Source organism: Lagenorhynchus albirostris, chromosome 21, assembly GCF_949774975.1.
Source record: "Lagenorhynchus albirostris chromosome 21, mLagAlb1.1, whole genome shotgun sequence".
NCBI lineage: Eukaryota > Metazoa > Chordata > Mammalia > Artiodactyla > Delphinidae > Lagenorhynchus > Lagenorhynchus albirostris.
Window position 1 is genome coordinate 207,644 of NC_083115.1, and position 64,507 is coordinate 272,150.

General features: G+C 37.5%; 1 protein-coding gene and 1 pseudogene across 3 annotated transcripts; one reads left to right on the forward strand and one right to left on the reverse strand.

Moving 5' to 3' along the window:
* Nucleotides 1-38,735: 38,735 nt before the first annotated feature.
* Nucleotides 38,736-56,104, forward strand: LOC132512574 (arylamine N-acetyltransferase 1). Of its 3 annotated transcripts, XM_060136267.1 has the most exons (5): nt 38,739-38,782; nt 42,482-42,979; nt 44,644-44,729; nt 52,684-52,762; nt 55,227-56,104. In XM_060136267.1, exon 5 carries the CDS (start codon nt 55,232-55,234, stop codon nt 56,102-56,104), a length of 873 nt encoding a protein of 290 aa, XP_059992250.1. In that variant the 5' UTR covers nt 38,739-38,782; nt 42,482-42,979; nt 44,644-44,729; nt 52,684-52,762; nt 55,227-55,231. The 3 variants fall into 3 exon arrangements, with proteins under 3 accessions (XP_059992248.1, XP_059992250.1, XP_059992249.1); XM_060136265.1 differs by lacking the exon at nt 44,644-44,729 and having other exon boundaries at nt 38,736-38,782; nt 42,695-42,979; XM_060136266.1 differs by lacking the exons at nt 38,739-38,782; nt 44,644-44,729 and adding an exon at nt 40,535-40,574 and having other exon boundaries at nt 42,695-42,979.
* Nucleotides 42,670-45,048, reverse strand: LOC132512573 (protocadherin beta-2-like; annotated as a pseudogene).
* Nucleotides 56,105-64,507: the final 8,403 nt, after the last annotated feature.

A 64,507-nucleotide genomic window follows, 5' to 3' on the forward strand; every position in this document is an offset into this window, starting at 1 on the left:
TCTGGATTCCGCGCTTTCAGCCGCGGCTCGCGCCCGTCTCTGGGGTCCGCGCTTTTAGCCGCGGCTCGCGCCCGTCTCTGGGGTTCGCGCTTTCAGCCGCGGCTCGCGCCCGTCTCTGGAGTTCCTTTAAGCAGCGTTCTTAAACCCCTCTCCTCACGCCCCAGGAAACAAAGAGGGAAGGAAAAGTCTCCTGCCTCTTCAGCAGGTGCAGACTTTTCCCCGGACTCCCTCCCGGCTAGCAGTGGTGAACTAACCCCTTCAGGCTATGTTCAAGCCGCCAACCCCAGTCCTCTCCCAGTGCTCCGTCCGAAACCGAAACCCGAGCCTCAGAGCCTCAGCTCGCAGCCCCGCCCGCCCCGGCGGGTGAGCAGACGAGCCTCTCGCGCTGGTGAGTGCCGGTCAGCACCGATCCTCTGTGCGGGAATCTCCCCGCTTTGCCCTCCGCACCCGTTGCTGTGCACTCCTCCGCGGCTTCGAAGCTCCCCCCTCCGCCTCCCGCAGTCTCCACCCGCGAAGGGGATTCCTAGTGTGTGGAAACTTTTCCTCCTTCACAGCTCCCTCCCACTGGTGCAGGTGCCGTCCCTATTCTTTTGTCTCTGTTTTTTCTTTTTTTTTTTCTTTTGCCCTACCCAGGTACGTGGGGAGTTTCTTGCCTTTTGGGAGGTCTGAGGTCTTCTGCCAGCCTTCAGTAGGTGTTCTGTAGGAGCTGTTCCACGTGTAGATGTATTTCTGGTGTATCTGTGGGGAGGAAGGTGATCTCCACGTCTTACTCTTCCGCCATCTTCCGACTTCGTATTTTCATCTTTTTTATAGTTTCCTTCACTGCACAAAAGCTTTTAAGTTTCATTAGGTCCCATTTGTTTATCTTTGTTTTAATTTCCACTTCTCTAGGAGGTGGGTCAAATAAGATGTTGCTGTGATTTATGTCATAGAGTGTTCTTCCTATGATTTCCTCTAAGAGTTTTTTTTTTTGAGGATAAACATAATTTTATTGAGACAGAAAAGGGAAATATGGGCTCTAATTGCAAAGCCAGAGGAAGATTCAGAGGCTATCAGATTGACTTCCTTTGTTCCTTATTTTAGGGGAAAATTTATTAGGCTTTCACTAAAAGTATGAAATTAGCTGTAGGGTTTTTTTTTTTAAACTTCATTATTGGAGTATAATTGCTTGACAATTGTGTGTTAGTTTCTGCTTTATAACAAAGTGAATCAGCTATACATTTACATATATCCCCATATCTCTTCCCTCTTGTATCTCCCCCCATCCCACTCTCCCTATCCCACCCTTCTGGTTGATCACAAAGCACCAAACTGATCTCTCTGTGCTATGCCGCTGCTTCCCACTAGCTATCGATTTTACATTTGGTAGTGTATATATGTCCATGCCACTCTCTCATTTTGTACCAGCTTACCCTTCCCCGTCCCCGTGTCCTCAAATCCATTCTCTAGTAGGTCTGCATCTTTATTCCCATGCTTTCCCTAGGTTCTTCATAAACTTTTTGTTTTTTATTTAAAGATTCCATATATATCTGTTAGCATATGGCATTTTTTTCCATTTCTGACTTACTTTACTCTGCATGACAGACTCCAAGTCCATCCACCTCACTACAAATAACTAAATTTCGTTTCTTTTTAATGGCTGAGTAATATTCCATTGTATTTATATGCCACATCTTCTTTATCAACTCATCTGTCGATGGACACTTAGGTTGCTTCCATGTTGGGCTATTGTAAATAGAGCTGCAATGAACATTGTGGTACATGATTCTTTTTCAACTATGATTTTCTCAGGGTGTATGCCCAGTAAAGGGATTATGGGGTCATATGGTAGTTCTATTTTTAGGTTTTTAAGGAAAATCCATACTGTTCTCCACAGTGGCTCTATGAATTTACATTCCCACCAACAGTTCAAGAGGGTTCCCTTTTCTCAACACCCTCTCCAGCATTTATAGTTTGTAGATTTTTTGATGGCCATTCTGACTGCTGTGAGGTGATACCCCATTGTAGTTTTGATTTGCATTTCTCTAATGATTAATGAGGTTGAGCATTCTTTCATGTGTTTGGTGGCAATCTGTATATCTTCTTTGGAGAAATGTCTATTTAGGTTTTCTGCCCATTTTTGGATTTGTTGTTTGTTTTTCTGATATTGAGCTGCATGAGCTGCTTGTAAATTTGGAGATTAATCCTTTCTCTTTTGTTTCATTTGCAAATATTTTCTCCCATTCTGAGGGTTGTCTTTTCGTCTTGTTTATCATTTCCTTTGCTGTGCAAAAGCTTTTAAGCGTTATTAGATCCCATGTGTTTATTTTTGTTTTTATTTCCATTTCTCTAGGAGGTGGGTCAAAAAGGATCTTGCTGTGATTTATGTCATAGAGTGTTCTGCCTATGTTTTCCTCTAAGAGTTGTAAAGTGCCTGGTGTTACATTTAGGTCTTTAATCCATTTTGAGTTTATTTTTGTGTATGGTGTTAGGGAGTGTTCTAATTCTATTCTTGTACATTTAAATGTCCAGTTTTCCCAGCACCACTTATTGAAGAGGCTGTCTTTTCTCCACTGTATATTCTTGACTGCTTTATCAGAAATAAGGTGACCATATGTGAGTGGGTTTATCCCTGGGTTTCTATCCTGTTCCATTGATCTGTTTCTGTTTCTGTGCCAGTACCATACTGTCTTGATTACTGTACCTTTGTAGGATAGTCTGAAATCCAGGAGCCTGTTTCCTTCAGCTCCATTTTTCTTTCTCAAGATTACTTTTGCTATTCAGGATCCTTTGTGTTTCTATAAAAAGTTGTGAATTATTTTGTTCTAGTTCTGTGAAAAATGCCAGTGGTAGTTTTATATGGATTGCATTCAATCCAGAGATTGCTTTGGGTAGTATAGTCATTTTCAAAATGTTCATTCTTCCAATCCAAGAACATGGTATATCTCTGCATCTGTTTGTATCATCTTTAATTTCTTTCATCAGTGTCTTATAGTTTTCTGTATACAGGTCTTTTGTCTCCTTAGGTAGGTTTATTCCTAGATATTTTATTCTTTTTGTGGCAATGGTAAATGGGAGTGTTCCCTTAATTTCTCTTTCATATCTTTTCATCATTAGTTTATAGGAATACAAGAGATTTCTGTGCATTAATTTTGTGTCCTGGTACTTTATCAAATTCATTGATTAGCTCTAATAGTTTTCTGGTAGCATCTTTAGGATTCTCTATGTATAATATCATGTCATCTGCAAACAGTGACAGCTTTACTTCTTCTTTTCCAATTTGGATTCATTTTATTTCTTTTTCTTCTCTGATTACCATGGCTAAAACTTCCAAAACTATGTTGAATAATAGTGGTGAGAGTGGACAACTTTTTCTTGTTCCTGATCTTAGTGCAAATGGTTTCAGTTTTTCACCATTGAGAATGATGTTGGCTGTGGGTTTGTCATATATGGCCTTTATTATGTTGAGGTAGGTTCCCTCTATGCCTACTTTCTGGAGGGATTTTATCATATATGGGTTTTGAATTTTCTTGAAAGCTTTTTCTGCATCTATTGAGGTGATCATATGGTTTGTGTTCTTCAATTTGTTAATATGATGTATCACATTGATTGATTTTCATATATTGAAGAATCTTTGCATTCCTGGGATAAACCCCTCTTCGTCATGGTGTATGATCCTTTTAATGTGCTGTTGGATTCTGTTTGCTAGTATTTTGCTGAGGATTTTTGCATCTATGTTCATCAGTGATATTGGCCTGTAGTCTTCTTTCTTTGTGACATCTTTGTCTGGTTTTGGTATCAGGGTGATGGTGGCCTCATAGAATGAGTTTTGGAATGCTCCTCTCTCTGCTATGTTTTTGAGGAGTTTGAGAGGGATAGGTGTTAGCTCTCCTCTAAATCTTTGATAGAATTCGCCTGTGAAGCCATCTGGCCCTAGGCTTTTGTTTATTGGAAGATTTTTAATCACAGTTTCAATTTCAGTACTTGTGATTGGTCTGTTCATATTTTCTATTTCTTCCTGGTTCAGTCTCGGAAGTTTTTGCTGTCTAAGAATTTGTCCATTTCTCCAGGTTGTCCCTTTTATTGGTATATAGTTGCTTTTAATAATCTCTCATGATCCTCTGTATTTCTGCAGTGTCAGTTGTTACTTCTCCTTTTCCATTTCTAATACTGTTGATTTCAGTCTTTTCCCTTTTTTTCTTGATGAGTCTGTCTAATGGTTTATCAATTTTGTTTATCTTTTCAAAGAACCAGCTTTTAGATTTATTGATCTTTGCTATTGTTTCTTTCATTTCTTTTTCATTTATTTCTGATCTGAAATTTATGATTTCTTTCCTTCTGCTAACTTTGGGGTTTTTTGGTTCTTCTTTCTTTAATTCCTTTAGGTGTAAGTTTAGGTTGTTTATTTGATATTTTTCTTGTTTCTTGAGGTAGGACTGTATTTCTATAAACTTCCCTCCTAGAACTGCTTTTGCTGAATCCCATAGGTTTTGGATGATCATGTTTTCATTGTCATTTGTTTCTAGGTTTTTTTTATTTCCTCTTTGAATTCTTCAGTAATCTTTTAGTTATTTAGTATTGTTTAGCCTCCCTGTCTTTGTATATTTTATGGGTTTTTTTCTTTAATTGATATCTAGTCTCATAGCATTGTGGTCAGAAAAGATATTTCATACTATTTCAATTTTCTTAAATTTACCAAGGCTTGATTTGTGACCCAAGATATGATCTATCCTGGTTAATGTGCCATCAATACTTGAGAAGAAAGTGTATTCTGTTGGTTTTGGATGGAATGTCCTAAGAATATGTTAAATCGATCTTGTTTAATGTGGCATTTGAAGCTTGTGTTTCCTTATTTACTTTCTTTTTCAATGATCTGTCCATTGGTGAAAGTATGGTGTTAAAATCCCCTACAATTATTGTTACTGTCAATTTTCCTTTTATGGCTCTTAACATTTGCCTTATATATTGAGGTGCTCCTATGTTGGGTGCATAAATATTTACAGTTGTTATATCTTCTTCTTGGATTGATCTCTTGATCATTACATAGTGTCCTTCTTTGTCTCTTGCAATAGTCTTGATTTGAAACTCTATTTTGTGTGATATGAGAATTGCTACTCCAGCTTTCTTTTGATTTCCATTTGCATGGAATATCTTTTTCCATCCCCTAACTTTCAGTCTGTATGTGTCCCTAGGTCTGAAGTAGGTCTCTTGTAGACAACATATATACACAGCTTGTTTTTGTATCCATTCAGCCAGTCTATGTCTTTTCATTGGAGCAATTTATCCCTTTACATTTAAGGTAATTATCAATATGTATGTTCCTATTACCATTTTTTATTGGTTTTGGTTTCATTTTGTATATCTTGTGTTTCCTGCCTAGAGAATTTCCTTTAACATTTGTTGTAAAGCTGCTTTGGTGATGCTGAATTCTCTTAGCTTTTGCTTGTCTGTAAATGTTTTAATTCATCCATCAAATCTGAATGAGATCCTTGTTGTGTAGAGTATTCTAGGTTGTAGGGTTTTCCCTTTCATCACTTTAAATATGTTCTGCCACTCCCTTCTGGCTTGCAGAGTTTCTGCTGAAAGATCAGCTGTTAACCTTATGGGGATTCCCTTGCATGTTATTTGTTGCTTTTCCCTTGCTGCTTTTAGTAGTTTTTTCTTTGTATTTAATTTTTGATCCTTTGATTAATATGTGTCTTGGCATGTTTCTCCTTGGATATATCCTGTCTGGGGCTCTGCACTTCCTGGAGTTGATTGACTATATCTTTTCTCATGTTATGGGAGATTTCAACTATAATCTCTTCAAATATTTTCTCAGACCCTTTCTTTTACTCGTCTTCTTCTGGGACCCCTATAATTCAAATGTTGTTTTTTTTAATGTTGTACCAGAGGTCTCTGAGACTGTCCTCAATTCTTTTCATTCTTTTTTCTTTATTCTGCTATGTGGTAGTGATTTCCACTCTTTTATCTTCCAGGTTACTTATCCATTCTTCTGCCTCAGTTATTCTGCTATTGATTCCTTCTAGGGAATTTTTAATTCATTTATTGCATTGTTCATCATTGTTTTTTTGCTCTTTAGTTCTTCAAAGTCCTGTTAAACGTTTCGTGTATTTTCTCCATTGTATGTCCAAGATTTTGGATCATCTTTTCTATCATTACTCTGAATTCTTTTTCAGGTAGAATGCTTATTTCCTCTTCATTTGTTTGGTCTGGTGGGTTTTTACCTTGCTCCTTCATATGCTTCATATTTCTCTGTCTTCCCCTTTTGCTTAAGTTACTGTGCTTAGTGTCTCCTTTTCGCAGGCTGTAAGTTCGTTGTTCCCATTGTTTTTGGTGCCTGCCCCAAGTGAGAAAAGTAGTTTCAGCGAGTTTTGTAGGCTTCCTGTTTAAGGGGACTGGTGCCTGTGTTCTGATTAGTGAGGCTATATCTTGTCATTTTCGTGGGCAGGGCTGCATCTGGTAGTGTGTTTTAGGGTTTCTGTGAACTTAGTTTGATTTTAGGCAGCCTCTCTGCTAATGGGTGGGTTTGTGCTCTTGTCTTTCTAGTTGTTCAGATAGGGCATCCAACACTGAACCTTGCTGGCTATTGGGTGGAGCTGGGTCTTAGCATTGAGATGAAGATATTGGGAGAGCTCATGCCAATTGATATTACATAGGGCAGGGAGGTCTCTGGTGGTCCAATGTCCTGAATTTGGCTCTGCCACCTCAGAGGCTCAGGCCTGACACCAGGCCAGAGCACCAAGACCCTGGCAGCCACAAGGCTCAGAAGAAAAGGGAGAAAAAATGTAAGAAAAAATATTTTTAATAAAATAAAATAATTTAAAAATTTTTAAATAAAAAAATTAAAATGGCAATAAAAAAGAAGATAGTAACCAAACCTATATACAAATCCAACAATGATAACAAGTGCTAAAAACTATACTAAGATAAACATTAAAATCAGAAACAAGTCAGTTGCAGACAGCAATCCCCAAGTCTTCAGTTGCTCCCAAAGTCCACCACCTCACTTTTGGGTTGATTTATTGTCTATTCAGGTATTCCACATATGCAACGTACCTCAAGTTGATTGTGGGGGTTTAATCCTTTGCTCCCGAGGTTGCACCAAGTAATTTCCCTTTCTCTTCTTTATTTGCACAGTTCCTGAGGTTCAGCTTTGGTTTTAGCTCTACCTCTGTGTGTAGTTTGCTCTTAGGCTTCTGTTCAGGCCCAGACAGGATGAGGCTAAAGCAGAGGCTGATTAGGGGGCTCTGGCTCACTCATGCTGTGGGGAGGGAAGAGTATGGTAGTTATCATTGGAATGCAGTGTGAGCCTGTGGGGGCAGAGGCCGGGATGATGTTGCAACAGCCTGAGGTGTGCCTTGTGTTCCTCTAGGGAACTTATCTCTATATGACAGAACCCTCACAGTGGCATGCTGCACAGGGTCATGGAGAGTGGGGGAGGGACGTGTGGATAGTGACCTGTGCTTGCACACAGGTTTCTTGGTGGCTGCAGCAGCAGCATTAGCATTGCATGCCTGTCTCTGGTGTCCGTGGTGATAGTTGCGGCTTGTGCCCATCTCTGGAGTTCGTTTAGGTGGTGCTTTGCCTTCTGTGGGCAGACAGAGAAGGAATTCACTGTTCTCATGCACCCCAGAAGAATGGTCTCTTGCCTCTTAAGCAGGTCCAGAGATTTTCCCGGACTCCCTCCCAGCTAGCTGTGGTGCACTAGCCCCCTTCAAGCTGTGTTCATGCAACCAACCCCAGTCCTCTCCCTGGGATCTGACCTCTGAAGCCTTAGCCTCAGCTGCCAGCCCCCACCCACCTCAGTGGGTGAGCAGACAAGCCTCTCAGGCTGGTGAGTGTTAGTTGGCACTGATCTTCTGTGCGGGAATCTGTCCACTTTTCCCTCTGCACCCCTGTTGCTGCACTCTGCTCCATGGCTCCAAAGCCTTCCCCCACTCACCAGCCATGTTCACTAGTGAAGGGCCTTCCTAGTGCATGGAAACTTTTCCTCCTTCACAGCTCCCTCCCAGAGGTGCAGGTCCCATCATTATACTTTCGTCTCTGCTTTTCTTTTTTCTTTTGTCCTAACCAGGTATGTGGGGATTTTCTTGCATTTTGGGAGGTCTGAGGTTTTCTGCCAGTGCTCAGTAGGTGTTCTGTAGGAGTTGTTCCATATGTAGATGTATTTTTGAAGTATTTGTGGGGAGAAAGGTGATCTCCACGTCTTACTCTGTGCCACCTTGAAGGTCTATAGCAATACAATCTTACCTCAAGAAACAAGAAAAATCTCAAAGAAACAATCTATCCTTACACCTAAAGCAATTAGAGAAAGAAGAGGAAGAAGAACAACAAAAAAACCCAAAGTTAGCAGAAGGAAAGAAATCATAAAGATCAGATCAGAAATAAATGAAAAAGAAATTAAGGAAACAATAGCAAAGATCAATATAACTAAAAGTTGGTTCTTTGAGAAGATAAACAAAATTGATAAACCATTAGCCAGACATCAAGAAAAAAAGTAAGACTCAAATCAATAGAATTAGAAATGAAAAAGGAGAAGTAACAACTGACACTGTAGAAATACAGAGGATCATGAGAGATTATTAAAAGCAACTATATGCCATTAAAATGGACAACCTGGAGAAATGGACAAATTCTTAGAAAAGCACAACCTTCTGAGACTGAACCAGGAATAAATAGAAAATATGAACTGACCAATCACAAGTACTGAAATTGAAACTATGATTAAAAATCATCCAACAAACAAAAGCCCAGTACCAGATGGTTTCACAAGTGAATTCTGTCAAATATTTAGAGAAGAGCTAATACCTATCCTTCTCAAACTCTTCCAAAATATAACAGAGGGAAAAACACACCCAAACTCATTCTATAAGGCCACCATCACCCTGATACCAAATCCAGACAGAGATATCACAAAGAAAGAAAACTACAGGCCAATATCATTGATGAATATAGATGCAAAAGTCCTCAACAAAATACTAGCAAACAGAATCCAACAGCACACTAAAAAGATCATACACCATGAGCAAGTGGGGTTTATCCCAGGAATGCAAGGATCCTTCAATATATGCAAATCAATCAATGTGATAAACCATATTAACAATTTGAAGGATAAAAACCATATGATCACCTCAGAAAATGCTTCTGACAAAATTCAACACCCATTAATGATAAAAAATAACACTCCAGAAGTAGGCGTAGAGGGAACCTACCTCAAAATAATAAAGGCCATATATGACAAATCCACAGCCAACATCGTTCTCAATGGTGAAAAACTGAAACTATTTCCTCAGATCAGGAACAAGACAAGGTTGCACACTCTCACCACTATTATTCAACATAGTTTTGGAATTTTTAGACATGGCAATCAGAGAAGAAAAAGAAAAAAAAAAGGAATCCAAGTTGGAAGAGAATTAAAACTGTCACTGTTTGCAGATGACATGATACTATATATAGAGGATCCTAAATATTCTACCAGAAAACCACTAGACCTAATCAATGAATTTGGTAAAGTAGCAGGATACAAAATTAATGCATAGAAATCTCTTGCATTCCTATATGCTAAAAAATCTGATAGAGAAATTAAGAAAACTTTCCAATTTACCATTGCAAGAAAATGAATAAAATAACTAGGAATAAACCTATAAGGAGACAAAAGACCTGTATGAAGAAAACTATAAGACACTGATGAAAGAAATTATAGACAATTCAAACAGATGGAGAGATATACCATGCTCTTGGGTTGGAAGAATCAACATTGTAAAAATGACTATACTACCCAAAGCAAACTACAAATTCAATGCAATGCCTATCAAACTACCAATTACATTTTTTACAGAACTAGAATAAAAAAATTCACAATTTGTATGGAAACACAAAAGACCCCGAATAGCCAAAGCAATCTTGAGAAAGAAAAACGGAGCTGGAGGAATCAGGAGCCCTGACTTCAGAGTATACTACAAAGTTATAGTAATCAAAACAGTATGGTACTGGTACAAAAATAGATTCATCAATGAAACAGAATAGAAAGCCTAGAAATAAACCCACACACTTATGATTAATTAATCTATGAATAAGGAGGCAAGAATATACAATGGATAAAAAGACAGTCTATTCAGTAAGTGGTGCTGGGAATTCTGGACAGCTGCATTTTAATCAATGAAATTAATTTTCTCACTCCATATACAAAATATACTCAAAAAACCTAAATGTAATACTGGAAACCAGAAATTTCCTAGAAGAATACATAGGCATAACACTTTTTGACACAAATCACAGCAATATTTTTTGGATCTATCTCCTAAGGAAAAATTTTTTTAAAAGAAGGAAAAATAAGTAAATGGGACCTAATTAAACTTAAAAGTTTTTGCACAGCAAAGAAAACCATAACAAAATGAAAAGACTACATACTGAATGTGAGAAACTATTTGCAAATGATATGACCAATAAGGGGTTAATATCTAAAATATATAAACAGTTCATACAACTCAATATCAAAAAAACAACAACCCTATTCAAAAATGGGTGGAAGACCTGAATAGACATCTTTCTGAAGAAGATATACAGATGGCCAACAGTTACATGAAAAGATGCTCAACATTGCTAATCATCAGATAAATGAAAATCAAAACAAAAATGAGGTATCACCTCACACCTGTCAGAACAGCCATCCTCAAAAAGTCTACAGATAACAAAGGTTGGTGAGGATGTGGAGAAAAGGGAACACTCCTGCATTGTTGATGGAAATGTAAATTAGTACAGTCACTATGGAAAACATTATGGAGTTTCCTCAAAAAAGTAAAAATATAACTACTATATGATCAAGCAATTCCAATCCTGGTTATATATCCAATGAAATTGAAAACACTAATTTGAAAATATACATGCACCCCAAATATTCATAGCAGCATCATTTACATTGGCAAAGATATGAAAGCAACCTAAGTGTCCATCAGCAAATGAATGGATAAAGAAAATGTAGTATAAATATGGAAAACTAATATCCATAAAAAGGAATTAAATTTTGCTATTTGCCACAACATGGATGGACCAGGAGGGCATTATACTTAGTGAAATAAATCAGATAGAGAAAGACAAATACTGTATGTCATCACATATGTGGAGTACAAAAAATAAAATGAATGAATATAACAAAACAGAAAGAGAGTCACAGATATAAAGATGAAACTAGTGGTTTCCAGTGAGGAGAAGTGTGATGGGAGGGACAAGATGGTATAAGGCATTAAGAGGCACAAACTATGTATAAAATAAATGAGCTACTAGAGTATTGTACAGTACATGGAATATAGCCAATGTTTTATGACAACTTTTAATGGAATATAATTTACAAAAATTTTGAATCAGTCTTTTGTACATCTGAAACTAACATAATATTGTAAATCAAGTATACCTCAATTTAAAAAAAGAAAGATAAATAGTGGCAAGTGTGTGGAGAAAAGCGTTGGTGGTGATGTAAAAAGGGTTGGTGGTGATGTAAAATGAGGCAAATGCTATGATAAACACTATGGAGTTTCCTCAAAAATTTTTAAAAAAGAACCTTGATTCTTTTTATATGATATGATTTCATCAATCCCATTTCTCAGTATATATCCAAAAATTAAAATAAAGTCAGGTTCTTGACTGATGTTTGCAGTCCCATGTTCACTGCAGTATTAGTCACAGTAACCAAGATAAGGAAACAAAATGTCGAGAGATAAGTGGATTATAAAAATGTGATATATACATACAATGGAATTCTATTTGACCTTTATATAGAAAGAAATCCTGCCATATATGAATGAACCCTGAGGACATTATGCCAGGTGAAATAAGTCAGTTACAGAAGAACAAATACTTCATGATACAATTTATATTAGATATCTAAAATAGTCACATTCATAGAAGCAGGGAACATAATGGTGCTTTCCAGGGGCAAAAGGGAGGAAAAAGTGAGAGTTGTTATTCAGCATATATAAAGTTTCAGTTATACAAGATGAATAATTTCTAGAGTTCTGCCATAAAACATCATGCCTATAGTTAACAATACAGTATCGTACACAAAATAATTTGTTAGGAGGGTAGATCTCTTGTTAAGTATTCTTACCACACACACACACACACACAAACAGTATGTGATTGATAGTACCGCACTTGAAGTGATGAAATAAAGGAAGAGATCTCAGGATGTTAAAGGTCAGGTTTTTATGGTGCACTGAAGGCCCTTCAAGGAAATAGTTGAGAAAATAGGAGAAAAAAATCAGCAGGAAGGGAAGATTTGTTGCAGTCATTTGATAATATGAAGTTCATCATGAACTTTGCTACAGTCTGGAAGCAATAACTCAGTAAATTAACAAAGATAATTGGGTGGAAAGAGACACATTGTAACTTAAGGACTTTAGACATGCTCTGAGGGTGGGTTGTTTTGTGCATATCCAGGTGTTAGAAGCCACCTAGAGCACACTGAATGGTCAAATGGAATCATTTTATTTACCTATTCATCTACCAACTGGCCATTTACATTATTTCCATGTCTTGGCTGTTGTATTTAAATAAAGCTGCAATAAATACAGGGGTGAAGATATCTTCTCAGGATAGTGTCTTTGTTTACTTTGGATAAATTCCCCAAAGTGATATGGGAATTCTTTTTTTTTCAACTTTTTATGGTGTTAAAATTCACATAACCTAACATTGGCCATTTTAACCATGTTTAAGTATACAAATCAGTGGTATTAAAAGCATTCACGCATTTCCTCTAAGATCAGGAACAAGACAAGGATGTCTACTCTCACAACTTTTATTCAACATAGTTTTCAAAGTCCTAGCCACCACAGTCAGAGAAGAGAAAGAAAAAACGGAATCCAAATTGAGAAAAAGCAGTTAAACTGTCACTGTTTGCAGATGACATAATACTATACATAGAAAATTCTAAAGATGCTACCAGAAAACTAGTAGAGCTCATCAAAGAATTTGGTAAAGTTGCAGAATACAAAATTAATACACAGAAATATGTTGCATTCCTAGACACTAACAACAAAAGATCAGAAAGAGAAATTCAAGAAACAATTCCATTTACCATTGCATCAAAAAGAATAGAACGTAGGAATAAACCTACCTAAGGAGGAAAAAGACCTGTATGCAGAAAACTATAAGATACTGATGAAAGAAATTAAAGATGACAGAAGCAGATCAAAAGATAGACATGCTCGTGGATTGGAAGAATCAATATTGTGAAAACGACTATACTACCCAAAGCAATCTACAGATTCAATGCAATCCCTATCAAATTACTAATGGCATTTTTCACAGAACTAGAACAAAAAAATCCTTAAAATATGTATGGAGACACAAAAGACCCTGAATAACAAAAACAATCTTGAGAAAGAAAAACAGAGCTGGAGGAATCAGGCTCCCAGGCTTCAAACTATACTACAAAGCTATAGTCATCAAAACAGTATGGTACTGGCACAAAAATAGAAATATAGATCAATGGAACTTGATTGAAAGTGCAGAGATAAACCCACACACCTATGGTCAAGTAATCTATGACAAAGGAGGCAAGACTATACAATGGAGTAAAGATAGTCTCTTCAATAAATGGTACTGGGAAAATAGGACAGCTACATGTAAAAAAATGAAAGTAGAACATTCTTCAACACCATATACAAAAATAAGCCCAAAATGGATTAAAGTCCTAAATGTGAGACTGGACACCTTAAAACTCTTAGAGGAAAACATAGGCAGAATGCTCTCTGACATAAATCACAGCAATATCTTTTTGATCCATCTCCCAGAATAATGGAAATAAAAATAAACAAATGGGACCTAATCAAACTCAAGAGCTTTTGCACAGCAAAGGAAACCATAAAAAAAACCGAAAAGACAACCCACAGAATGGGAGAAAATATTTGCAAATGATGTGATCAACAAGGGAGTAGTCTCCAAAATTTACAAACAGCTCATGAGGTTTAATATCATCAAAATAAACAACCCAATGAAAAAATTAGCAGAAGACCTAAATAGACATTTCTCCAAAGAAGACCTACAGGTGGACAAGAGAGACATGAAAAGATGCTCAATATCAATAATTATTAGATAAATGTAAATCAAAACTACATTGAGATATCACCTCACACCTGTCAGAATGGCCATTATCAAAAAATCTACAAACAATAAATGCTGGAGAGGGTGTGGAGAGAAGGGAACCCTCCTACACTGTTGGTGCAAATGTAAATTGGTGCAGCCACTATGGAGAACAGTATGGAGGTTCCTTAAAATACTAAAAACAGAGCTACCATATGATCCTACAGTCCCACTCCTGGGCATATACCCAGAGAAAAACATGGCCCAAAATTATGCATGCACCCAATGTTCATTGCAGCATTGTTAACAATAGCTAAGACATGGAAGCAATATAAATGTCTATCGACAGAGGAATGGATAAAGAAGATGTGGTACATACATAAAATGGAATATTACTCAGCCATTAAAAAGAATGAAATAATGCCATTTGCAACAACATGGGTGGATCTGGAGATTGTCATACTGAGTAAAGTAAGTCAGACAGAGAGGGTGAAATATCATATGATATCACATATGCTGAATCTAAATAAAATGAAACAAATGAACTTATTTACAAAACAGAAACATACTCAGAGACTGAGAGAATGAACTTATGGTTACTGGGGGGAAGGGTGGGGGAAAGGGATAGTTAGGGAGTTTGGAATTGACATGTACACACTGCTACATTTAAAATAGATATCAAATAAGGACCTACTGTATAGCACAGGGAACTCTGGTCAATATTTTGTAAAAACACATGGGAAAAGAATTTGAAAAAGAATAGATGCACGTATATGTATAACTGAATCATTTTGCTATACACCTGAAACTAATACAACATTGCTAGTCAACTATACCTCACTATAAAACAAAATGTTAAAAAAATTTTTTTAATTTAAAATAAACATTCACATTGTTGTGCATCCATCATCACCATCCATCTCCCACAACTCCTTTCATCTTTTGAATCTGCAACTCTAAACCTATTAATTAATTTCCCATTCTCCCCTCCTCCCAGGCTGTGGAAACCACCATTATACATTTTATTTATGATTTTAACTCTAACTATCTCCTATACAGTGAATCATTCAGTATTTCTCTTTTTGTGACTGTTTTATTTCACTTTACATAACATCCTGAAGGTCCATCCATATTGTAGTACATGTCATCTTTCCTTCCTTTTTACAGATTAATAATATTCTACTATGTGTATACACCACCTTTGCTTATCAATTCATCCCTGAGCAGACATGTTTTAATTGTTATGAATAGTTTTTAATTTTTTGAGGAACCTCCATACTGTTTTCCATTGTGGCTGAACCAGTTTACATTCACACCAATAATGTACAAGGCTTCCCTCTTCTCCACATTCTCATTAACAGGTTATTTCTTCTGTTTTTCATAATCGACACTCTAACAGGTAATATCTTATTGTGGTTTTGATTTGCAATTTCCTGGTGATTTGTGACGTTGAGCACATTTGTATGTACCTGTTGGCCATCTGTATGTCTTCTTTGGGAAAATGTCTATTCAGATCTTCTGCCCATTTTTATTTGGATAATTTGGTTTTTTGATATTGAGTAGTATGAGTTTTATGCATTTTGAATATTAACCCCTTATCTGATAAATGATTTGCAAATAGTTTCTCCCATTCAGTAGGTTGCCCTTTCATCTAACCAATGGTTTACTTTGCTGTATGGAAGATTTAAAAAAAAAAAAAAGGAAGATTTTTAGTTAGATATAGTCCAATTTGTTTATTTTTCTTTTGTTGGCTTTGCTTTGGGTGCCGAATTCAAAAATATCTTTGCCAAAATCAGTGTCAAGGAATTTACTGCCAAGTTTTCTTCTAGGAGTTTTATGGTTTCTTGTCTTACAGTCGTCTTTAATCCATCTTTAAGTTTTGTGTATGTTGTAAGATAGTGGTTCAGTTCCATTCTTTTGAATGTGTCTGCCCAGTTTTCCCAGCACCACTTATTGAAGATCCTGTGCTTTACCCATTGTATATTCATGTCTCTTTTATTGTAAATTAACTGACTATATATGTGTGGATTTATCTCTGAGCTGTTCTGTTCCATGGATCTATGAGTCAGTTTTAATGTCAATAGCATACTCTGTTGATTACTATAGGTTTGTAATATAAAGAAATCAGGACGCATGATGCCTCCAGCTTTTTGCTTCTTTCTCAAGATTGCTTTGGCTATTTAGGGTCTTTTGTGCTTCCATACAAATTTTAGGATTGATTTTTCTATCTATGTAAAAAAAAACATTAAATTTTTGATAAGAATTGTACTGAATTTGTAGATTGCTTTGGGCAGTATGGACATTTTAACAATGTTAATTCTTCCAAATAATCAGCATGGAATATTTTCCACTTATTTGTGTCTCATTCAATTGCTTTCATCAATGTCTTATAGTTTTCAGAGTACAGATCTTTCACCTCCTTGGATAAATTTATTTCTAGTTATTTTATTGATTTTGATGCAATTATACATGGCATTGATTTCTTAAATCCTCTTTCTGATAGCTCATTATGGATGTATAGAAATACAACAGATTATTATTTATTGATTTTGTATCTTGCAACTTTATTTACTAATTCTAACAATATTTTGTGGTTTTGGAGTTTTCTATATATAATATCATGTCATCTGAAAATAGAAACAGTTTTACTTCCTTTCATATCTGAATGCCTTTACATCTTGCCTAATTGCCCTTGCTAGGACTTCCAATACTATATAGAATAAAAGTCGTCTTGTTCCTGATCTTTGAGGAAAAGTTTGAAGATTTTCACCATTGAATATAATGTTAGTTGTGAATTTATCATGTATGGTCTTTATTATGTTGAGGTATACTCCTACTACACTCACTTTTTTGAGAGTTTTTAATAAAATAAATGGATGTTGGATTTTTGTCAATTTTTCCCCTGTGTCTATTAAAATGGTCATATTTTTATCCTTTATTTTGTCAATATGGTACAGAAAATATGAATTTAATTTACTAACATTTTATTCAAGATTTCTATGTCTAAATTTATCCAGGATATTGGCCTATAATTTTCTTTTCATATAATATCCTCATCTGATTTTGAAGGCAGGGTAATAGTGGCCTCATATAATGAGTTTGGAGATGTTTCCTACTCCTCAATTTTTGGAAAAGTTTGATAATGATTGGTATTAATTCTTTAAAAGTTTTGGAGAATTCACCAGTGAAGCCATATGGTTCTGGACTTTGTGTCTTGAGAGGGTTTTGATTACTTATTCAATCTCCTAACTAGTCTATTCAGATTTTCCATTTCTTCATAATTCAGTCTTGGTAGGTTGTATGACTTTAGGAATTTACCATTTTTTAAAATAGTTTATTCAGCTTGTTGACATATAATTTTGCATAGTAGTCTCTTATGAGCCTTTGTATTTTGATGTATCAATTGTAATTTCTTCTCTATCATTTCTGATTTTATTTATCTGAGTTCTGCCTTTTGTTTTTCCTGGTGAATCTAGCTACTGATTTGCCTGTTTTGTTTGTCTTTTCCATAAACAAGCTCTTAGTTTCACTGATCTTTTCTACTGCTTTTGTTGTCTCTATTTTATTCATTTCTGCTCCGATGTTTGTTATTTTATTTCTTCTACCAACTTTGGGTTTAGTTTGCTTTACTTTTATTTTCTTCTTCCTTTAGAGGTAAATCGGTTGTTTCTTTGAGATCTTTATTATTTCTTAATGTAGGCATCTATCACTATCAACTTCCCTCTTAAAACTGCTTTTGCTGCATTCCATAAGTTGTTTGTTTCATGACCTAACATATAATCTGTTCTGAAGAGCAACCAATATGTGCTTGAGAAGAATGTGTGTTCTGAGGGGGATCAAGATGGAAGAGTAGGAGGACATGGAGTTCCCATCCTCCCCCAAAAAAAACACATCAAAAATATATCTATATGTGGAACAATTCACATGGAAAATTAACTAGAAACTAGCAGAAGAACTCCTACACAACCAAATCTTCAAGAAAGATCTCCTTGGGCTTCCCTGGTGGCACAGTGTTTGGGAGTCCACCTGCCAATGCAGGGGACACATGTTCGTGCCCCGGTCTGGGAAGATCCTACATGCCACAGAGTGGCTGGGCCCATGAGCCATGGCTGCTGAGCCTGCACGTCTGGAGCCTGTGCTCCGCAACAGGAGAGGCCACAACAGTGAGAGGCCTGTGTACCACAAAAAAAAAAAAGAAAAGAAAAAAGAAAGATCGCCTCATAACTGGATAGGATGGAAAAAAAAGTATCGCATTGGGACCTGCACCCCTAGGAGGGATCTGAAAGGAAGTGAAGGTCAAAATGAGTGGACTAGAAACAATCTGGGCATCCCAGTCCTGGGGTTTGGTGTGTAGGGGACAAGACCCCTTGACTGCTAGGAGAACTGCTGGGACATACAGAAAGGCTGGAGAAACCTAGATTCCACTCGTGAGGAGTGCATACATGATGGCTCACCAACAATCAGGTGGAGAGAGCTTTGTGCTGGTGGCTGCCACTTCACTGCAGTCCATCTGATCTTCTTGGATTGGAAGAATTAATTTTTTTAAATGGGCATACTACTCAAATCAATCTACAGATTTAATGTCATTCCTAACAAAATACCCAAGAGGTTTTTCACAGAACTAGAACAAATAATCTTAAAATTTGTATGGAACCACAACAGACCCAAATTGCCAAAGCAATCCTGAGGAAAAAAAGAGCAAAACTAGAGGTATAACCCTTCCAGACTTCAGACTATACTACAAAGCTACAGTAATCAAAACAGTGCTTTATTATCACAGAAACAGACATATAGATCAATGAAACAGAACAGGCAGCCCAGAAATAAACTCATACACCTACAGTCAATTAGTCTAGGAGCAAGAATATACAATGAAGAAAAGTTTTTTCACCAAGTGGTGTTGGGAAAGCTGGACAACCACATGTAAATCCATGAAGTTAGACCTCTCTCACACTATACACAAAATGGCTTAAAGACTTAAATATAAGACACCATAAAACTCCTAGAAGAGAACATAGGCAAAATGTTCTCTGACATAAATCATAGCAATATTTTCTTAGATCAGTCTCCCAAAGCAAAAGAAATAAAATCAAAAATAAACAAATGGCACTAAATTAAACTTAAAACATTTTGCACAACAAAGAAACCATAACAAAATGAAAAGATAACCTATGGAATGGGAGAAAATATTTGCAAACAATGAGCCTGACAAGAGTTTAATTTTCAAAATATACAAACAACTCATATCAAAAAAAAAAAAAAACAATAAAAAAGTAGGCAGAGGACCTAAATAGACATTTTTCCAAAGAATACATACAGATACATAACAGGCACATGAAAAGATCCTCAAACTCAATAATTATTAGAGAAATGTAAATCAAAACCACAATGAGGTATCACCTCACACTGGCCAGAATGGCCATCATCAAAAAGCCTACAAATAATAAATGCTGGAGAGGATGTGGACAAAAGGGAACCCTTGTATACTGTTGATGGTAAGAATGTAAATTTGTGCAGCCACTATAGAAAGCAGTTTGGAAGTTCCTTTAAAACCTAAAAATAGAGCTACCATATGATCCAGCAATCCTTCTCTTGTATATATATACAGAGGGGGTAAAAAAAAACCCTCTAATTTAAAAAGCCACATGCTTCCTAATATTCACAGCAGCATTATTTATAGTAACCAAGACATGGAAATAACCCAAGTGCGCATCAACAGTTTGACTTAAGAAGATTATATATATATAATGGATTATTACTCAGCCATAAAAAGACTGAAATATTGACATTTGCTGTAACATGGATGGACCTAGAAAATATTATGCTAAGTAAAGTAAATCAGGCAGAGAAAGACAAATCTTATATGATTTCACTTATATGAGGAATCTAAAATATAATACAAATGAATCTATATACCAAACAGAAACAGACTCACATACACAGAAAACAAATTTATGGTTAGCAAAGGGGAGAGAGAGGTGGGTTGGACAAATTAGGGGTAAGGGATTGACAGATACAAAGTACTGTACATAAAATACGTAAACAACAAGGATTTCCTGTGTAGCACAGAGAATTGCATTAAATATCTTGTAATAACCTATAATGGAATATAATGTGAAAAAAAATAAATGAATCACTATGCTGTATACCTGAAACTAATGAAATATTGAAAATCAACTGTGCTTCAACTTAAAAAAGAATGAGTATTATTTTGCCTTTGGATGGAATGTTCTGTATATGTCTGTTAAGTTCATCTGGTCGAACATGTTGTTTAAGGTCAATGTTTATTGATGTTCACTCTAGGTGATCTATCCTTTGATGAAAGTGGTGTATTGAAGTCCCTTACTATGATTGCATTGCTGTTTATTTCTCCCTTTAGGTCTACTAATATTTTCCTTATATATTTAAGGACTCTTTGAGGGGAATATAAAGAAGTGTCATATCTTGACTGACCCATATATCATTATATACTCTCCTTCATTGGCTCCTATTACAATCTTTGTCTTAAAGTCAATTTTTCTGATATAAGTATAAATACCTCAGCTTTCTTTTGGTTTCTATTTACATGGAATATCATTTTCCATCTCTTCACTTTCAGACTCTGAAAAGAGTCTCTTGCAGGCAGAATATATTTTTTTAATCTATACAGCTACTCTATGTCATTTGATCAGAGAATTAAGTCCATTTACATTTAAAGTAATTATGATAGTACACATGTATTGACATTTTTAAAATTGTTTTCTGGCTGTTTTGTAATTCCTTTGCTCCTTTTCTCTCCCTTTACTCTTTTTTGTGATTTTGTCATTTTCTGTGGTGGTATGCTTAGATTCCTTTCTCTTTCTTTTTTGTGTATTTACTATAGATCTTTGCTTTGTGATTACCTTTAAGCTTACATAGAACAACTTATATTTCTAACAGTCTATTTTATGTCACTAACCACTTAAGTTCTAATGCATTCTAAATCTGTACATTTTTACTATCCACCACGTTTTGTTTCTGATATCACCATTTACATATTTTTATCTTGTGTTTCCATTAACAAATTATTATAGTCACGGTTGTTTCTACTACTTTTATCTTTTAACTTCATAGTTTTAAAATTGATTAACTCATTTTATATTTATATTAGACTTTATATTTTATTTATATTTATATATTTTATACTTTATATTAGACTATTTTGAATTTCACTGTATATTTACCTTAACAGTGATCTTTATGCTTTTAATGTTTTCTTGTTACTAATTAGTACCATTTCTGTTCAGATTAAAGGATTTCCTTTTACATTTATCATAAAACTGATCCAGTGGTGATGAACTCTTTTAGCTTTTGCTTGTCTGGAAACTTTATCTCCATCAATTCTGAATCACACTTTTGCCAGCTTAAGTATTCTTGTTTAGTACTTTTTTCTTTCAGCACTTCCAGTATATAGTACCACTCCCTCTGTCTGCAGAGCTTCAATGTGTTACATACAAGGAGTTTACCTTGTATGTAGCACATTGTTTTTCTCTTGCTGCTTTTAAGATTCACTCCTTGTCTTTAACTATTAACACTTCAATTATAATGTGTATTGGTGTGGGTATCTTTGGGTTCAAATTATTTGAAACTTTCTGGGCTTCCTAAAACTGGATGTCCTGGAAAAGCTAAGAGAAGTTTTCAGTCATTATTTCTTCAAATAAATTTTCTGCTCTTTTCTCTTTCTCTTCTCCTTAAGGGACTCCTATATTGCAAATATTGATCCGCTTGTTTTCCCATAAGTCCTTTAAGTTGCCTTCACTTTTTTTCATTCTTTCTTCCTTTGTTGTTCTGATTGGATGAGTTCCACTGTTCTATCTTAAGCTCATTGACACTTTCTTCTGTTTCATGTAGTCTTCTGTGGAACCTGTTAATGGGAATTTTCAGTTCAGGTATTATATTCTTCAGCTCTGTGGCTTCTGTTTGGTACTTTCTTATATTTTCTATCTCTTTGATTATAGTCTCACTCTGTTCATGCATTCTCCTAACCTTGATAAGCATCTTTGTGACCATTACTTTGACCTGTTTTCAGGTAAATCATTTATCTTTGTTTCATTAAGGTTTTTTTTTTTTTTTTGAGGTTTGGGGTTTGTTATTTTTTATATGGAACATATTTCTGTCTCTCTCTTCTGTTTTTTTTCTCACTTTCCTTGACTCTCTGTGTTGATTTTTTTGCATTAAATAAAACAGCCACCTCTCTCAGTCTTGAAGGAGAGGCTTATGTAGGAGATGAAACTTATTGTTCAACCCTGTCCTTACTCTTTGTTGCTTCTCTAATCTCTGAGTGTCCAAGCAGGCTACTTTGTTCTTAGTGGCTCCCAATAGTTGAGGACATGCCAAGATCTGTCAATGTCCCAAAGGGGAGGGTCGCAGACATCACCCAGGTGCAGGCTGATTGTAATCCAGGCCTTCAGACAGAAGCTTTTTTGTGTGTGTGTGTGTGTGGACACTTTTTAAAGTCTATATTGAATTTGTTACAATATTGCTTCTGTTTCATTTTTGGTTTTTTGGCCAAGAGGCATGTGGGATCTTAGATCTCTGACCAGAGATCAAATCCACACCCCCTGCATTGGAAAGCAAACTCCTAATCACTGGACTGCCAGGGAAGTCCCCAGGCAGCAGTTTTAAAATTATGCAAATATACTTATTTCAGGGGAAAACTGAGAAAAGGGTATTTCTGCCTGCTCCCTCTGCACTGATCCCTGGGGTGATAACCAATTCAAAATTATTTGTTTGTGTGCCCTCATCCCATTGAACTCATGAACACAAGCTCCACTGGCCACCACAGTCAGGCAATCAAGAAACATCCTCTGAGTAGGCAGCTACAAAAATCAGGACTCCAGACATATGCACAGGCTCATTTCTGGGAGATACTGGTGACCTAGAGTGAGGCAGAGGGAGAGCATAATGATGACACCCACCAACCTCCATGGTCTTCAGAGAGTCTTTCAGTAGGTCTCTAGATGACTGTTAAATTAGAAGCCTGAACCTCAGGTTGAAACTTTAAATAAGCAAATAGGTCTCTTTCACAGAAAGACGGCAGTGTGTTTCAGTCAGCTGTCACTGCACCATGCCTTGGGTGTTAGTCATTTAAGAACAGTTTTTCCATTTGTTACTGTCTTGTGGGACTTACAAATGTAAGCCCACTGGCCACCAGAGCAAGGGAATCAAGGGCTGAGCAGCAGCCACAAAGCTGGGCACCAGACACATGTACAAGCTCCCTTCCAGGAGATACTGGTGATATGGTACAAGGCAGAGGGAGAGCACAATGATGGTGCTCATTATTCTCCCTGGTCTTTGGAAAGTATTTCAGTAGGCACCTAGATGTGTGTTCAATTAATGCCCGCCCTTCAGGCTGAAGCTTTAAGATAAGCCAATAGGCTTCTTTCACACAGAGCCTGACTTTTCAGTAAAATGCCTCTGCATTAGGCCCTAGGGTGTAACTGCTGTAAGTCCACCTTAACTGCATTGAGCCCGTTAAGAACTACTTCTCAGCAGCACTTTAAGAACTACTTCTCAGCCTTGTGGGTCTCATGGACACAGGCCCTGTTGGTTTTCAAAGTCAGATATTTTGGGGGCTCATTTTTCAGGTGCAGGTCTTAAAAGTTAGGTTGCCACATGTGGGGTTCAAACCCTTATTCTTCAAGGAGAAGCCCAGAATTTTGAGTTCCTTCCCAATTATGGGGTTTTGCATTAGGGGTGGGGTTTATGGAAAGATTATGTCTCAGCCTCTCTTACATGTTTCAATGTCAGTGTTTTCCTCATTCACCAGATGTGGAGTCAGTCAGCTAGTTTTTTTATTTCTTTCAAAGGAACTTGTTTTGTATGTAATTGTATATTCACTGTGTCTACGGGAAGAGGTGAGTTCAACATTGCCATATTGAACCAGAACTCCATATTGGTTTTTAATAATGTTCTTTCACAGTAAGGAAGATGGTAGACAAGAACTAGTAAGAGGCTCTTCTAAATTTTCAAACAAGGCATAAAATGTCCTAGTAAATAGATTTATATGACTTTAGTTATTTTATGTTATGGTATAACTGTATAGATTCACAGAAATAAAGAAAACATTCCCTCAAACAAAGGTTTTTTATTCCAAAGACATTATTAAGAAATTGGTATAGAAAATAAAAGAATTGCAAATCATAAAGAGTAATTAGTTATAAATATACATACAAAGATGCTTTTGCACATGTAATAATGAAAAGTTGGAAAGAATTCAAATGTCCTATGATAAAGAATGAATAAATAATGCTTTAATGTAAGCAATTTCAGTGATTAAGAATGATTATACGTAGGAATAAACCTAACCAAAGAGGTGAAAGAGTTATATGTTGAGAAGTATAAAACATTGGTAAAGAAAATCAAAGATGATTCAAGAAAATGGAAAGATATCCCATGCTCTTGAATGGGTAGAGTTAATATAGTTAGAATGGCCATACTACTCAAAGTAATGTACAGGTCTAATGCAATCCCTATCAGATTGCCCATGACTTTTTTCACAGAACTAGAACAAATAATTCTAAAACTTATATGGAAACACAAAAGATCCAGAATTGCCAAAGCAATACTGAGGGAAAAGAACAAAGCTGGAGGCATAACTCTCTCAGACTTAGATGATACTACAAAGCTACAGTAATCAAAACAGCATGATATTGGCACAAAAACAGACATATATATCAATGGCATAGAATAGACAGCCCAGAAATAAACTCACACACCTATGGTCAATTAATCTTCAACAAAGGAAGTAAGACTATACAATGGAGAAAAAAATTCTCTTCAGCAAGTGGTGTTGGGAAGGCTGGACAGCTACATGTAAATCAATAAAGTTAGAACACTCCCTCACATCATACACAAAAATAAAGTCAAAATGACTTAAAGACTTAAATATGACATGACACTACTAACCTCCTAGAAAAGAGCATAAGAAAAACATTCTTTGACATAAATCATAACAATATTTTCTTAGATCAGTCTCCCAAAGCAAAAGAAATAAAATCAAAAATAAATAAATGGCACCTAATCAAATGTATAAACTTTTTGCACAACAAAGGAAACCATAAACAAAACAAAAATGTAACCTATGGACTGGGAGAAAATACTTCTAAATGCTGAGACCAACAAGTGCTTAATTTCCAAAGTATAAAAACAGCTCATACAACTCAATATCAGAAAAACAACCCAATCAAAAAATAGAAGACCTAAATAGACATTTTTCCAAAGAAAACATACAGATGGTTAATAAGCACATGAAAATATGCTCAATATCACTAATTATTAGAGAAATGCAAATCAAAACCACAATGTAGCATCACCTCACACTTGTCAGAATGGCTATCATCAAAAAATCTACAAATAATAAATGCTGGAGAGGGTGTGGACAAAAGGGACTCCTCCTACACTGTTGGTAGGAATGTAAATTGGTGCAGCCACTATGGAAAATGGTATAGAGGTTCCCTAAAGAACAGAAAGTAGAGTTATAATATGATCCAGTAATCTCACTCCTGGCTGAGTGAGAAAAGATGAAAACTAATTCAAAAATATACATGCACCCCAATGTTCATTGCAGCACTATTTACAACAGCCAAGACATGGAAACAACCTAAATGTCAATCAACAGATGAATTGATAAAGATGTGTATATATACAATGGAATATTACTCAGCCATGAAATAATGCCATTTGCAGGAACATGGATGGACTTAGAGATTATCATACTAAGTGAAGTAAGTCAGACAAAGACAAATCCTATACGATATCACTTATATGTACAATCTAAAAAGTAGTACAAATGAACATATCTACAAAACAGAAACAGACTCACAGACATAGAAAACAAACTTATAGTTACCAAAGGGGAAAGAATGGAGGGATAAATTAGGGATTAACAGAAACACACTACCATGTATAAAATAAACAACAAGGATTTACTGTATAACACAGGGAATTATATTCAGTATCTTGTATAACCTATAATGGAAAAGAATTTTAAAAATATATGTAACTGAATCACTTTGCTATATGTCTGAAATTAACACAATAATGTAAATCAACTATACATCAATTAAAAATATTTATAAAATGTGATATCTAAAATATCTTGGATTCGAAATCATATGGGAGTGAAGAATGGGTGCTGTATTAATGAAACATGATTGGCAATGAGTTGATAATTGTTGAAACTGGGAATAATTAAGTTTTTATCAACTTTTGTATATGTCTGGAATCTTCTATAATAAAAAAGGAGGGGTTGTAAAAGAATTATATATAAATCTTTATGTAGAAAAATATTCACCATATACTGTTAAGTTATAAACATAATATGCAACTTACTCTCTTTTGTTATAAAAAACAATACTGTACATGTGTAATAGGATATAATTATATGCTGACTACTGGAAAAGGCAACTGAGATTCTCAGGTAAGAAGATTCAAATTTCCCAGGCTTCTCAGTTCAGGGATCATCCACCTCTTGGATGGATCATCCATCCTTTTACCCCGACATGCTGAGAAATTACAGCCAGCAGAACTGCCACTATTCCCCAACAGCATTTGTAATAGGAGAGCTGAATAGGAGAATGTGTTCCATTCCTGAGAACACTGTTTGTGAAACAAGGCTCTCTCCCTCTCCTAGATCACTTATGGGAAAGTGTGGCCTTGCTTCCTGAGGGAATTCCCAAGAAAATCACTCCTAACAAATGAGGGTACAAATGCTCTTCCTTCACACACTAAGTACTGGACAAGTAAAGCCTCTTAGCTTAAAGTTTCTGAAGCCCTGTGCAAGCTGAGTGCTCGATGTCATTAGGGTTTAAAGAAATTGGAAGACTAGAGGTAGCATAGAAGAAAGAGGGCATGCCAGGAAGCACCTTCATGTCCACCTATTAGTGTAGCAAAAATATATGTATTTCCCATGGATCAAGGGAACATTGTGGAAGGGAGTTAGGCCTGAACCTTGTTGCCATGTGTGTACTCAAGAAGGCCATCAGCTATAGGAACCCAGCAATAATAAAATTTGTGTTGGGAGGGAGGTTGTACCTAAGGTTGTACCAGAACTCCTATATCACAGGACTGAGCAGGGTAGGCTCTGGAGAGCCAAAAAATATGTCCCAAGAAAGTTCCTTTTACCCAGAGGGCACCAACAGATGATCACTGTTAGATGAAACATAAACAAGTGAACAACAAGTGACATAAGCCTATAAGTTTTCCAGTGTGGGGCGTGCTGAAAGAGATTTAGGGAAGAACAGGTATGGAGTTTGGTATCAAGAGTTTCACTTTGGATATAAACTTAAGGTGCTATTTGCACCTGATGTCTTGACACTAGTGGAAAGATTTCAGTTGAAGATGTAAATGTGGGCATTGCAAGTACTATATGAGACACCTGTAGGGCAACACCTTAAATCTTTTTGGCCTCTTTACTAATTATAGTCATGTGGCAGAAATCAGTTCTTTGTTGGTTCTGGCCAGCTTTGGGCAGGTGCCATTTGAATGCACTTCAGCTCTCATTCAAGTCTTAGCAAGTAATGACCAGGAAGTAAACTTCAACCAATAAAGATGGATGATAATGAAAAAATGAGATGGAAGAATGAGTGTTCCATACAAGTGGCCAACTTGGAAACTACTAGCTATACCTGTTTTGCTGCCCATGTCACTAACTCTTGCAACCTGATTACCCTCCCCAATTAAACCTGCTTTTTTTTTAAACATCTTTATTGGAGTATAATTGTTTTAAATGGTGTGTTAGTTTCTGCTTTATAACAAAGCATTATGCATACATATATCCCCATATCTCCTCCCTCTTGTATCTCCCTCCCACCCTCCATATGCCACCCCTCTAGGTGGTCACAAAGCACTGAGATGATCTACCTGTGTTATGCGACTTCTCCCCACTAGCTATCTATTTTACATTTGGTAGTGTATATAAGTCCATGCCACTCTCTCCCTTCGTTCCAGCTTCCCCTTCCCCCTCCCCATGTCCTCAAGTCCATTCTCTACATCTGCATCTTTATTCCTATCCTGCCCCTAGGTTCTTCATAATTTTTTTTTTTAGATTCCTTATATATGTGTTAGTATATGGTGTTTGTTTGTCTCTTTCTGACATACTTCACTCTGTATGAAAGACACTAGGACAATCCAACTCACAACAAATAACTCAATTTCGTTCCTTTTCATGGCTGAGGAATATTCCATTGTATATATGTGCCACATCTTCTTTATCCATTCATCTCTCAGTGGACACTTAGGTTGCTTCCATGTCCTGGCTATTGTAAATAGAGCTGCAATGAACATTGTGGTACATGACTTTTTTGAATTATGGATTTATCACGTTATATATCCAGTAGTGGGATGGCTGGGTCATATGGTAGTTTTATTTTTAGTTTTTTAAGAAACCTCCATACTGTTCTCCATACTGGCTCCATCAATTTACATTCCCACCAACAGTTCAGGAGGGTTCCCTTTTCTCCACACACTCTCCAGCATTTATTGTTTGTAGATTTTTTGATGATGGCCATTCTGACCTGGTGTGAGGTGATACCTCATTGTAGTTTTGTAGTATCATCAATGAGATGATACCTCATTGTAGTTTTGATTTGCATTTCTCTACTGATTAGTGATATTGAGCATTCTTTCATATGTTTGTTGGCAATATGTATATCTTCTTTGGTGAAATGTCTAGTTAGGTCTTCTGCCCATTTTTGGATTGGGTTGCTTGCTTTTTGATATTGAGCTACATAAGCTGCTTGTAAATTTTGGAAATAAATCCTTTGTCAGTTGCTTCAATTGCAAATATTTTCTACCATTCTGAGGGTTGTCTTTTCGTCTTCTTTATGGTTTCCTTTGTTGTGTAAAAGCTTTTAAGTTTCGTTAGTCCCATTTGTTTATTTTTGTTATTATTTCCATTACTCTAGGAGGTGGGTCAAAAAGTATCTTGTTGTGATTTATGTCATAGAGTGTTCTGCCTATGTTTTCCTCTAAGAGTTTTATAGTGTCTGGCTTTACATTTAGATCTTTAATCCATTTGGAGTTTATTTTTGTGTACGGTGTTAGGGAGTGCTCTAACTTCATTCTTTGACATGTAGATGTTCAGTTTTCCCAGCACCACTTATTGAAGAGGCAGTCTTTTCTCCATTTTATATTCTTGCCTCCTTTATCAAAAACAAGGTGACAATATGTGCGTGGGTTTATCTCTGTGCTTTCTATTCTGTTCCCTTGATCTATGTTTCTGTTTTGGTGCCTGTACCATACTGTCTTGAATACTGTAGCTTTGTAGTATAGTCTGAAGTCCTGGAGCCTGGATCCTCCAGCTCCGTTTTTCTTTTTCAAGATTGCTTTGGCTATTCAGGGTCTTTTGTGTTTCCAGGCAAATTGTGAACTTTTTGTTCTAGTTCTATGAAAAAAGCCATTGGTAGTTTGATAGGGATTGCATTGAATCTGTAGATTTCTTTCTTCTCAAGTGCTCTTGGAACATTCTCCAGGATATATCATATCTTGGGTCACAAATCAAGCCTTGCTAAATTTAAGAAAATTGAAATCATATCAAGTATCTCTTCTGACCACAACGCTATGAGACTAGGTACCAGTTAGAGGAAAAAATCTGAAAAATATACAAATACATGGAGGCTAAACTATACAATACTTAATAACCAAGAGATCACTGAAGAAATAAAAAAATACCTAGAAACAAATGACAATGAAAACACAATGACCAAAAACCTATGGGATGCAGCAAAAGCAGTTCTAAGAGGGAAGTTTATACCAATAAAATTCTACCTCCAGAAACAAGAAACATCTCAAATAAACAACCTAACCTTACACCTAAAGCAATTAGAGAAGGAAGAACAAAAAAACTCCAATGTTAGCAGAAGGAAAGAAATCATAAATATCAGATCAGAAATAAATGAAATAGAAACAAAGAAAACAATAACAAAAATCAGTAAAACAAAAAGCTGGTTCTCTGAGAAGATAAACAGAATTGATAAACCATGAGTCAGACTCATCAAGAAAAAAGGAAGAAGACTCAAATCAATAGAATTAGAAATGAAAAAGGAGAGGTAACAACTGACACTGCAGAAATACAAAGGATCATGAGAGATTACTATAAGCAACTATATGCCAATAAAATGGACAACCTGGAAGAAATGGACAAATTCTTAGAAAAGCACAAACTTCTGAGACTGAACCAGGAAGAAATAGAAAATATAAACAGACCAAACACAAGCACTGAAATTGAAACTGTGATTAAAAATCTTCCAACAAACAAAAGCCCAGGACCGGATGGCTTCACAGGCAAATTCTATCAAACATTTACAGAAGAGCTAACACCTATCCTTCTCAAACTCTTCCAAAATATAACAGAGGGAGGAACACTCCCAAACTCATTCTACGAGGCCACCATCACCCTGATACCAAAAGCAGCCAGAGATGTCACAAAGAAAGAAAACTACAGGCCAGTATCACTGATGAACATAGATGCAAAACTCCTCAACACAATGCTAGCAAACAGAATCCAACAGCATATTAAAAGTATCATACACCATGATCAATGGGGTTTATCCCAGGAATGCAAATATTCTTCAATATATGCAAACCAATCAATGTGATAAACCATATTAACAAATTGAAGTATAAAAACCATATGATCATCTCAATAGATGGATAAAAAGCTTTCAAAAATATTTAACACCCATTTATGATAAAAACTCTCCAGAAAGTAGGCATAGAGGGAACTTTCCTCAACATAATAAAGGCCATATATGACAAACCCACAGCCAACATCCTCCTCAATGGTGAAAAACTGAAACCATTTCCACTAAGATCAGAAATAAGACAACGTTGCCCACTCTCACCACTATTATTCAACATAATTTTGGAAGGTTTAGTCACAGAAATCAGAAAAAAAAGAAATAAAAGGAATCCAAATTGGAAATGAAGAAGTAAAGTTTACACTGTTTGCAGATAACATGATACTATACGTAAAGAATCCTAAAGACACTACCAGAAAACTGCTAGAGCTAATCAGTGAATTTGGTAAAGTAGCAGGATACAAAATTAATGCACAGAAATCTCTTGCATTACTATACACTAATGATGAAAAATCTGAAAGATAAATTAGGGAAACACTCCCATTTACCATTGCAACCAAAAGAATAAAATACCTAGAAGTAAGCCTAACTAAGGAGAGAAAAGACCTATATGCAGAAAACTATAAGGCACTGATGAAAGAAATTAAAGATGATATAAACAGATGGAGCGATATACCATGCTTTTGGATTGGAAGAATCAACATTGTGAAAATGACTATATTACTTAATACTTGCTTTTAACAGTTTGCCTCAGGTTCTGATTTCTGGAGAAACCTAAATAGTGTTTGAGTGGCATGTAGTGTCATGGTAATGAGTGAGATCATCCAGGAGAAAATGTGTACATTGAGAAGAGAAAGTGTCCCAAGACTAAGACACCACAACCTTTCTTTAAAAGTGAAAGAGAGAAAGCAATTTTGGGTAAGGAGACAAAGAAGAAATAGCTAACGAGTTAGGAGGGAAATCAGGAGATGATGGGCTATGGAAGACCAACAAAAAAGTGTGTTTCAAGGAGGAAATGATAGATAATGTTGATAGCTGCAGAGATATAAAAAACTATAAATAAAATAAGAGCTAATTTTTATCAAAGAGCTAGCTTTTGGTTTTGTTATTTTCTCAATTGTTTTTCTGTTTCCAATTTCATTTATTTCTGCCCTGATTTTTATTATGCTTTCTCTTCTGCTTTCTGTAGGTTAGTATTGCTATTCTTCTTCTAGTTTCCTAAGGTTAAAACTTAAGTTATTGTTTTTAGATCTTTATTCTTTTCTACATTTAGTGTTATAAATTTCTGTCTAAGCACTGTGCATTCCACAAATTTTGATAGATTTTATTTCACTTTCCACTTTTCTTAAGATTTCTTGTTTAGCTCTCATGTTATTAAAAGTGTGTCATTTATGATACAAATAAACTTATTTACAAAACAGAAACAGACTCACAGACTTAGAGAATGAATTTATGGTTATGTGTGAGAGGAGTGTAGGGGGGAGGGATAAATTGGGAGCTTGGGATTGACATATACATGCTGCTATATTTAAAGTAGATAACCAACAAGAGCCTACTGTATAGCACAGGAAACTGCTCAATATTCTGTAATAACTTCAAAAGAATAGATACATGTAGAATATCTACATGTATTCAGTATAACTGAATCACTTTGCTGTACACCTGACACAAACACAACATTGTTAATCAACTATACTCCAATATGAAACAAAAATTTTTAAAAATAAACTAAAGGTGTGTCATTTAACCTTCAAAGGCGTTGAGATTTTCCAGCTGTCTTTCTGTTATTAATTTCTAGTTTAATTCATTATGGTTTGAGAACATATATTGACTCCCTTTTTTTTAATTCATGAAGAGCATTTTATGGTCCAGAATGTGGTCTTTCTTGGTGGATGTTCCATGTGAGCTTCAGAACAATGCATATTGTGCTATTATTGGATATAGTCTATTAATGAAAACTAGATCCAATTGATTGATAGTTTGGCTCAGTTCAACTGATTTTTTGTCTACTGGATCTGTCAATTATTGATAGAAAGGAGTTGATGTCTCCAACTATAGGTAGATTCTCTATTTCTTCTTGCAGTTTTATCAGTTTTTCCTTCATATATATTGATGATTTGTTGTTAGGCACATGCACAGCTTTACTTAAAGAATTGACCCCTGTATCATTATGTTCTTTTGTATTCCTGATAATTTTCCTTATTCTGAGCAGGCTTTGTCTAATACTAATATTACCACTTCAGCTTTCTTTTGATTTATGTTAGTAAAGGGATATTTCTTCATCCCTTTACTTTTTTTTTTCTTGGTCTTAGCTATTCTAGGGCCTATCAATTTACATGTTAATTTTAGAATAAGCTTGTCTGTATCTACATAAAATAAAGGTAAAATAAGAACAACAAAAAATACTTCCTGAAATATTGATAGGAATTGCATTACACTTATATATCAATCTGGGAAGAATTGACACTATGTTGAGTCTTCCAATCCACAAACACAGTATGTCTCTGCAGGGCAGGTCTACTGGTGACAAATTCTCTTAGTTTTTGTCTTTCTGGGCACGTCTTTATTCTCCTTCACTTTTCATGGATAAATTTGCTGGATACAGAATTCTAGATTTGTGGGTTTATTCTTTCAAACCATTAAATATTTTTCTTTACTTTTTGCATGGTTTCTGAAAAGAAGTCCACTATAATTCTTGTTTTTCTTTAGTGTGTAAGGTGTTTTTCCCCCCTCTCTAGCTTCTTTCAAGATTTTCTCTTTGTCTCTGTTTCTTCTGCAGGTGTCCATTTTTGGATATTTATTATGTGTGTTATTCTCTGAGATTTCTGGATCTGTGTTTTAGTGTCTGTCATTAATTTTGGAAAATACATATTCAGCCATTATTACTTCAAATATTTCTCTGCTTCTTTCTTTCTTTCTTTCTTTCTTTCTTTCTTTCTTTCTTTCTTTCTTTCTTTCTTTCTTTCTTTCTTTCTTTCTTTCTTCCTTCCTTCCTTCCTTTCTCTTTCTTTCTTTCTCTTTCTTTCTTTCTTTTTTTCTTTCTTTCTTCTTCTTCTGGTATTCCAATTACATTTATGTGGTATCTTTTACAATTGCCGTGCAGTTCATGAATGTTCTCTATTATTTCTTGGTTTTCTTTTTGCATTTTGGGAAGTTTCTATTGACATATCTTCAAGAACACTGAATCTTTAATTGGCCATATTCAGTCTACTGGTAAGCCCATCAAAGGCATTCTTCATTTCTGTTATAAATTTTTATTTCTAACATTTCCTTTTTTATAAATTTATTTATTTAATTTATTTATTTTTGGCTGTGTTGGGTCTTCATTTTTACACATAAGCTTTCTCTAGTTTCAGTGAGCCAGGGCTACTCTTTGTTGTGGTGTGCAGGTTTCTCATTGTGGTGGTTTCTCTTGTTATGGAGAATGGGCTCTAGACACGTGGCCTTCAGTAGTTGCGGCATGAGGGCTCAGTAGTTGCAGTGCATAGGCTTAGTTGCTCCGTGGCATGTGGGATCTTCCCAGACCAGGGACCGAACTTGTGTCCCCTGCATTGGCAGGTGGATTCTTAACCACTGCACCACCAGGGAAGTCCCTCTAGTATTTCCTTTGATTCTTCCTTAGAGTTTTAATTTCTATGCTTACAATGCCCATCTATTCTTGCATGTTGTTTGCTTTTCCATTAGAAACTTTAGCATATTAATCATAGTTATTTTAAATTCCTGGTCTGATAACTCCAAAATCCTTGCCATATCTGAATCTTACTCTGATGCTTGCCTTATTTCTTCATACTGTGTTTTTCATATGTTAGCATGCCTTTCAATTTTATGTTGGAAGCTAGACATGATATATTGGGTAATAAGAACTGAGGTATGCAGGCCTTTAGTATGAGGGTTTATGTTTATTTCACTAGGAATTATGCTGTGTTTACTGTTTTCCATAGCTATAGATGTCCAAGTCTTCAATTTCCATTACTATCCTAGTTTTGGTCTCTCTCTTTTCTTAGGATTGCCTGGAAATCCCTCATTAAATAGTGTCTGAAAATTGTAGCTTTTCATCTGTAATTCTCTGTTATATACAGTAGAATTATTGATGTGATTATAAGGGATGGTGAGGAGATAAGTATATTTATAGTCCTATCATTAGTCTCAAGTTTTAAGTAAGCCTGGGTTTTGCCCCAAAGTGTGACCTTCAAAAGTGCATCTCAACTTTTCCTCCCCTTAGGTAAGGCAGAAATGCTGGAGATGATTGGAGTTTGGTATTTTCCTTACCTTACTTTGACTAGGCTGTTATAAAGTAATTTCCCTGGAGGGAAGGGAGAGAAGAGAAGTCTGTGACCTTATTTCAAAATGATTACATTTTCCTCCTTCTATCAGAAGCTCATAGAGATTATTCTGTTTTCTTCACAATGAGAACTTGGGTGGTGTTCCTGGTGGTAAAATTCACAAAAGTGTGGAGGACTCCATGAGACTGAGACAGCCCAAAGTTTGTAACTTTCACGCTCATCCACACTGAGTCTCCAGGAGTTCATCGAAGTTTTTAAGTGTTTTTAATAATACTGGCTTCAGCTAGGGCTTCTAATCTTGAACTTCAGTTCACAGTAATCTCCGATTCTATGTATGCACCTGTCTGTCTCTCTACTTTTTAGCAGTGTTGCTGAAATTTGGGCTCTGTACACTGATGCCAGATTAAATCCTGGAGACAGAGATTTGGGTGAAGTAGAAAGAAATAGCTTTATTTCTCTGCCAAGCAAAGGTGGCCACAGTGGGTAATGCCCTCAAGACTGTGTGTCCCACTCTCGAGGGGGTAGCAAGGAGTCTTATAGTGCTCAAGGTACAGGGTGTGATCAGGTCATGGAATTTCTTCTGATTGGTTGGTGATGAGGTAAGCGGGAATCAGCATCATCAGCCTTCTTGTTCCAACTGGTCTGGGGTCTACATGCTTGTGGGTAGCATACAGTTAACTTATTCTACTTGGTGGGGGTTTCAGTATCTGCAAAACAACTGAAAGGACATGGCTGAGAATATTATCTATAGTCCTTGAGGAAGAACTAAAGATCCTTGACGTTGTTTAATGGCCAAAGTATTATTTTGTCTTGCTTGACTGTTTTCCTTTCATTCTGCATTTTCTCACTTCTCTGATTAAATTTATTCTTTGACTAAAGTTTTTCTACAGACAAAAGGCAGGAAGAGAACATGGGTGGGGGTCTATTCTGGGAAGGGCTCATAGAGTCTTGCTCAGTTAAAGCAGCATTTTTCCTCATTATGTTGATACACTAATGGATCTGTTTGATTTTTCAGGACTTATTGATTTTGCAATAAGAATGAGAGGATTGGGACTTCCCTTGTGGTCCACACTTACAATGCAGGGGGTGTGGGTTCAATCCCGGGTCAGGGATCCCACATGAGGCAAGGCCAAAAAAAGAGAGAGAGAGAGAGAGAAAGAGAATTGATAACTTTTACCTGTTGGAGCAGAAACCAGAAGGCTTGGCAAGCAAATTTTAAAACAGATTTATTCAACAACAAAAAATCTTAAATTAGAGGTCATTGTCTTCCACAGATTCCATCATCAAGAGGGGGAGTTTTAGTTCAAACTTCCTATCTTTGCAAAAATGTAGGTCTGTTTGTTTTTCTTTAGCAATGAAATAAGAAGTTCTTTATATGGTTTAATATTTGAAAGAAAACACTTTAGAACAAGTTAGAATATTTACCATATACAAATTAATTCTATTGTATTAAGTATATTTATTTTTTAAAAAGCAGAATGCTTAAACTTTTCCAACTTGTACATACTGGAATAAAGAGGAAGTTTATTACTACACCTAACTCACATCCTTTATGGTGAGGAGAATGCTCAGTGACAGTTCCAGTATTTCCTACTTCTGCTCTCCTTCCACATGGAAAGTCTAGGAAGTAGTCAGAATTTGGCTTGGCATTTCAGATGGCCACTCTGATCCCAGGACTACATCCTCTGGTGTCCCTGCCCTCAGACCCTAGGATCCATGACTCTGGTCTTACTCTCCCTTAGCCACAGACTCCTGACTTCATGTTTCTGTAACAATTCTTGCTGGAGATCCTCAAGGGTCTCTGTTACTTTGGCTAGAATGATGGAAGCAATCTCAGAATTACAAACTTGCCATCTGGATCTTAATTCCAGGTGTCACATTTCCCAGGATCAGGGGACAATAGCCCTACTCCATTGAATGAAGCCTTTCCACACTTTCTGTCAAAATGACCCAGGCCCAGACCTGCATTCTGAGATTATATCCTTCTCCAGCAATATTTTTCTAGCAAGATGTCCTCTGCTATACATCCTTCATCTCTGTTGTGCCCTGGCTACTATGGCAGAAGAGTGTTTCCTCGACACCTTGCCATTTAATTCACCACCAGTAAATGTGATGGGTCAATAGGAATATGAAGTGTTGCTCAAACTCACTAAGAATCAGAGAAGTGCAGATGAGAATTACACTGAGCTATCACCTTAGACACATGAGATTGGCAGACATTTGAAGATTGCTAACTGAAAGTATCAACCAGGATATGAAGAAAGCAGGAAACTTTCTATACAAGAGGACAGAAATGCTCAGTGAAATTAAATACACTGTTGCCCTGTCCTCCAGCACATTCTATTCCTGATGTCTATCCAAGCAAAGTCCTCGTGTCCAGGGCACATGTAGGAAAGTGCTGATTACAGTGGTATTTGTAGTAACAAGGAGTTGGCAGCAACCTAAGTGTCCTTCACCAGTGGTACCGGTAGGTTAAATGGTTTTAGGTTGGTTTCCTCCAAAACCAGACCCTGAGATGAGGATTTATATTCAAGTAGCTTACTTGGGAGGTGATTTAAGGGAGCACCACCATGGGAGTAGAAAAGTGAGGCAGCGGCTCTTTGAGACTCAAAGAAGGATACATGATCAGCACATTACCTCAGAGGACAATGGAAGCTTCCTCTCAGTGGAGAACATAGGGAGGCAGTGCTGGCCATGACCCCAGAGTAACCCCACCTTAGTAGGTGGAACACAGGGGCATTTATGCACCCACTCACATTTTCCAGGCTGAGTGGTGTTCCAGGGCCATTAGTTGCAGGTCCATCTGGATGGCCCAAGCACAGGCCAAGAGAAAGCCTTCACATAGAGAGTCCCAAGTTCATGCAGCATAATACAGGAGGCATGGACTAGAACTGTTAGTGCCAAAGAGAGAGCACAAGGCAACACTTGTGTCCTGAAGATGGTTTTAGAAATGGGGGGGGGTGTTGTGGGATGAATTAGGAGATTGGAATTTACATATATACACTATTGATACTATGTGTAAAACAGATAACTAATGAGAACCTACTGTATAGCACAGGGAACTCTACTCAGTGCTCTGTGGTGACCTAAATGAGAAGGAAATCCAAAAAACAGGGGATATATGTATATGTATAACTGCTTCACTTTGCTGTACTGTATAAACAAAAACAATATTATAAAACAACTATACTGCAATAAAATTTTTTTTTAATTAAAAAAGAAAGTGTAGAGGTAAGTACATTAGAAACAGCAAGAGTGATAGACCTATACCATTAACATAAATTAAAAATACATGCAGAAACAAAAGCACATTATATATGTCACACTCGTAACTTATATGTGGACAAATTTAGGACACATTATACAGTGCCTCAGGGTGGAATGGTGAATGGGACTGAAGATGGGGAATAAATTGAGGGGCCTCATGGAAATTCATGAGGAAATGCTGTCATAACCTGAGGGAGTGATTTAAAATATCCATCTCCTTCTACTCCTCTAGGTTAATGAACCTGCTTTTCCTGGATCCCCTTAAAACCCTAACCTCCCACGTTACACTTAGGATATCTGGATTCAGCCACCCTAAGAGTAGGAACTGTATGGATTACAAGGTCACTCCACTCTCAGTCTGGTGCCAGGTCTCGCCAGAGTACATTTGAACAAGAGGTGCACAAGGACAACCCAAGTTCCCACGACTACATTTCCCAGAGCGCCCTGGTGATTCTAACAAGATTCAAGGGGTGGAGCAGTTTGCAAACCAATGAGGTCTCTTCCTGGGCTTGTCCAGGAAGTGGGAGGATGGCAGTCAGCCCTGTTCCTGGTTGTGGGACCCAGGGGAGCTCGGTAAGTGACGTGTTGTGCTTTGAAATTGGGGTTTAATCCTATTTCAAATGTGAGTCCAGGAGACTAGATACTACACACACCCGAATGTCAGGTCCTAAGCCAGTTCAGAAAGTTTGGCTGACATATAACTTGAATCCTTATGCTGTAATTACTGTACAGGATAATGGAGGAGATAACACACCCCAGTTAAAACTGTCGGGGTTGATGCCAAAAGCTCAGCTTCTCTGTACACCGGTGCCAAATCAGATCTTGGAGACAGAGTTTTGGGTGAAGTAGAAGAGGAGAGCTTTACTACTTTGCCAGGCAAAGGGGTACACAAGAGCTCCTGCCTCGAAAAACTATGTGTCCCAACCCAGGAAGATTTGATAAGGAGTTTTATAACTCCTTATCAAAGGAGTTATCAAAGGGTGGGGTTGCAGACAAGATGAGGATGTGTGTAGGGTCTCAGGTGGTAAGTCTTCTAATCTTGATGAGCTTCTCTGGTCCCTTTAATCTTGCTTTGGGTGGTTTCTTGCCTGCCCCTCCCTTGATTAGCAACTGTTTGAGTCTGCCCTCTGGAACTCAGGGAAGGTCATGGAGGCTGTAGTCTTTCCGACAAGAAATCGGGGACAAAAATAAAAGGCCAAGCCTCCATACCTGGGTGCCTCACAGGGCCCTGCTCAGTTTCAGGGTTAGAGTAACAGCCATGTGACATCCCAGGTGTGAGGACTTGGGTAGGTCATTTAAGCATCTCTAAAAGTCAGTTTATCCCTCAGAAGATTGGAGCTAATAAGAGAGCTTACTTTAAAAGTTTGTTGCGAGGATGAAAGTATATAAAATATATCTAATGTGTACAACACGTGATTCAGGGGACAGGATTTCCCTCTTGGATAATTGAAACAGCAATGTCCACCTTCTCTGTCCCCACCTGGGTGTGTCCCAAAGGGCCCAGTTAGTCCTGCAGTCATCAAATTCATGATCACTCCTGCTCCTCCTGTATTAGCTCATCAGAAATTCTCTAATGATCATCCCCAAACTCCAGGGAGGCTGTGTTGTGTTGTCTGCACAGTTCAAGGGAATTCTTGAGGACATTTTATCTTGATGGAAGGAAGACCCTAAGGGGAAGGTCTTCAGGAGCCATAAATGACAAGAACCAGCTCTTTCACTGTCAGGCAGGCTGAGGACACCACTCCCTGAGCACAAATGTTTAGAATTCCACAGGAGAGAGGAGCCTGTGGAGGCTGACAGCCCCAGAGCAAGGGGTCTGTGGGCTCTCCCCTCCGGACTTTGCTCCCTTGCCCTGGCCCGATGCCCACAACAACAACACGCCTGTTGGCTCTTCTTTGATGAACTGACCTTTCCCTTCCCCCAAGTCACAGTTTAGTTCCTCAACCACAAAGTGGCTGACCCTGCCCCCTCTCACTCAGAAGGAAGTTGTTAACTGCCAACTATGTATATAGCTGCAAACTGCCCAGAGACTTATTTTGTTTGCCCTTTACATTTTAAATAGTTCAGAGCCAACTTTAAAAATAGGCAGATTTCACCCACAACTCTGAGTTTCTTCTCCTCAAGACGGAGAAAAAAAGAGAAACAAAGAAACATTCAGAACTTCCTGCTGCCTGGGTGTAACTTTTTTTTTTGGCTGTTTTCCATGGGCTTTCTGTGCAGTAAGCACTGTGAAGGACGGTCTGTGGGCACGGCTTGCATGGCAACTTCTCTTGTTTTCATCCAGAAGATCACTGGGCTGGCCACTTGTCCCTGGGGGTGGGTTGGGTTGTGGTGTCCTTGCAGTGAGCCTCGGCACCAAAAAAAGGTAAGTAAAGGGAAGGAATGGGAAGGGAAGGGAAAGGGAAGGAGAGGAAAAGAAAATCACAGCATATAGAATGAAAAGCCACTTAGAAGTACCTCTTAAAATTCTACTATTCATTTGGACAGTTCTAATGCTAGGCATATACCCAATGAATTGAAAACATACAGAAAAAAGTACTTGACCACAAATGTTCTCAGCAGCACTGTTCACAGCAGCCGAAGGTGGAGCGGAACATAGAGACAGGACGTAGACTGGTGGTTGCCAGAGGCTGGAGGAAATGGGGAGTAACTGCTTCATGAGTTTGGGGTTTTACTGGGGGTAGTGAGATATTTTGGAACTAGACAGAAGTCGTGGTTGCGCAAAGTTGTGAATGTACCAAATGACATGGAATTGTTCACTTTAAATGGTTTATTTAGGTCACGTAAATTTCACATCAATTTTTATAAATCTGTTGTCATGACAGATATGCTGGCAGTAGGTACAGAAAGTTCCACCTCTGTCCAAATGTGTATTTATGCTGCTTGTAGCCCTGAGTGTGTCATCAGCATTTCACTCCCTTCCCTTGGGCCCTCATTTTAGTTCCTGAAGGATAAAACAGAGGACTCCATTCCTTCCCTCAAAAGGAGTTTTTTTTGTTTTTGTTTTTTTAATATCAACTCCCTAGTACTTCTGTCCCAGAGACTTATTTTGTTTGGCTTTTCTATCTTCAGCTGAGCAGCTGTGTTCCCTCTGGGCCTGCTTGGTAGTCCTCACAATACCTGCCTGACTCTGAGAGCTTTAGCTCAGAGGCCTGGCTGAGCTGCAGGCCTTCAGTACATAAAGCCCTATTGTCCAATGGCCTCTGAGTAGGGCTAGGCTAGCAGCTCCCTTTCCAGCCAGAAATCAAGCAGATGCCCACCTGCCCTGGGGTCAGGGAGGGTTGTAGTGTCAATCCAGTGGGATGCCATATCCTTCACTGAGACAGAGAAAAGGAAAAAGAAGGAAAAGTATAGGAAATAAAACACAAACACCATACACACACACAAAGAAAAGCCACTCACTAGCACTCCTTAAGGCTCTTTTATTCAGTCGTGCCAGAAGTTCAGGAAGTAGGTATAGAAGATTTCATCTCAGTCCATAACTGTACTTGTGGTGGCAGCATCTCAGGGGTGAACTACCTCTGGATCAACCTGTTTTTAATTCTTCTATTTTAGGCTTTTGCTTACAACTTTATTTGGGGAACGAATAAGGGTTTCTTTAGTTGAAAAATAAAATAATAAAAATGAAATAAGATAAGATAAAATAAAATAGAAAAACACTGCTGTACATGAAAGAGGTAGAGACCCTGGACTGGGAGCTGGACAATGAGTTCTTCATATTGACCTGCTCTCCAGGGCTACATCAAAAAGGTAATTTGTAACTGAAGTACCATGTCACTTAGGGATAAATCAAAGCAGCCAGTTGACTTTTTTTTTTTTTTTGTTCAAAATGCCTATGTTTAATTTTTTTTCTCAGTCATCCATCATAAATACACTTTAGGCAAATTTAAGAGTAATCTGACCTACAGTTTTTGTCCATTTTTAGCCAATATAAGCATATACAGTGTTGAAATATTAATTGCAAATGTCAAAACAGAAAATGAAGTATATGTGTAAGTTTTATTTGAGTACTAAGCCCCTACAGGATGATACACCTTAAAATGGTACATATTAAAACATTTTTAGTTATCCACTTCATTAACCACAGACAAAGCTGCTTTAGGAGTATTATAAAGAATATTACCTGACTATATTCAATAGGGTAAATTATTAATATTGGTGGTTCAGAACTCTCTCTACATTGCTTTGGATAGAATTTGAAATGACGACCTTAAAAAACCTATTTGAAATCATCATTAAAAGATAATGCATTTATTTTTACTCACCTATTAGAAAAAGAAAGAGGCATTAATACTGGATTGAAAAGGTAGGAAGCAGATGAAAAAAGAACATGCAGGGTTAACTAGACAGAAAGTAAAATCAAGATATAAACAAAATACTATATCAACTCAAGAGCCTTGACTTAAAGCATTCGTAGCCAGACAACTTTCTGATTCTTCTATTAATGAAACCTACGCTATTCTTGGAATTGCCTTTTTGCACTAGTCCTGCCCAGTGTCTTGAACCAGACCACTAGGGAGAATCCGCTTCAAGAAGTTAAACTCATTTAACCCGGAGCCTCCCGTCAGACACACCTCGTACTGGTAGCTCTGGGACAGGGTCCCCGTGCCGCTGACGTCCACCAGGTGGCCTGGAAAGTGGCCCTCGGGCACCGAGCAGCGACTCACCGAGGCCGCCACGCCCCTCCTGCACAGCCGCACCGCGACGAACACCAGTACCGAGAAGAGGAAGAGCGACGACACCGACGCCAAGGCGACCACCAGATATACGGTGAGCAGGGTGGCCGGGGCCGCGTCCGCCGCTTCCGCTTCAGGGGCCGGCAGGTAGGGCCGCGAGAAGCCGTCCACCAGCAGCACGTACAGCGTGACGCTGGCCGAGAACGGAGGCTCGCCGTTGTCCTCGACCAGCACCACCAGCCTGTGCTTGGCCGCGTCGCGCTCGCTCAGCAGCCGGGCCGTGCGCACCTCGCCGTTGTGCGCCCACACGCCGAACAGCCCAGGCTCCGTGGCCTTGAGCAGCTGGTACGACAGCCAGGCGTTCTGGCCCGAGTCGCCGTCCACCGCCACCACCTTGGTCACCAGGTACCCCGCCTCGGCCGCCCTGGGCACCAGCTCGGTGCAGGGCGCCGAGGCGTTCTGCAGCGGGTACAGCACGAAGGGCGCGTTGTCGTTGTTGTCCGCCACGAGCACGCGCACCAGCGCCTGGCTGCTGAGCGCGGGCGAGCCGCGGTGGGCGGCGCCCACGCGGAACTCGAACGCCCGCAGGGCCTCGTAGTCCAGGGACCTCAGGGCGAACAGGTGGCCGTTGTCCGGGTTCATGGACACCAGGGAGGCCAGGGGCACGTGCGCGTCGAGGGGCGGCAGCAGCGAGTAGGTGACCTGGGCGTTGGCGCCCGCGTCTCTGTCTGTGGCGCGGACGCTGCCAATGTGCAGGGCGGGGCTGTTGTTCTCGCGGACGGACAGGGTGTAGGAGGTCTGGGTGAAGGCGGGGGCGTTGTCGTTGACGTCGGACACCAGCATGGTTATGTTGTGCTGGGTTTTCAGTCTCGGTGTCCCCATATCTGTGACGGTGATGGTGATGTTATATTCGGATCTTGTTTCTCGGTCCAGGGCTGTGTTTGTGACTAAACTGTAAAAATTCTCAACAGAGGGTTTAAGAATGAAGGGAACATCATTTTGGATGGAGCAAACCATCCTTCAATTGTCTCCAGAGTCAGGATCTGAAACGCTGAATACAGCAATTACAGTCTCCTGCAAGGTTTCTGGGATCTCAGTGATAAGCGTTGACATGGTCAGTTCCGGCGGGTTGTCATTCAAATCCATCACTTGGACAAACACCACACAACTGCCAGAAAGGCCCCCACCATCTGTCGCCTGAATATTTAATGTATAAGTCTGAATAGATTCAAAATCCAGTTCCTGTGTTAAAAGGAGTTCTCCCGATTTTGCATTTATTCCAAATGTTTTCCGAATATCCTCAGATGCTTGGGAAAGTACGTAAGATATTTCTCCATAGGTTCCAATATCTAAATCTCTGGCAGAGACAATGGCAACCTGGGATCCAATGGGGCTGTTTTCTAGGACATGCGCCTCATAGTGCAGCTTTGCAAAGTCGGGGGCATTATCATTGATGTCTAAGACTTCAATGCGGATTAGGGCGGTCCCAGACCTGGGTGGAATTACGCCATCCAGCGCTGTGACGGTTAATCTGATCTCAGGCTGTTCCTCTCTATCCAGTGCTTTGTCCAGCATCAGCTGTGGTAATATTGTGCCGTCGGAACTGTCTTGTAATTTAAGATGGAAGTGGGAATTGGGGCTGAATGTGTAACTTTGGAGACTGTTGCTTCCTACATCTAAGTCCTGGGCAAGCTCTATTAGGAAAGTAGTTCCAGGAGTGATACTTTCTGAAATTTTCAATATTATTTCTTTGTCTAGGAAAACTGGAGAATGATCATTTATGTCCCTAATCCATAGCTCAGCCTGGAAAAACTTCAAGGGATTTTCCAGTAACATCTGGAAAGGTAGTACACAGGGCTCGGTAGGGCCACACAGCTCCTCCCGGTCCAGTTTCTCACTTAACAACAAATCCCCGGTCTGCCTATGAAAATGCAAACGCATTTTTTTCCCTTTGGAAACGACCCCGGGGGGCCCGAGCAGCTAGATCATCTACCTCCAACCCCAAGTCTTTCAACAGATTGGCCACAAAGAGCCACTGTCCATTTCCTCGGCCACTGAATAACGCCTAGGCTCAGAACCAGCCTGAGCTATGCCCAGCCAAACAAAGAATATCAAGACTTGCCTTTGTTTCAGAAAGCATTTCTTCCTCTCTCCTACCTCCATCGCTCTCTCGTCTCCCAGGAAACTTGACCCAGCTCGGATTCACGTTGTCGCTGATCTATCTCCCAGTATCACTCAGACACTGGGATAAGTGGAGATGCCTATGGCCCTGATTTCCCGGAGCAACTGCCTTAGAAAGCCTCCTTTTCCTGCTTGCTTCTTTAGCAGAGCATCTAGCTAGAGGAACCGCCAGTTGACTATTGACCATTCAACAAAATAACAAGAATTCATTTGGTGACAGAAGAAGTCTCTTTTGCCTGACTTTCAAGGCCCTCTGGAAGTTTCCTCATCCCTTACATCTTACCTTTCTTTCACACAGCTCTCCAAAATGACCACTGATATGACTTGTCAGGTTCCCCAGATTTAGACGCTGAGGCCAGGACCATGTGCAAGTGGCTTATGATGTGCTCCTGGGAGAACTCCAGTGTCAGCCTGAATGTGAATTATAACTCAAAGTCTTTCCAGACTCAAGGCAAGGCAGCTGAGTTTTCAGAACCTCTCACCAGTAAGTCACTGATGCAGGGCTGCCCTGGCAGGACATGAAGTCCCTGGCACTTCCAATTTTCACATAGGAAGGCAAAGCAGCTCCAGGAACCCCCAAGAAGTCTTCCAAAGAGTCCACAATGCAGCTCCTTGAGCACAAGGACACAGAAGCCATGCTAGTCAGAGGCAAAGTGGTCAAACACATCTAAAGGTTTCTGGGTGGCTTAAAGACAGCATTCTCCCCACATTAGCCTCAGTCCTGAATCCTCACCAATGCCATGTGCCCTCTCAAGGTACCCTGAGCGTGCTCTGTTCTTTACCCTCTGTACCCGAGGCAGAAATCTATAGGTCTGATGGCTTCCATTACGTCACATTTTAAAAATGTTTTTAAACTACTTTAGCCAAATTCTCATAACATTTCTACTCTTTGTTCTATATTAAAAGGAAACAATTCCTTATATATAGTTCTGTATCCACCTTTGATTTCTTTCTTGAATATAGTTTACAGGTGAGATGTCTGGCTGTAGTGGAGCTTGGACTCCTCAATCTTTCCAGTGAATACGAGGGAAGATGACTGATGACAAGAGATACTTTAATGGCTGATCTTCTATATATTGGTGGTTCTTCTTCCTTTCCAGTGACACCATACATTAAGAACACTGCGTTATTTTTCTACCCCAATATCCCCAATTATACTTTACACATAAAGGAAGACCATGTGTTACCATTACATATTGGTCTTTGCTATGTTTGGTAATTCTTGTAGTAGCAATCAGGGACATAGAACATGATTCACCCCTCCTAACTGATCCTAGGGCAAATAATCATCTGACTGGTTCCTTCTGAGCCCCCTTGTGCTGGCTTCCACAACCTCCAGGCTCAGAACCCATCAGTGTTGCTGTCATTTCCTGTGGTTGCACTTGCTACACCCTCCCCTATGCAACTCAGATGCCCACTTTACTCTTCAGTCCTTTCCCTTCTGTTTTGTGATTTTTAGGTACTTTTCACAACTCATGTAACACTAAACTATCTTTTTGTTTTCAAAGGAAGTCACAGTATACATTTTACTATCTCTTCTATTATTTCTAGAGTTCAGTCAAGGAGAAAGGAATTTCTGAGACTTCTGAATTAAAATTGAACATCAACTTGCTTCCATTTGCTTAGAAATGTTTTAAGTGCCTTTCTGGGATTTCTCAGTAGATGCTCTAAGTGTGTTCTTTATATATCCCTTGAGTCTTCTCTAATATTAATCATGAAGCTGAAAGGAAAGGCTATATCTGCACAGAAATGCTATATATCAAGAAATAAGGCTAGTTGTGTTTTCAGTTAGCTATTTTCCTGGCAACTGTTTCTAAGTTTTGCTAGTATTTCACTGTGAATCACAACTTTAGTCATAGCAATTTCTTTTGTTTAATCACAGAATACTCAAGTAATATTTGGTTACTCTTTCTGATTTACTTCACTCTGTATGACAGACTCTACGTCTATCCACATCTCTACAAATGACCCAATTTTGTTCCTTTCTATGGCTGAATAATATTCCATTGTATATATGTACCATATCTTTTTTTTTTTGGAGTACACAGACCTCTCACTGCTGTGGCCTCCCCCATTGGGGAGCACAGGCTCTGAATGCACAGGCTCAGTGGCCATGGCTCAAGGGCCCAGCCACTCCACGGCATGTGGGATCTTCCCAGACTGGGGCACGAACCCATGTCCCCTGCATCGGCAGGCGGACTCCCAACCACTGTGCCACCAGGGAAGCCCTGTGTACCACATCTTTACCCCTTCATCTGTCGATGGACATTTAGGTTAATTCCATCTCCTGGCTATGGTAAATAAGGCTGCAATAAACATTGGGGTGCCTGTGTCTTTTGAAGTATGGTTTTCTCAGGGCATATGCCCAGTAATGGGACTGTGGGGTCATATGGTAGTTTATTTTTAGTTTTTTAAGGAACCTCCATACTGTTCTCCATAGTGGCTGTATCAATTCACATTCACACCAACAGTGCAAGAGTGTTCCTTTTCTCCACACCCTCTCCAGCATTTATTGTTTATAGATTCTTTTGATGATGGCCATTCTGACCACTGTGAGGTGATATGTCATTGTAGTTTTGATCAGCATTTCTCTAAAAATTATTGAGCATCTTTTCATGTGCCTCTTGGCCATCTGTGTGTCTTATTTGGAGAAATGTCTACTTAGGTCTTCTGCCCATTTTTTGACTGGGTTGTTTCTTGTTTTTGGATATTGAGGTACATGAGCCCTTTGTATATTTTGGAGATTAATCCCATGTCAGTTGCTTCATTTGCAAATATTTTCTCCCATTCTGAGGGTTGTCTTTTTATCTCATTTATGGTTTTCTTTGCTGTGCAAAAGGTTTTAAGTTTAATTAGGTCCCATTTGAGTTTTTTTTTTTAACATCTTTATTGGAGTATAATTGCTTTACAATGGTGTGTTAGTTTCTGCTGTATAACAAAGTGAATCAGTTATACATATACATATGTTCCCATATCTCTTCCCTCTTGTGTCTCCCTCCCTCTCACCCTCCCTATCCCACCCCTCTAGGTGGTCACAAAGCACCGAGCTGATCTCCCTGTGCTATGTGGCTGCTTCCCACTAGCTATCTAGTTTACGTTTGGTAGTGTATATATGTCCATGCCACTCTCTCACTTTGTCACAGCTTACCCTTCCCCCTCCCCATATTTCCATTACTCTAGGAGGTGGGTCAAAATGGATCTTGCTGTGATTTATGTCATAGAGTGTTCTGCCTATATTTTCCTCTAAGAGTTTTATACTTTCTGACTTTATATGTAGGTCTTTAATCCATTTTTAGTTTATTTCTGTGTATGGTGTTAGGGAGTGTTCTAATTTCATTCTTCTACATGTAGCTGTCCAGTTTTCCCAGTACCACTTATTGAAGAGGCTGTCTTTTCTCCATTGTATATTCTTTCTTCTTTGTTATAGACCATAGGTGCATGAGTTTATCTCTGGGCTTGCTATCCTGTTCCATTGCTCTATATTTCTGTTTGTGTGTCATTACCATATTGTATTGATTACTGTAGCTTTGTAGTATAGTCTGAAGTCCAGGAGCCTGATTCCTCTAGCTCCATTTTTCTCTCTCAAGATTGCTTTGACTATTCAGAGTCTTTTTTGTTTCCATACAAATTGTAAAATAGTTTGTTCTAATTCTGTGGAAAATGCCATTGGTAATTTAATAGGGATTGCATTGAATCTGTAGACTGCTATGGGTAGTATAGTCATTTTCACAATATTGATTCCTTCAATCCAAGAAAATGGTATATCTCTCCATCTGTTTGTGTCATCTTTAATTTCTTTCATCAGTATCTTGTAGTTTTCTGAGTACAGGTTTTTGCCTCCTTAGGTAGGTTTATTCCTAGGTATTTTATTCTTTTGGTTGCAGTGGTAAATGGGATTGTTTCCTTAATTTCTTTTTCTGATCTTTCATTGTTAGTGTATAGGTATGCAAGATAGTTCTGTGTATTAATTTTGTGCCCTGAAACTTTACTAAATTCATTGATTAGCTCTAGAAGATTTCTGGTGGCATCTTTAGGATTTTCTATGTATAGTAGAATGCCATCTGCAAACCGTGAGCATTTTACTTCATTTCCAATTTGTATTCCTTTTATTTCTTTTTCTTCTATGATTCTCATGGCTAGGACTTCCAAAACTATGTTGAATAATAGTGGCAAGAGTGGACACCCTTGTCTTGTCCCTGATCTTAGAGGAAATGCTTTCAGTTTTTCACCATTGAGAATAATGTTTGCTATGGGTTTGTCATATATGGCCTTTATTATGTTGAGGTAGTTTCCCTGTATGCTCACTTTCTGGAGAGTTTTTATCATAAATTAGTCTTGAATTTTGTCAAAAGCTTTTCCAGCATCTATTGAAAGGATCATATGTTTTTTATTCTTCAATTTGTTAATATGGTGTGATTCGTGTATATTGAAGAATCCTGGCATCCCTTGGATAAATCCCACTTGATCATGGTGTATGATGCTTTTAATGTGTTGTTGGATTTGGTTTGCTAATATTGAGGATCTTTGTGTCTATATTCATCAGTAATATTGGTCTGTAGGTTTTTTGTGATATCTTTGTCTGGTATTGGTGTCAGGGTAATGGTGGCCTCGTAGAATGAGTTTGGAAGTATTCCACCCTCTGCAATTTTTTTGGAAGAGTTTGAGAAGGATGGGTGTTAGCTCTTCTCTAAATGTTTGATAGAATCCTCCCATGAAGGCTTCTGGTTCTGGACCTTTGTTTGTTGGAAGATTTTTAGTCACAGTTTCAATTTCTTTACTTGTGATTGGTCTGTTCATATTTTCTATTTCTTCTGGTTCAGTCTTGGAAGGTTGTACTTTTCTAAGAATTTGTCCATTTCTTCCAGGTTGTCCATTTTATTGGCATATAATTGCTTGTAGTAGTCTCTTCCAATCCTTTGTATTTCTGTGGTGTCAGTTGTAACTTCTCGTTTTTCATTCCTAATTTAGTTGATTTGAGTCTTCTCCCTTTTTTTCTTGAGTCTGGCTAAAGGTTTATCACTTTTGTTTATCTTCTCAAAGAACCAGCTTTTAGTTTTATTGACTGTTGCTATTGTTTTCTTTGTGACATTAAGAAAGAATTAGGTTTTTAATTCCCACAAAACACCTTTCAGCATGCTTAACTTTCTGATAACACCCTCACCTGCACCAGTTTTGTTTTGGGGGTTTGTTTTTATTGTTTGTTTTTAGATCCAAAGAACATGAAAATCCTTTTTTGACAAGGCTTAGAAAGCTGACAGTATCTCTTTTTTCCTCCCTCTATATGAAGGATGTATTTAAATGAATGTTGGTCAGTAAGACATTTGTCAGCTATGGGTACTGGGTGCTTAACTGTCTAATGTTACCATTTGAATATTGTATATGATTGTAAGGCTTATGTCACTAAAGATTTTTATTCTGATTTTTCATGATCAAAATTCATATGATATTGTATAGACATGCTTTGTAGTGAACTATAGTAGCAATAATTTCTGTACATGATCTAGGATTTATTCCAGCATTTCTTTTCCTTTTTTTTTAAAGCAAAATATTTTATTTAAATTAATAAATGATGGAAATAGAAAAGTCTACATAAAGATTTTAGAAGGAGAACTTACAGGACACAAATTTGTGATTCATTAGATGAGACACTTGGATGTGATTCCTAAAGCTTTTATTGAGCATTGCCAAATTTGTAAGCTTCATAGGGATGGACATTATATTTATAAATGCCCTTCTATAAGGGTTACTGTAGATGTGAAATTCTTGACCTTAATATCACCTTTGAAAATATTAAATTGAAAATTCTGTTAACTTATATTTTAAGAATAGGCATATTGTATTACTGCAAGAGATTTGATTTTCAGCAGAGTGCAAAGTTCTTTCAAATGCACATGTCTTTTTTTTCTAATTTCATTTTGTTTTAAAGCACTTTTTAAGTGTAGTTTTCTCATTTAGTAAATGTTGTCTAATTGAACAAAAGAGAAAGACAATAGAAATACATAGCTTATCACCATTAACCTATGGGTGGGATTCTTTGTACCATGTCACCTCAGGCCATGTCATCTTACCAATAGTAATGCACCACTGTTACAATTAGTGTCCATACTAGATTAGAACTCTGGTAACAGGGGACAGAAATTTTTTTCTACATAGGATTTTACAAAATACAGACTTTTGGGGGTGGGGTGCTCACCTTACCAGAGAGTCAAAAGATAGCCTAATCCTCACCAGTGTCATGTGCCCACTCAAGGTACACTGAACATGCTCTGTTCTTTATCCTCTGTACCTGAGGCAGAGGTCAATAGGTCTAATGGCTTTCACTTAAGTCACACTTTTTAAATGTTTTAAAATTACTTCAGCCATTATTCTCATAACTTTTCTACTCTATCCTATAATAAAAGGAGTCAATTCTGCCTTTCTCTTCCTTAGTTTTTCATTTTGATTTACATCTTCACAGGCTGATGGAGAGGTAACACTATTAGAATATATACACATATATATATTTTTTCTATTATCCTTTTTGAGTTTTATCTTTTCCTTCAGAAATACCAATTATCTTTATATTGGATTGTCTTTGACTGGTTTTATGTCTATTAACTTTTCTCTAACTCTTTAATGGCTTTATCTCTTCATTAAAACCATTGAGTATTAAGTTTTTCTACATAAGTCATTTGATATTATGCTATATATATATTCCCCTATTGTTCATAATTACTTATATATTATCTTTGTTGTTATTCTTAATTAGTTTCCTAAGTTATAAATAGTTCTTTTGATAATGCTGTGTTATTTTATCACCTCATTTTTTTGGCTTTTTGGTATGAGTCCATTTTAAATGTTTATTATCTTCAAGTACCTGTGAAGAATATCTTTCCATTGTTCAGTTTATGTTTCTTCTTGAGCTTGTTGTCCTTTCCCCCTATCTTTTGTGTATTATGTCCTTTTCTTCTGATCCCCGTCTCATAGTATATTTGCATTCTGTTTTTTCATCATATTCATGCATGTATAGTTCTGTCTCCATCTTTTATTTGTTTCTTGAATGAAATGTGACTGGTGAGATGTCTGGCTGGAGTGGACCTTGTACTCTGCAATCTTTCCAGTGGAGATGAGGGAAGATGACTGAAGACAAGAGATATTTTGATGGCTGGTCTTCTGTATGGATGGTTCTTCATCCTTTCTGGTGACACCATACACTAAGAATATTGCCTTATTTTTCTGCTCCAACATCCCCAATTATACTTTACACCTAAAGGAAGACAGGTGCTACCATTACATACTTGTCTTTTCTGTGTTTGGTAAATCTTGTAGTAGCAATCAGGGGCCTGAGACAGGGTTCACCCCTCCTTGCTGATTGTATGACAAATATTCATCTGGTCTGTTGTGTCTGAGCCCCCTGCTGGTGACTTCCACAGTGTCCAGTCTTAGAACCCACCCGTTTTGCTCCCATCTCCCATCATTGTACATTCACTTTTCTTCTCTGTGCAACCCAAATGGCCATTTTACTCCTGTTTTGTGATTTTAAAATACTCTTCATATTCATGTCCCAATTAGAACTACTGTCCTTGTTTTCAAGAAAGAATATGATATATTTAAAACTTTTTTCTTTTATTTCTACAGAGTGAACTAAGAAGAAGAACTATCCTAAGTCTTCTGAATTAAAACTGAGACTCAATCTACATTGAAATTCCTCAGAAAGGTATGCTTTTCTGAGACATCTCAGCTGGATCCCTAAGTGTGTTCACTCTCCCTCCTTTTATTCTTTTCTTATATTTATGATCAAGGAAAATGAAATGGTATATCAGTGCACATCTAAATTACAAGTCAATATATAAACTTTGCAGTGTTTTCACCCAGTTTTATCCTGACAACTACTTTCTAGTGCCTCCATATTTCACCTTCTATCATAACTTCAGTAGTACAAAATCTCTTATATTTAGTCATGGAATATGCAGATATAATTTGGTTATAACATGTTGCTTGCATCCAGACCCTGGCTTCTTCTCAATGAACTTGAAGCTACTAAATTCTAAAGTAACATAATATTTTTTTAACATCTTTATTGGAGTATAATTGCTTTACATTGTTCTGTTAGCTTCTGCTGTATAAAAAAGTGAATCAACTATATGTACACATATATCCCCATATCCCCTCCAGAGGAGCAAAGAAAAATCTTTAAAATCAAAAGATAGCTTTAAAAAATATACATTAATTTCCAAATAAAAAGATGTTGGTTAACTCAGAAATGAAATGGCCAGGCAGTTACAAATCATATTGCTTTTGTTCCACATCACCTGCCCTCCTTACTTACCCAGCACTGATTCTGGATACAGAAGCAGAAGAGGGTCTGTGGTGGTCTGGCTAAGTACCAGTTGTTCTCTTGGTGTCTGAGTCGTAGAGTTTTTGGCTTGTGCTGATGCATGTAAAGATGAGAAGAAATGAAATAAGCTTAAGAGATTTGGAGGAGATCAGATTGCAGACATCAAGAATAGAAAAAGTTGAAACACTAGCAAAATGGGAAGAATAACTGATCAAAAAAGAGAATTAGGTGAATCTGAAAGAAATGACATTAAGAAGGACAACAGGGATACATAACTTATCACCATTAACCTAGGGGCAGGGCCTTTTGTAACCTCTTACCTCAGGCCATGTCATCTTATCAATGGTAATGCACCACTGTTACAATCAGTGTTCACACTGGATTATGACTCTGGTATCAGGGGACAGAAACATTTCCTATATGAGATTTTACAAAATAAGGACTACTTTTTTTTTTTCTGGTTCACCTTACCATAAAGTCAAGATATGGCTTAAAACTTGATTGTTGTCTTTTCTCATCTTTCCTTTTCCTGCTTTTCATTCCTCAACTCAATAAATTCTTTGTTGATATTATTCTTCAGCAAGTTCTCCTAGTAGATTTGAGCAAATATCCTACCAGGTTCTGGCCCTGCAGTAGAAGCATCTGCTTAGGTTTCAGCAAAAGTTCCTCAACAGAGTCTCATTGAACTGACTTGGACCACATGCCATCCACACGCAAAACACTGGTCCTAGAGCAAATGTGCTTTGAATTGCGCCTACCTGGGTCATATGTCTATTCATTCAGCTCAGTATGTACAGCTCACTCTCCATACAAGCCAGACATAACAATTTGATGATGGTGCATTTTGCCCAAACTGCAGCCTTCCCCTACTGCCCTTCTCACAGTGATTACTCATCTCCGAGTAAAAGACAAAAGGTCAGATCTCATCTCAATCCATGCTTCCACTTACTCCCTCTGCTCCCTTCATCTTGTCTTCCTTGAACGTTCTTTGGAAACTCTAGGCAGGTTCCAGTTTAGGGCTTTTTTTTTTTTTTAACCCTCTGGTCCTTCTTCCTAAATTGTCCTCCCACATTTGTGGACATGGCTCATTCTCTCACATCCTTAAAGTCATAGTGAAGCTTCCTCTGCCCACCTTATTGGAAACTGAAGCTCTCTCTGTGCACATCTTATCTACCTTCTTTGCTTTATTTTCCCCAGAATACTTATCACTATCTAAGAAATTGCATGTTTTTAAAATTCATTTAATTCACTGTGTCATACCAGACCCAACTAAATTGTAAGATTCTTTAAGATAAGCAACCACTAGGTCAGTAACATATACATAATAGATTTTCAGTAAACTATTTATTGAATAAATCAGTTTGTGAATGAATATGAATCTTTGAGTGGGGAAATTTGTGTAAGGTTCAGCTGAAGAAGATATTGAGTTGGTCAAGTACCATGAATGAAAGTACTATATTATAATTCTCCTGTTTGTATTAGAAACTGTTTGTAAACTCTATTTTAATTGATAGCAACTTGTACCTCTCCTTATTCATCACCAAAAAAACCACATGTAAGCTCTTTATCATTTTACTCATCACTTCATCTGGATTTCCAACTTCTCATGTTCAAAACATGGAAGAAGTGATAATACTTTTCTTTCAGGGTTACTCGCACCATTAACTGAACTTATGCATGTGAAAGCCACTAATACACTAAAAGCACACACACAAAAGGCTTATAATTACAATTATTTATAACGATTGTGTTTACATGTTTAAAATACATTTGTTATCATTAGGCTAATCAAAAAAATTCAAGTAAAAAAGGAATATTTTTGTTTTGTTTTCCTTGCCTTAAGGAATCATGAACATTGAAGCATATTTTGAAAGAATTGGTTATAAGCACTATAGGAACAAGTTGGACTTGGAAACATTAACTGACATTCTTCAGCACCAGATCCGAGCCATTCCCTTTGAGAATCTTAACATCCATTGTGGGGAAGCCATGGAATTGGGCTTAGAGGCCACTTTTGATCAAATTGTAAGGAGGAACCGAGGTGGGTGGTGTCTCCAAGTCAATCATCTTCTGTACTGGGCTCTGACCACAATTGGTTTTGAGACCACTATATTGGGAGGGTATGTATACAACACTCCAGCAAACAAATATAGCAATGCCATGATTCACCTCCTGCTGAAGGTGACCATTGATGGCAGGAACTACATAGCTGATGCTGGATTTGGACGCTCTTACCAGATGTGGCAGCCTCTAGAGTTAATTTCTGGGAAGGATCAGCCCCAGGTGCCTTGCACCTTCTGCTTGACAGAAGAGAGAGGAATCTGGTACCTAGACCAAATCAGAAGAGAGCAGTATATCCCAAACCAAGAATTTCTTAATTCTGAGCTCCTGGAAAAGAATAAATATCGGAAAATCTACTCTTTTACTCTTGAACCTCGAACAATTGAAGACTTTGAGTCTGTGAATATATACCTTCAGGAATCTCCAGCATCTGTCTTTACAAGCAAGTCATTTTGTTCCTTGCAGACCCCAGAAGGTGTTCACTGTTTAGTGGGCTTCACCCTCACCTACAGGAGATTCAATTATAAGGACAATACAGATTTGGTAGAGTTTAACACACTGAATGAAGAAGAAGTAAAAGAAAATCTAAAAAATATATTTAATATTTCCTTGGAGAAAAAGCTTGTCCCCAAACATGGTGATAAATTTTTTACCATATAGAGTAAGCAATAAAAATGGTCTCAGTATTACTTCTGGTGCTGTAACTTTTTATTATAAAAAAGTTTAAACGTCTATAAAAGTAGAGAGAATGAAATAATAAACCTGCATTTGTTTATCATTCAGTTTATCAGCTATAAACTAGAGGCCTATCATATTTTCTCAATGCTCCCAAATTATATTGAAGAAAATGCTAGATATCAAATCATTTCACCTTTAAAAATGTCAGCATATATAATTAGATAACATTTAAAAAACATAACCATATATTTTTTCAAAAATAATAATAACAAAGATGTTTTAATGATGGCCTATGGTTTTCTTGAGGAAAAAGTGATTTATGCTAGAAAACTTTCCACATTGGTTAATGTTGAATTCATAAAACATGTTTACCTATAATTCAGTAACTAGAACCTTGAGGGAAACTTTTTTATTAAATTCTACCAGTGTATATCCAATGTCATATTTGTGCAGAAATACCACATGTATAATGGGATTATAATTCAACCAAAAGAAAGAGACATGACATTCCTTCCAAATAACCTAATATTTCTCAAGACAAAGTGTAAACCAATACTTGTTAGCATGTGATCAAGTACCAAGAGAGGGACACAACTAATAATTTCTTACATGGCTCTTTTTGCAACCACAGTTCTTCAAGTACCATTTTTCTTAATATGGGAACACTACTATTTATAATTTTCAAATTTTGGAACTCAGTATTTTTGCTTAAAAGTAATAAGTACTGCAAATTTAAAAATACTTATTATCTAAAAACTTCATATTGGAAAAGTATGTTAAAACATGTTGGCCAATACAATATCAGTCATAAAATTTTTGTTTGGCATAGTTAGGTTATTATGGGGTTTCTTTTTTTTTTTTCCCTGCAGTAGAGTCTTCCTTGAATCCTCGTTCTTGTCTCCCAGTTCTATTCTTTTACTTCCTTTTACACTTTGTTGTAAGAGAAAGAGTATGTGCTTCAAAGTATACAGTTCTGAGTTCAAATCCTGTGGACACCAGGTGAATTAATTGATGAATCTGTGGCTCCCATTCCTCAGGTATAAAATGGGGACAATACCTATATGAATAAGTGCCTAACCGAAAGCACCATCTTCCTTCCCTCTCATTGGTCTTGTTCAGCTCTGCTGCTATCTTGCAGCATGGTTAAGTCATGTATGGTACTGTTGGACAGAAAGAATTTTCTCACATTCTGAAAAGACAATGCCAAGGGAGGAGATGTAAGCAAGAGATACATTCCAGATCAAAATGTGGCTCAAGAGAGGACCTTCAAAATGGCGGAGGACTCAAATATTAAGGTCACCTCTCCACAAATACATCAAAAATATATCTATATATGGAGCAACTCCTACAGAACACCTACTGAACACTGACAGAAGATCTCAGACTTCCCAAAAGGCAAGGAAATCCCCACGTACCTGGCCGTGTGGCTGACAGGGACTTGGTGCTCCAGCAGGATGTCAGGCCTGAACCTCTGAGGTGGGAGAGCCAAGTTCAGGATGTGGGACCAGCAGAGACATCCTGACCATATGTAATATCAACCACCGAGAGTTCCCCAAAGATCTCCATCTCAACACTAAGAAACAACTCCACTCAATGACCAGCAAGCTGCAGTGCTGGACACCCCATGACAAACAACCAGCAAGGAACACAAACACATCCATTAGCAGAGAGACTGCCTAAAATCATAAGAAGTTCACAGACACCCCAAAACACACCACCAGACATAGTCCTGCTCACCAGACAGACAAGATGCAGCCTCATCCACCAAAACACAGGCACCAGTCCCCTCCAATGGGAAGCCTACACAACGCACTGAACCAAACTTACCCACTGGGGACAGACAGAAAAACAACAGGAACTACAAACCTGCAGTCTGCGCAAAGGAATACACAATAAGTTAAGCAAAATGAGAAGAGAAATACGCAGCAGATGAAAGAGCAAGGTAAAAACCCACCAGACCAAACAAATGGAGAAGAAATAGGAAATCTACCTGAAAAAGAATTCAGAATAATGATAGTAAAGATGATCCAAAATCTTGGAAATAGAATGCAGAAAACACAAGAAACGTTTAACAAGGACCTAGAAGAACTAAAGAGCAAACAAACAATGATGAACAACACAATAAATGAAATGAAAAATCCTCTAGAAGGAATCAATAGCAGGATAAATGAAGCAGAAGAACGGATAAGTGACTTGGAAGATAAAATAGTGGAAATAACTACCACAGAGCAGAATAAAGTAAAATGAATGAAAAAAATTGAGGACAGTATCAGAGACCTCAGGGACAACATTAAATGCCACAACATTCGTATTATAGGGGTCCCAGAAGAAGAAGAGAAACAGAAAGGGACTAAGAAAATTTTTGAAGAGATTATAGTTGAAAACTTCCCTAATATGGGAAAGGAAATAGTTAATGAAGTCCAGGAAGCACAGAGAGTCCCTTACAGGATAAATCCAAGGAGAAACATGCCAAGACACATATTAATCAAATTATCTAAAATTAAATAAAAAGAAAACATATTAAAAGTAACAAGGGAAAAACAATAAATAACACACAAGCGAATGCCCATAAGGTTAACAGCTGATCTTTCAGCAGAAACTGAGCAAGCCAGAAGAGAGTGGCAGGACATATTTAAAGTGATGAAGGAGAAAAACCACAACCAAGGTTACTCTAACTGCAAGGATCTCATTCAGATTTGATGGACAAATTAAAACCTTTATAGACAAGCAAAAGCTGAGAGAGTTCAGCACCATAAAACCAGGTTTACAACAAATGCTAAAGGAACTTCTCTAGGCAAGAAACACAAGAGAAGGAAAAGACCTACAATAACAAACTCAAAACAATTAAGAAAATGGGAATAGGAACATACATATTGATAATTACCTTAAATGTAAATGGACTAAATGCTCCCACCAAAAGACACAGACTGGCTGAATGGATACAAAAACAAGACGTGTATGTATGCTGTCTACAAGAGACCCACTTCAGACCTAGGGACACATACAGACTGAAAGTGAGGGGATGGAAAAAGATATTCCATGAAAATGGAAATCAAAAGAAAGATGGTGTAGCAATTCTCATATCAGACAAAATAGACTTTAAAATAAAGACTATAACAAGAGACAAAGAAGGACACTATATAATGATCAAGGGATCAATCCAAGAAAAATATATAACAATTGTATATATTTATGCACCCAACGTAGGAGCACCTCAATGCATAAGGCAAATGCTAAGGGCCATAAAAGGGAAATCGACAGTAGCAAAATAATAGTAGGGGACTTTAACACCCCACTGTCACCAATGGACAGATCAATGAAAATAAAATTAAATAAGGAAACACAAGCTTTAAATGACACATTATACGAGTTGGACTTAATTGGTATTTATAGGGCATTCCGTCAAGAAACAACGGAATACATTTTATTCTGATGTGCTTATGGAACATTCTCCAGGGTAGATCAAAACTTGGGTCACAAATCAAGCCTTGGTAAATTTAAGAAAATTGAAATCATATCAAGTATCTTTTATGACCAGAATGCTATGAGACTAGATATCAATTACAGAAAAAAAAACTGTAAAAAATATAAACACATGGAGGTTAAATAATAAGCTACTAAATAACCAAGAGATTACTGAAGAAATCAAAGAGGAAATCAGAAAATACCTAGAAACAAATGACAATAGAGACACGATGACCCAAAACCTATGGGATGCAGCAAAAGCAGTTCTAAGACGGAAGTTTATAGCAATACAATCCTACCTTAAGAAACAGGAAACATCTCGAATAAACAACCTAACCTTGCACCTCAAGCAATTAGAGAAAGAAGAACAAAAAAACCCCAGAGTTAGCAGAAGGAAAGAAATCATAAAAATCAGATCAGAAATAAATTAAAAAGAAATGAAGGAAACAATAGCAAAGATCAATAAAACTAAAAGCTAGTTCTTTGAGAAGATAAACAAAATTGATAAACCATTAGCCAGACTCAACAAGAAAAAAAGGGAGAAGACTCAAATAAATAGAATTAGAAATGAAAAAGGAGAAGTATCAATGACACTGCAGAAATACAAAACATCGTGAGAGATTACTACAAGAAACACTATGCCAATAAGATGGACAACCTGGTAAAATGGACAAATTCTTAGAATTGCACAACCTGACAACATTGAATCAGGAAGAAATAGAAAATATGAACAGACCCATCACAAGCACTGACACTGAAACTGTGCTTAAAAATCTTCCAACAAACAAAAGCCCAAGACGCGATGGCTTCACAGGTGAATTCTATCAAACATTTAGAGAAGAGCTAACACCTACCCTTCTCAAACTCTTCCAAAATATAGCAGAGGGAGGAACACTCCCAAACTCATCTACGAGGTCAACATCACCTTGATACCAAAACCAGAAAAGGATGTCACACAGAAAGAAAACTACAAGCCAGTATCACTGATGAACATAGATGCAAAAATCCTCAACTAAATACTAGCAAACAGAATCCAACAGCACAATAAAAGGATCATACACCATGATCAAGTGGGGTTTATTCCAGGAATGAAAGGATTCTTCAATATACGCAAATCAATCAATGAAATAAACCATGTTAACAAATTGAAGGAGAGAAACCATATGATCATCTCAATAGATGCAGAGAAAACTTTCAACAAAATTCAACACCCATTTATGATAAAAACCCTGCAGAAAGTAGGCATAGAGGGAACTTTCCTCAACATAATAAAGGCCATATATGACAAACCCACAGCCAACATCATCCTCAATGGTGAAAACCTGAAAGCATTTCCACTAAGATGAGGAACAGGACAAGGTTGCCCACTCTGACCACTCTTATTCAACATAATTTTGGAAGGTTAAGCCACAGCAATCAGGAAAGAAAAGGAAATAAAAGGAATCCAAATCAGAAAAGTAGAAGTAAAGCTGTCACTGTTTGCAGATAACATGATACTACACATAGAGAATGCTACCAGAAAACTACTAGAGCTAATCAATGAATTTGGTAAAGTAGCAGGTTACAAAATTAATGCACAGAAATATTTGGCATTCCTATCCACTAATGGTGAAAAATCTGAAATTGAAATCAAGAAAATATTCCCAATTACCACTGCAACAAAAAACAATAAAATATCTAGGAATAAACCTACCTAAGGAGACAAAAGACCTGTATGCAGAAAATTATAAGACACTGATGAAAGAAATTAAAGATGATACAAACAGATGGAGAGATATACCATGTTCTTGGATTGGAAGAATCCACATTGTGAAAATGACTCTACTACCCAAAGCAATCTACAGATTCAATGCAATCCCTATCAAACTACCACTGGCATTTTTCACAGAACTAGAACAAAAAATTCCACAATTTATATGGAAACACAAAAGACCCCGAATAGCCAAAGCATTCTTGAGAACGAAAAACGGAGCTGGAGGAATCAGGCTCCCTGAGTTCAGACTATACTACAAAGCTACAGTAATCAAGACAGTATGGTACTGGCACAAAAACAGAAAGATAGATGAATGGAACAGGATTGAAAGCCCAGAGGTAATCCCACGCACATATGGTCACCTTATCTTTGATAAAGGAGGCAGGAATGTACAGTGGAGAAAGGACAGCCTCTTCAATAAGTGGTGCTGGGGAAACTGGAGAGGTACATGTAAAAGTATGTGATTAGATCACTCCCTAACTCCATACACAAAAATAAGCTCAAAATGGATTAAGGAACTAAATGTAAGGCCATAAACTATCAAACTCTTAGAGGAAAACATAGGCAGAACACTCTATGACATGAATCACAGCAAGATCCTTTTTGACCCACCTCCTAGAGAAATGGAAATAAAAACAAAAATAAACAATGAGACCTAATGAAACTTCAAAGCTTTTGCACAGCAAAGGAAACCATAAACAAGACCAAAAGACAACCCTTTGAATGAGAGAAAATATTTTCAAATGAAGCAACTGACAAAGGATTAATCTCCAAAATTTACAAGCAGCTCATGCAGCTCAATAACAAAAAAACAAACAATTCAATCCAAAAATGGGCAGAAGACCTAAACAGACATTTCTCCAAAGAAGATATACAGACTGACAACAAACACATGAAAGAATGCTCAACATCATTAATCATTAGAGAAATGCAAATCAAAACTACCATGAGATATCATCTCACACCAATCAGAATGGCCATCATCAAAATATCTAGAAACAAAAAATGATGGAGAGGGTGTGGAGAAAAGGGAACACTCTTGCACTGCTGGTGGGAATGTGAATTGGTTCAGCCACTATGGAGAACAGTATGGAGGTTCCTTAAAAAACTACAAATAGAACTACCATATGACCCAGCAATCCCACTACTGGGCATATACCCTGAGAAAACCAAAATTCAAAAAGGGTCATGTACCAAAATGTTCATTGCAGCTCTATTTACAATAGCCTGGTGATGGAAACAACCTAAGTGTCCATCATTGGATGAATGGATAAAGAAGATGTGGCACATATATACAATGGAATATTACTCAGCCATAAAAGAAACGAAATCGAGTTATTTGTAGTGAGGTGGAAGGACGTAGAGTCTGTCATACAGCATGAAGTAAGTCAGAAAGAGAAAGATAAATACCATATGCTAACAGATTTATATGGAATTTAAGAAAAAAATGTCATGGAAAACCTAAGGTTAAGACAAGAATAAATACACAGACCTACTAGAGAACGGACTTGAGGATATGGGGAGGGGGAAGGGTAAGTTGTGAAAAAGTGAGAGAAGCATGGACATATATACACTACCAAATGTAAGGTAGATAGCTACTGGGAAGCAGCCGCATAGCACAGGGAGATCAGCTCCGTGCTTTGTGACCACCTGGAGGGGTGGGATAGTGAGAGTGGGAGGGAGGGAGACACAAGAGGGAAGACATATGGGAACATATGTATATGTATAACTGATTCACTTTGTTATAAAGCAGAAACTAACACACCATTGTAAAGCAATTATACTCCAATAAAGATGTAAAAAAAGATTATTAACAGCAAGAAAAAAAGCATATGGTCATCTCAAATATAAAAAAAGAAGAGGACTTTGTCAATTTCCATTTATGATTAAAAAAAATCTCAACAAAATTGGTATAGAAGTAATGTACCTCAACATATTAAAAGACATGTATGACAAACTCACAGCTAATATCATGCTCAACAGTGAAAAGCTGAAAGTTTTTCCTCTAAGATCAGGACCAATAGAGGGATGCCCACTCTTGCCGCTTTTATTCCACATGGTGGTAGAAGTCCTAGCCACAGCAATTGGGCAAGGAAAAGGAATACAAGGCATCCCAATCAGGAAGGAAGAAGTAAAACTCTCACTGTTTGCAGATAACATGATACTATCAGGAAAATACTAAATGGTCCACCAAAAATACTGCTAGAAATAATAAATAAATTCAATAAAGTCATGGGATACAAAATCAATATACAGAAATCCCTGGAATTTCTATACACTAATAATAAACTATCAGAAAGAGAAATTAAGAAAATGAGCCATTTACAACCGTATCAAAAAGAATAAAATACCTAGAAATAAATTTAACTAAGAAAGTGAAAAACCTGTACACTGAAAACTATGACACTGATGAAGAAAATGAAGAAGACACAAATAAATGGAAAATTATTTTGTGCTCATGGATTGGAAAAATTAATATTGTTAAAATGTCCATTTTAAATGTTTAAATGTCATTTGGCTAGCCCCAAAGAAATCTACAGATTCAATACAATCCCTATCAAAATTCCAATGGCATATTTCATGGAAATAGAACAAAAATTTCTAAAATTTGTATGTAACTACAAAAGACCAGAATGGCCAATACATTCTTGAGAAAGATAAACAAAGCTAGAGGTATCGTGCTTCCTAATTTCCAACTATATTTGAAATCTACAGTAATCAAAACATTATGGTACTGGCAGAATAACAGACACACAGATAAATGGAATAGAATTGGGAGCTTAGAAAAAAACCCACACATATATGAACAATCAATTTATGAGAAAGGAGCAAAGAACATACAATGGAGAAAAGATAATCTCTTCAATAAATTGTGTTGGGAATACTGGACAGCCACATGCAAAAGAATAAAACTAGGCCACTATCTTACACCAAACACAAAAATTTACTCAAAATGGATGAAAGACTTGAAATGTAAGATCTGAAACCACAAAATCCCTAGGAGAAAACATAGGCACTACACTCTTTGACACTGGTCTTAGTTATGTTTTTGTGGATCTGACTCCAAAGGCAAGGGAAACAAAAACAAACAAAAAGGATTATATCAAACTAAAAAACATCTACACAGCAAAGGAAACCATCATCAAAATGAAAAGGCAACCTACTGA

What these genes read in the sequence shown, in the direction of transcription:
- LOC132512574 (XM_060136265.1), top strand. Translation starts at nt 55,232, where the DNA reads ATGAACATTGAAGCATATTTTGAAAGAATTGGTTATAAGCACTATAGG.